Genomic DNA, 72,089 nt, shown 5'->3' with positions numbered 1-72,089 from the left:
TTACATTTCAAGCATGGGTTATGCTGCGAAGAGAGATGGTTGCTGTATTTATGTTTTTTCACATCTTTTTCTGGATGTTTTATGAATAGTTGGTCTGTTGTTATTATGACATGTTTCTTTAGATTTGTTTTGTGACTATTTATTTCACAAATTGTGAAACAATAGTCAATACACTGAGTTTATGTATGTTATTCTTGTCAGTAAACTGTTGGAGAAATTTATTGATAAACTTGAGTTGATGATTTGATTTGGAGCAGTAGAGGTTAAGAAAGAGATTGAAAGACATGAAGGGGATTTATTAAATAACAAATACAAACATTCCCTATGGTAAAAAAAATGGACAGGATTTTATTAATTGAAAGATTAAACAAGATATTTAAATTTCAAATTTGAAGACAAATTTCCTTTTTTACCAACACTTTTCGAAATGACATGTACTGACGGAATTGGACAGGAGTACGCCTATATACATGGACAGATGTTGACGAACAATCACAGCATTTAAAATGATGCATCAAAAATATAAGGGGGCTTTTCATACTTTCATGTCTTTTGATTTCTGTTTCATTTTGATTTTCATTTGTATATAGGTTACATTTCAAGCATGAGTTATGCTGCGAAGAGAGATGGTTGCCGTATTTATGTTTTTCACATTTTTGTCTGAATGTTTTATGAATAGTTGGTCTGTTGTTATTATGACATGTTTCTTTAGATTTGTTTGTGACTATTTTTTCACAAATTGTGAAACAATAGTCAATACACTGAGTTTATGTATGTTATTCTTGTCAGTAAACTGTTTGAGAAATTTATTGATAAACTTGAGTTGATGATTTGATTTGGAGCAGTAGAGGTTAAGAAAGAGATTGAAAGACATGAAGGGGATTTATTAAATAACAAATACAAACATTCCCTATGGTAAAAAAAATGGACAGGATTTTATTAATTGAAAGATTAAACAAGATATTTAAATTTCAAATTTGAAGACAAATTTCCTTTTTTACCAACACTTTTCGAAATGACATGTACTGACGGAATTGGACAGGAGTACGCCTATAGACATGGACAGATGTTGACGAACAATCACAGCATTTAAAATGATGCATCAAAAATATAAGGGGGCTTTTCATACTTTCATGTCTTATGATTTCTGTTTCATTTTGATTTTCATTTGTATATAGGTTACATTTCAAGCATGAGTTATGCTGCGAAGAGAGATGGTTGCCGTATTTATGTTTTTCACATCTTTGTCTGAATGTTTTATGAATAGTTGGTCTGTTGTTATTATGACATGTTTCTTTAGATTTGTTTGTGACTATTTTTTCACAAATTGTGAAACAATAGTCAATACACTGAGTTTATGTATGTTATTCTTGTCAGTAAACTGTTTGAGAAATTTATTGATAAACTTGAGTTGATGATTTGATTTGGAGCAGTAGAGGTTAAGAAAGAGATTGAAAGACATGAAGGGGATTTATTAAATAACAAATACAAACATTCCTATGGTAAAAAAAATGGACAGGATTTTATTAATTGAAAGATTAAACAAGATATTTAAATTTCAAATTTGAAGACAAATTTCCTTTTTTACCAACACTTTTCGAAATGACATGTACTGACGGAATTGGACAGGAGTACGCCTATAGACATGGACAGATGTAGACGAACAATCACAGCATTTAAAATGATGCATCAAAAATATAAGGGGGCTTTTCATACTTTCATGTCTTTTGATTTCTGTTTCATTTTGATTTTCATTTGTATATAGGTTACATTTCAAGCATGAGTTATGCTGCGAAGAGAGATGGTTGCCGTATTTATGTTTTTCACATCTTTGTCTGAATGTTTTATGAATAGTTGGTCTGTTGTTATTATGACATGTTTCTTTAGATTTGTTTTGTGACTATTTATTTCACAAATTGTGAAACAATAGTCAATACACTGAGTTTATGTATGTTATTCTCGTCAGTAAACTGTTTGAGAAATTTATTGATAAACTTGAGTTGATGATTTGATTTGGAGCAGTAGAGGTTAAGAAAGAGATTGAAAGACATGAAGGGGATTTATTAAATAACAAATACAAACATTTCCTATGGTAAAAAAAATGGACAGGATTTTATTAATTGAAAGATTAAACAAGATATTTAAATTTCAAATTTGAAGACAAATTTCCTTTTTTACCAACACTTTTCGAAATGACATGTACTGACGGAATTGGACAGGAGTACGCCTATAGACATGGACAGATGTTGACGAACAATCACAGCATTTAAAATGATGCATCAAAAATATAAGGGGGCTTTTCATACTTTCATGTCTTTTGATTTCTGTTTCATTTTGATTTTCATTTGTATATAGGTTACATTTCAAGCATGAGTTATGCTGCGAAGAGAGATGGTTGCCGTATTTATGTTTTTCACATCTTTGTCTGGATGTTTTATGAATAGTTGGTCTGTTGTTATTATGACATGTTTCTTTAGATTTGTTTTGTGACTATTTATTTCACAAATTGTGAAGCAATAGTTAATACACTGAGTTTATGTATGTTATTCTTGTCAGTAAACTGTTTGAGAAATTTATTGATAAACTTGAGTTGATGATTTGATTTCAAGCAGTAGAGGTTAAGAAAGAGATTGAAAGACATGAAGGGGATTTATTAAATAACAAATACAAACATTCCCTATGGTAAAAAAATGGACAGGATTTTATTAATTGAAAGATTAAACAAGTTATTTAAATTTCAAATTTGAAGACAAATTTCCTTTTTTACCAACCCTTTTCGAAATGACATGTACTGACGGAATTGGACAGGAGTACGCCTATAGACATGGACAGATGTTGACGAACAATCACAGCATTTAAAATGATGCATCAAAAATATAAGGGGGCTTTTCATACTTTTATGTCTTTTGATTTCTGTTTCATTTTGATTTTCATTTGTATATAGGTTACATTTCAAGCATGAGTTATGCTGCGAAGAGAGATGGTTGCCGTATTTATGTTTTTCACATCTTTGTCTGAATGTTTTATGAATAGTTGGTCTGTTGTTATTATGACATGTTTCTTTAGATTTGTGTTGTGACTATTTATTTCACAAATTGTGAAACAATAGTCAATACACTGAGTTTATGTATGTTATTCTTGTCAGTAAACTGTTTGAGAAATTTATTGATAAACTTGAGTTGATGATTTGATTTGGAGCAGTAGAGGTTAAGAAAGAGATTGAAAGACATGAAGGGGATTTATTAAATAACAAATACAAACATTCCTATGGTAAAAAAAATGGACAGGATTTTATTAATTGAAAGATTAAACAAGATATTTAAATTTCAAATTTGAAGACAAATTTCCTTTTTTACCAACACTTTTCGAAATGACATGTACTGACGGAATTGGACAGGAGTACGCCTATAGACATGGACAGATGTAGACGAACAATCACAGCATTTAAAATGATGCATCAAAAATATAAGGGGGCTTTTCATACTTTCATGTCTTTTGATTTCTGTTTCATTTTGATTTTCATTTGTATATAGGTTACATTTCAAGCATGAGTTATGCTGCGAAGAGAGATGGTTGCCGTATTTATGTTTTTCACATCTTTGTCTGGATGTTTTATGAATAGTTGGTCTGTTGTTATTATGACATGTTTCTTTAGATTTGTTTTGTGACTATTTATTTCACAAATTGTGAAGCAATAGTTAATACACTGAGTTTATGTATGTTATTCTTGTCAGTAAACTGTTTGAGAAATTTATTGATAAACTTGAGTTGATGATTTGATTTCAAGCAGTAGAGGTTAAGAAAGAGATTGAAAGACATGAAGGGGATTTATTAAATAACAAATACAAACATTCCCTATGGTAAAAAAATGGACAGGATTTTATTAATTGAAAGATTAAACAAGTTATTTAAATTTCAAATTTGAAGACAAATTTCCTTTTTTACCAACCCTTTTCGAAATGACATGTACTGACGGAATTGGACAGGAGTACGCCTATAGACATGGACAGATGTTGACGAACAATCACAGCATTTAAAATGATGCATCAAAAATATAAGGGGGCTTTTCATACTTTTATGTCTTTTGATTTCTGTTTCATTTTGATTTTCATTTGTATATAGGTTACATTTCAAGCATGAGTTATGCTGCGAAGAGAGATGGTTGCCGTATTTATGTTTTTCACATCTTTGTCTGAATGTTTTATGAATAGTTGGTCTGTTGTTATTATGACATGTTTCTTTAGATTTGTGTTGTGACTATTTATTTCACAAATTGTGAAACAATAGTCAATACACTGAGTTTATGTATGTTATTCTTGTCAGTAAACTGTTTGAGAAATTTATTGATAAACTTGAGTTGATGATTTGATTTGGAGCAGTAGAGGTTAAGAAAGAGATTGAAAGACATGAAGGGGATTTATTAAATAACAAATACAAATATTTCCTATGGTAAAAAAAATGGACAGGATTTTATTAATTGAAAGATTAAACAAGTTATTTAAATTTCAAATTTGAAGACAAATTTCCTTTTTTACCAACACTTTTCGAAATGACATGTACTGACGGAATTGGACAGGAGTACGCCTATAGACATGGACAGATGTTGACGAACAATCACAGCATTTAAAATGATGCATCAAAAATATAAGGGGGCTTTTCATACTTTCATGTCTTTTGATTTTTGTTTCATTTTGATTTTCATTTGTATATAGGTTACATTTCAAGCATGAGTTATGCTGCGAAGAGAGATGGTTGCCGTATTTATGTTTTTCACATCTTTGTCTGAATGTTTTATGAATAGTTGGTCTGTTGTTATTATGACATGTTTCTTTAGATTTGTTTTGTGACTATTTATTTCACAAATTGTGAAACAATAGTCAATACACTGAGTTTATGTATGTTATTCTTGTCAGTAAACTGTTTGAGAAATTTATTGATAAACTTGAGTTGATGATTTGATTTGGAGCAGTAGAGGTTAAGAAAGAGATTGAAAGACATGAAGGGGATTTATTAAATAACAAATACAAACATTCCCTATGGTAAAAAAAATGGACAGGATTTTATTAATTGAAAGATTAAACAAGATATTTAAATTTCAAATTTGAAGACAAATTTCCTTTTTTACCAACACTTTTCGAAATGACATGTACTGACGGAATTGGACAGGAGTACGCCTATAGACATGGACAGATGTTGACGAACAATCACAGCATTTAAAATGATGCATCAAAAATATAAGGGGGCTTTTCATACTTTCATGTCTTTTGATTTCTGTTTCATTTTGATTTTCATTTGTATATAGGTTACATTTCAAGCATGAGTTATGCTGCGAAGAGAGATGGTTGCCGTATTTATGTTTTTCACATCTTTGTCTGAATGTTTTATGAATAGTTGGTCTGTTGTTATTATGAAATGTTTCTTTAGATTTGTTTGTGACTATTTTTTCACAAATTGTGAAACAATAGTCAATACACTGAGTTTATGTATGTTATTCTTGTCAGTAAACTGTTTGAGAAATTTATTGATAAACTTGAGTTGATGATTTGATTTGGAGCAGTAGAGGTTAAGAAAGAGATTGAAAGACATGAAGGGGATTTATTAAATAACAAATACAAACATTCCCTATGGTAAAAAAAATGGACAGGATTTTATTAATTGAAAGATTAAACAAGATATTTAAATTTCAAATTTGAAGACAAATTTCCTTTTTTACCAACACTTTTCGAAATGACATGTACTGACGGAATTGGACAGGAGTACGCCTATAGACATGGACAGATGTAGACGAACAATCACAGCATTTAAAATGATGCATCAAAAATATAAGGGGGCTTTTCATACTTTCATGTCTTTTGATTTCTGTTTCATTTTGATTTTCATTTGTATTAAGGTTACATTTCAAGCATGAGTTATGCTGCGAAGAGAGATGGTTGCCGTATTTATGTTTTTCACATCTTTGTCTGGATGTTTTATGAATAGTTGGTCTGTTGTTATTATGACATGTTTCTTTAGATTTGTTTTGTGACTATTTATTTCACAAATTGTGAAGCAATAGTCAATACACTGAGTTTATGTATGTTATTCTTGTCAGTAAACTGTTTGAGAAATTTATTGATAAACTTGAGTTGATGATTTGATTTGGAGCAGTAGAGGTTAAGAAAGAGATTGAAAGACATGAAGGGGATTTATTAAATAACAAATACAAACATTCCCTATGGTAAAAAAAATGGACAGGATTTTATTAATTGAAAGATTAAACAAGATATTTAAATTTCAAATTTGAAGACAAATTTCCTTTTTTACCAACACTTTTCGAAATGACATGTACTGACGGAATTGGACAGGAGTACGCCTATAGACATGGACAGATGTTGACGAACAATCACAGCATTTAAAATGATGCATCAAAAATATAAGGGGGCTTTTCATACTTTCATGTCTTTTGATTTCTGTTTCATTTTGATTTTCATTTGTATATAGGTTACATTTCAAGCATGAGTTATGCTGCGAAGAGAGATGGTTGCCGTATTTATGTTTTTCACATCTTTGTCTGAATGTTTTATGAATAGTTGGTCTGTTGTTATTATGACATGTTTCTTTAGATTTGTTTTGTGACTATTTATTTCACAAATTGTGAAACAATAGTCAATACACTGAGTTTATGTATGTTATTCTCGTCAGTAAACTGTTTGAGAAATTTATTGATAAACTTGAGTTGATGATTTGATTTGGAGCAGTAGAGGTTAAGAAAGAGATTGAAAGACATGAAGGGGATTTATTAAATAACAAATACAAACATTCCCTATGGTAAAAAAAATGGACAGGATTTTATTAATTGAAAGATTAAACAAGATATTTAAATTTCAAATTTGAAGACAAATTTCCTTTTTTACCAACACTTTTCGAAATGACATGTACTGACGGAATTGGACAGGAGTACGCCTATAGACATGGACAGATGTTGACGAACAATCACAGCATTTAAAATGATGCATCAAAAATATAAGGGGGCTTTTCATACTTTCATGTCTTTTGATTTCTGTTTCATTTTGATTTTCATTTGTATATAGGTTACATTTCAAGCATGAGTTATGCTGCGAAGAGAGATGGTTGCCGTATTTATGTTTTTCACATCTTTGTCTGAATGTTTTATGAATAGTTGGTCTGTTGTTATTATGACATGTTTCTTTAGATTTGTTTGTGACTATTTTTTCACAAATTGTGAAACAATAGTCAATACACTGAGTTTATGTATGTTATTCTTGTCAGTAAACTGTTTGAGAAATTTATTGATAAACTTGAGTTGATGATTTGATTTGGAGCAGTAGAGGTTAAGAAAGAGATTAAAAGACATGAAGGGGATTTATTAAATAACAAATACAAACATTCCCTATGGTAAAAAAAATGGACAGGATTTTATTAATTGAAAGATTAAACAAGATATTTAAATTTCAAATTTGAAGACAAATTTCCTTTTTTACCAACTCTTTTCGAAATGACATGTACTGACGGAATTGGACAGGAGTACGCCTATAGACATGGACAGATGTTGACGAACAATCACAGCATTTAAAATGATGCATCAAAAATATAAGGGGGCTTTTCATACTTTCATGTCTTTTGATTTCTGTTTCATTTTGATTTTCATTTGTATATAGGTTACATTTCAAGCATGAGTTATGCTGCGAAGAGAGATGGTTGCCGTATTTATGTTTTTCACATCTTTGTCTGAATGTTTTATGAATAGTTGGTCTGTTGTTATTATGACATGTTTCTTTAGATTTGTTTTGTGACTATTTATTTCACAAATTGTGAAACAATAGTCAATACACTGAGTTTATGTATGTTATTCTCGTCAGTAAACTGTTTGAGAAATTTATTGATAAACTTGAGTTGATGATTTGATTTGGAGCAGTAGAGGTTAAGAAAAAGATTGAAAGACATGAAGGGGATTTATTAAATAACAAATACAAACATTCCCTATGGTAAAAAAAATGGACAGGATTTTATTAATTGAAAGATTAAACAAGATATTTAAATTTCAAATTTGAAGACAAATTTCCTTTTTTACCAACACTTTTCGAAATGACATGTACTGACGGAATTGGACAGGAGTACGCCTATAGACATGGACAGATGTTGACGAACAATCACAGCATTTAAAATGATGCATCAAAAATATAAGGGGGCTTTTCATACTTTCATGTCTTTTGATTTCTGTTTCATTTTGATTTTCATTTGTATATAGGTTACATTTCAAGCATGAGTTATGCTGCGAAGAGAGATGGTTGCCGTATTTATGTTTTTCACATCTTTGTCTGAATGTTTTATGAATAGTTGGTCTGTTGTTATTATGACATGTTTCTTTAGATTTGTTTGTGACTATTTTTTCACAAATTGTGAAACAATAGTCAATACACTGAGTTTATGTATGTTATTCTTGTCAGTAAACTGTTTGAGAAATTTATTGATAAACTTGAGTTGATGATTTGATTTGGAGCAGTAGAGGTTAAGAAAGAGATTGAAAGACATGAAGGGGATTTATTAAATAACAAATACAAACATTCCCTATGGTAAAAAAAATGGACAGGATTTTATTAATTGAAAGATTAAACAAGATATTTAAATTTCAAATTTGAAGACAAATTTCCTTTTTTACCAACACTTTTCGAAATGACATGTACTGACGGAATTGGACAGGAGTACGCCTATAGACATGGACAGATGTAGACGAACAATCACAGCATTTAAAATGATGCATCAAAAATATAAGGGGGCTTTTCATACTTTCATGTCTTTTGATTTCTGTTTCATTTTGATTTTCATTTGTATTAAGGTTACATTTCAAGCATGAGTTATGCTGCGAAGAGAGATGGTTGCCATATTTATGTTTTTCACATCTTTGTCTGGATGTTTTATGAATAGTTGGTCTGTTGTTATTATGACATGTTTCTTTAGATTTGTTTTGTGACTATTTATTTCACAAATTGTGAAGCAATAGTCAATACACTGAGTTTATGTATGTTATTCTTGTCAGTAAACTGTTTGAGAAATTTATTGATAAACTTGAGTTGATGATTTGATTTGGAGCAGTAGAGGTTAAGAAAGAGATTGAAAGACATGAAGGGGATTTATTAAATAACAAATACAAACATTCCCTATGGTAAAAAAAATGGACAGGATTTTATTAATTGAAAGATTAAACAAGATATTTAAATTTCAAATTTGAAGACAAATTTCCTTTTTTACCAACACTTTTCGAAATGACATGTACTGACGGAATTGGACAGGAGTACGCCTATAGACATGGACAGATGTTGACGAACAATCACAGCATTTAAAATGATGCATCAAAAATATAAGGGGGCTTTTCATACTTTCATGTCTTTTGATTTCTGTTTCATTTTGATTTTCATTTGTATTAAGGTTACATTTCAAGCATGAGTTATGCTGCGAAGAGAGATGGTTGCCATATTTATGTTTTTCACATCTTTGTCTGGATGTTTTATGAATAGTTGGTCTGTTGTTATTATGACATGTTTCTTTAGATTTGTTTTGTGACTATTTATTTCACAAATTGTGAAGCAATAGTCAATACACTGAGTTTATGTATGTTATTCTTGTCAGTAAACTGTTTGAGAAATTTATTGATAAACTTGAGTTGATGATTTGATTTGGAGCAGTAGAGGTTAAGAAAGAGATTGAAAGACATGAAGGGGATTTATTAAATAACAAATACAAACATTCCCTATGGTAAAAAAAATGGACAGGATTTTATTAATTGAAAGATTAAACAAGATATTTAAATTTCAAATTTGAAGACAAATTTCCTTTTTTACCAACACTTTTCGAAATGACATGTACTGACGGAATTGGACAGGAGTACGCCTATAGACATGGACAGATGTTGACGAACAATCACAGCATTTAAAATGATGCATCAAAAATATAAGGGGGCTTTTCATACTTTCATGTCTTTTGATTTCTGTTTCATTTTGATTTTCATTTGTATATAGGTTACATTTCAAGCATGAGTTATGCTGCGAAGAGAGATGGTTGCCGTATTTATGTTTTTCACATCTTTGTCTGAATGTTTATGAATAGTTGGTCTGTTGTTATTATGACATGTTTCTTTAGATTTGTTTTGTGACTATTTATTTCACAAATTGTGAAACAATAGTCAATACACTGAGTTTATGTATGTTATTCTCGTCAGTAAACTGTTTGAGAAATTTATTGATAAACTTGAGTTGATGATTTGATTTGGAGCAGTAGAGGTTAAGAAAGAGATTGAAAGACATGAAGGGGATTTATTAAATAACAAATACAAACATTCCCTATGGTAAAAAAAATGGACAGGATTTTATTAATTGAAAGATTAAACAAGATATTTAAATTTCAAATTTGAAGACAAATTTCCTTTTTTACCAACACTTTTCGAAATGACATGTACTGACGGAATTGGACAGGAGTACGCCTATAGACATGGACAGATGTTGACGAACAATCACAGCATTTAAAATGATGCATCAAAAATATAAGGGGGCTTTTCATACTTTCATGTCTTTTTGATTTTTGTTTCATTTTGATTTTCATTTGTATATAGGTTACATTTCAAGCATGAGTTATGCTGCGAAGAGAGATGGTTGCCGTATTTATGTTTTTCACATTTTTGTCTGAATGTTTTATGAATAGTTGGTCTGTTGTTATTATGACATGTTTCTTTAGATTTGTTTTGTGACTATTTATTTCACAAATTGTGAAGCAATAGTCAATACACTGAGTTTATGTATGTTATTCTTGTCAGTAAACTGTTTGAGAAATTTATTGATAAACTGGAGTTGATGATTTGATTTCAAGCAGTAGAGGTTAAGAAAGAGATTGAAAGACATGAAGGGGATTTATTAAATAACAAATACAAACATTCCCTATGGTAAAAAAATGGACAGGATTTTATTAATTGAAAGATTAAACAAGATATTTAAATTTCAAATTTGAAGACAAATTTCCTTTTTTACCAACACTTTTCGAAATGACATGTACTGACTGAATTGGACAGGAGTACGCCTATAGACATGGACAGATGTTGACGAACAATCACAGCATTTAAAATGATGCATCAAAAATATAAGGGGGCTTTTCATACTTTCATGTCTTTTGATTTCTGTTTGATTTTGATTTTCATTTGTATATAGGTTACATTTCAAGCATGAGTTATGCTGCGAAGAGAGATGGTTGCCGTATTTATGTTTTTCACATCTTTGTCTGAATGTTTTATGAATAGTTGGTCTGTTGTTATTATGACATGTTTCTTTAGATTTGTTTGTGACTATTTTTTCACAAATTGTGAAACAATAGTCAATACACTGAGTTTATGTATGTTATTCTTGTCAGTAAACTGTTTGAGAAATTTATTGATAAACTTGAGTTGATGATTTGATTTGGAGCAGTAGAGGTTAAGAAAGAGATTGAAAGACATGAAGGGGATTTATTAAATAACAAATACAAACATTCCCTATGGTAAAAAAAATGGACAGGATTTTATTAATTGAAAGATTAAACAAGATATTTAAATTTCAAATTTGAAGACAAATTTCCTTTTTTACCAACACTTTTCGAAATGACATGTACTGACAGAATTGGACAGGAGTACGCCTATAGACATGGACAGATGTTGACGAACAATCACAGCATTTAAAATGATGCATCAAAAATATAAGGGGGCTTTTCATACTTTCATGTCTTTTGATTTCTGTTTCATTTTGATTTTCATTTGTATATAGGTTACATTTCAAGCATGAGTTATGCTGCGAAGAGAGATGGTTGCCGTATTTATGTTTTTCACATCTTTGTCTGAATGTTTATGAATAGTTGGTCTGTTGTTATTATGACATGTTTCTTTAGATTTGTTTTGTGACTATTTATTTCACAAATTGTGAAACAATAGTCAATACACTGAGTTTATGTATGTTATTCTTGTCAGTAAACTGTTTGAGAAATTTATTGATAAACTTGAGTTGATGATTTGATTTGGAGCAGTAGAGGTTAAGAAAGAGATTGAAAGACATGAAGGGGATTTATTAAATAACAAATACAAACATTCCCTATGGTAAAAAAAATGGACAGGATTTTATTAATTGAAAGATTAAACAAGATATTTAAATTTCAAATTTGAAGACAAATTTCCTTTTTTACCAACACTTTTCGAAATGACATGTACTGACGGAATTGGACAGGAGTACGCCTATAGACATGGACAGATGTTGACGAACAATCACAGCATTTAAAATGATGCATCAAAAATATAAGGGGGCTTTTCATACTTTCATGTCTTTTTGATTTTTGTTTCATTTTGATTTTCATTTGTATATAGGTTACATTTCAAGCATGAGTTATGCTGCGAAGAGAGATGGTTGCCGTATTTATGTTTTTCACATTTTTGTCTGAATGTTTTATGAATAGTTGGTCTGTTGTTATTATGACATGTTTCTTTAGATTTGTTTTGTGACTATTTATTTCACAAATTGTGAAGCAATAGTCAATACACTGAGTTTATGTATGTTATTCTTGTCAGTAAACTGTTTGAGAAATTTATTGATAAACTGGAGTTGATGATTTGATTTCAAGCAGTAGAGGTTAAGAAAGAGATTGAAAGACATGAAGGGGATTTATTAAATAACAAATACAAACATTCCCTATGGTAAAAAAATGGACAGGATTTTATTAATTGAAAGATTAAACAAGATATTTAAATTTCAAATTTGAAGACAAATTTCCTTTTTTACCAACACTTTTCGAAATGACATGTACTGACTGAATTGGACAGGAGTACGCCTATAGACATGGACAGATGTTGACGAACAATCACAGCATTTAAAATGATGCATCAAAAATATAAGGGGGCTTTTCATACTTTCATGTCTTTTGATTTCTGTTTGATTTTGATTTTCATTTGTATATAGGTTACATTTCAAGCATGAGTTATGCTGCGAAGAGAGATGGTTGCCGTATTTATGTTTTTCACATCTTTGTCTGAATGTTTTATGAATAGTTGGTCTGTTGTTATTATGACATGTTTCTTTAGATTTGTTTGTGACTATTTTTTCACAAATTGTGAAACAATAGTCAATACACTGAGTTTATGTATGTTATTCTTGTCAGTAAACTGTTTGAGAAATTTATTGATAAACTTGAGTTGATGATTTGATTTGGAGCAGTAGAGGTTAAGAAAGAGATTGAAAGACATGAAGGGGATTTATTAAATAACAAATACAAACATTCCCTATGGTAAAAAAAATGGACAGGATTTTATTAATTGAAAGATTAAACAAGATATTTAAATTTCAAATTTGAAGACAAATTTCCTTTTTTACCAACTCTTTTCGAAATGACATGTACTGACGGAATTGGACAGGAGTACGCCTATAGACATGGACAGATGTTGACGAACAATCACAGCATTTAAAATGATGCATCAAAAATATAAGGGGGCTTTTCATACTTTCATGTCTTTTGATTTCTGTTTCATTTTGATTTTCATTTGTATATAGGTTACATTTCAAGCATGAGTTATGCTGCGAAGAGAGATGGTTGCCGTATTTATGTTTTTCACATCTTTGTCTGAATGTTTTATGAATAGTTGGTCTGTTGTTATTATGACATGTTTCTTTAGATTTGTTTTGTGACTATTTATTTCACAAATTGTGAAACAATAGTCAATACACTGAGTTTATGTATGTTATTCTCGTCAGTAAACTGTTTGAGAAATTTATTGATAAACTTGAGTTGATGATTTGATTTGGAGCAGTAGAGGTTAAGAAAGAGATTGAAAGACATGAAGGGGATTTATTAAATAACAAATACAAACATTCCCTATGGTAAAAAAAATGGACAGGATTTTATTAATTGAAAGATTAAACAAGATATTTAAATTTCAAATTTGAAGACAAATTTCCTTTTTTACCAACACTTTTCGAAATGACATGTACTGACGGAATTGGACAGGAGTACGCCTATAGACATGGACAGATGTTGACGAACAATCACAGCATTTAAAATGATGCATCAAAAATATAAGGGGGCTTTTCATACTTTCATGTCTTTTGATTTCTGTTTCATTTTGATTTTCATTTGTATATAGGTTACATTTCAAGCATGAGTTATGCTGCGAAGAGAGATGGTTGCCGTATTTATGTTTTTCACATCTTTGTCTGAATGTTTTATGAATAGTTGGTCTGTTGTTATTATGACATGTTTCTTTAGATTTGTTTTGTGACTATTTATTTCACAAATTGTGAAGCAATAGTCAATACACTGAGTTTATGTATGTTATTCTTGTCAGTAAACTGTTTGAGAAATTTATTGATAAACTGGAGTTGATGATTTGATTTCAAGCAGTAGAGGTTAAGAAAGAGATTGAAAGACATGAAGGGGATTTATTAAATAACAAATACAAACATTCCCTATGGTAAAAAAATGGACAGGATTTTATTAATTGAAAGATTAAACAAGATATTTAAATTTCAAATTTGAAGACAAATTTCCTTTTTTACCAACACTTTTCGAAATGACATGTACTGACTGAATTGGACAGGAGTACGCCTATAGACATGGACAGATGTTGACGAACAATCACAGCATTTAAAATGATGCATCAAAAATATAAGGGGGCTTTTCATACTTTCATGTCTTTTGATTTCTGTTTCATTTTGATTTTCATTTGTATATAGGTTACATTTCAAGCATGAGTTATGCTGCGAAGAGAGATGGTTGCCGTATTTATGTTTTTCACATCTTTGTCTGAATGTTTTATGAATAGTTGGTCTGTTGTTATTATGACATGTTTCTTTAGATTTGTTTGTGACTATTTTTTCACAAATTGTGAAACAATAGTCAATACACTGAGTTTATGTATGTTATTCTTGTCAGTAAACTGTTTGAGAAATTTATTGATAAACTTGAGTTGATGATTTGATTTGGAGCAGTAGAGGTTAAGAAAGAGATTGAAAGACATGAAGGGGATTTATTAAATAACAAATACAAACATTCCCTATGGTAAAAAAAATGGACAGGATTTTATTAATTGAAAGATTAAACAAGATATTTAAATTTCAAATCTGAAGACAAATTTCCTTTTTTACCAACTCTTTTCGAAATGACATGTACTGACGGAATTGGACAGGAGTACGCCTATAGACATGGACAGATGTTGACGAACAATCACAGCATTTAAAATGATGCATCAAAAATATAAGGGGGCTTTTCATACTTTCATGTCTTTTGATTTCTGTTTCATTTTGATTTTCATTTGTATATAGGTTACATTTCAAGCATGAGTTATGCTGCGAAGAGAGATGGTTGCCGTATTTATGTTTTTCACATCTTTGTCTGAATGTTTTATGAATAGTTGGTCTGTTGTTATTATGACATGTTTCTTTAGATTTGTTTTGTGACTATTTATTTCACAAATTGTGAAACAATAGTCAATACACTGAGTTTATGTATGTTATTCTCGTCAGTAAACTGTTTGAGAAATTTATTGATAAACTTGAGTTGATGATTTGATTTGGAGCAGTAGAGGTTAAGAAAGAGATTGAAAGACATGAAGGGGATTTATTAAATAACAAATACAAACATTCCCTATGGTAAAAAAAATGGACAGGATTTTATTAATTGAAAGATTAAACAAGATATTTAAATTTCAAATTTGAAGACAAATTTCCTTTTTTACCAACACTTTTCGAAATGACATGTACTGACGGAATTGGACAGGAGTACGCCTATAGACATGGACAGATGTTGACGAACAATCACAGCATTTAAAATGATGCATCAAAAATATAAGGGGGCTTTTCATACTTTCATGTCTTTTGATTTCTGTTTCATTTTGATTTTCATTTGTATATAGGTTACATTTCAAGCATGAGTTATGCTGCGAAGAGAGATGGTTGCCGTATTTATGTTTTTCACATCTTTGTCTGAATGTTTTATGAATAGTTGGTCTGTTGTTATTATGACATGTTTCTTTAGATTTGTTTGTGACTATTTTTTCACAAATTGTGAAACAATAGTCAATACACTGAGTTTATGTATGTTATTCTTGTCAGTAAACTGTTTGAGAAATTTATTGATAAACTTGAGTTGATGATTTGATTTGGAGCAGTAGAGGTTAAGAAAGAGATTGAAAGACATGAAGGGGATTTATTAAATAACAAATACAAACATTCCCTATGGTAAAGAAAAATGGACAGGATTTTATTAATTGAAAGATTAAACAAGTTATTTAAATTTCAAATTTGAAGACAAATTTCCTTTTTTACCAACACTTTTCGAAATGACATGTACTGACGGAATTGGACAGGAGTACGCCTATAGACATGGACAGATGTTGACGAACAATCACAGCATTTAAAATGATGCATCAAAAATATAAGGGGGCTTTTCATACTTTCATGTCTTTTGATTTCTGTTTCATTTTGATTTTCATTTGTATATAGGTTACATTTCAAGCATGAGTTATGCTGCGAAGAGAGATGGTTGCCGTATTTATGTTTTTCACATCTTTGTCTGGATGTTTTATGAATAGTTGGTCTGTTGTTATTATGACATGTTTCTTTAGATTTGTGTTGTGACTATTTATTTCACAAATTGTGAAACAATAGTCAATACACTGAGTTTATGTATGTTATTCTCGTCAGTAAACTGTTTGAGAAATTTATTGATAAACTTGAGTTGATGATTTGATTTGGAGCAGTAGAGGTTAAGAAAGAGATTGAAAGACATGAAGGGGATTTATTAAATAACAAATACAAACATTCCCTATGGTAAAAAAAATGGACAGGATTTTATTAATTGAAAGATTAAACAAGATATTTAAATTTCAAATTTGAAGACAAATTTCCTTTTTTACCAACACTTTTCGAAATGACATGTACTGACGGAATTGGACAGGAGTACGCCTATAGACATGGACAGATGTTGACGAACAATCACAGCATTTAAAATGATGCATCAAAAATATAAGGGGGCTTTTCATACTTTCATGTCTTTTGATTTCTGTTTCATTTTGATTTTCATTTGTATATAGGTTACATTTCAAGCATGAGTTATGCTGCGAAGAGAGATGGTTGCCGTATTTATGTTTTTCACATCTTTGTCTGAATGTTTTATGAATAGTTGGTCTGTTGTTATTATGACATGTTTCTTTAGATTTGTTTGTGACTATTTTTTCACAAATTGTGAAACAATAGTCAATACACTGAGTTTATGTATGTTATTCTTGTCAGTAAACTGTTTGAGAAATTTATTGATAAACTTGAGTTGATGATTTGATTTGGAGCAGTAGAGGTTAAGAAAGAGATTGAAAGACATGAAGGGGATTTATTAAATAACAAATACAAACATTCCCTATGGTAAAGAAAAATGGACAGGATTTTATTAATTGAAAGATTAAACAAGTTATTTAAATTTCAAATTTGAAGACAAATTTCCTTTTTTACCAACACTTTTCGAAATGACATGTACTGACGGAATTGGACAGGAGTACGCCTATAGACATGGACAGATGTTGACGAACAATCACAGCATTTAAAATGATGCATCAAAAATATAAGGGGGCTTTTCATACTTTCATGTCTTTTGATTTCTGTTTCATTTTGATTTTCATTTGTATATAGGTTACATTTCAAGCATGAGTTATGCTGCGAAGAGAGATGGTTGCCGTATTTATGTTTTTCACATCTTTGTCTGGATGTTTTATGAATAGTTGGTCTGTTGTTATTATGACATGTTTCTTTAGATTTGTGTTGTGACTATTTATTTCACAAATTGTGAAACAATAGTCAATACACTGAGTTTATGTATGTTATTCTTGTCAGTAAACTGTTTGAGAAATTTATTGATAAACTTGAGTTGATGATTTGATTTGGAGCAGTAGAGGTTAAGAAAGAGATTGAAAGACATGAAGGGGATTTATTAAATAACAAATACAAATGTTTCCTATGGTAAAAAAAATGGACAGGATTTTATTAATTGAAAGATTAAACAAGTTATTTAAATTTCAAATTTGAAGACAAATTTCCTTTTTACCAACACTTTTCGAAATGACATGTACTGACGGAATTGGACAGGAGTACGCCTATAGACATGGACAGATGTTGACGAACAATCACAGCATTTAAAATGATGCATCAAAAATATAAGGGGGCTTTTCATACTTTCATGTCTTTTGATTTTTGTTTCATTTTGATTTTCATTTGTATATAGGTTACATTTCAAGCATGAGTTATGCTGCGAAGAGAGATGGTTGCCGTATTTATGTTTTTCACATCTTTGTCTGGATGTTTTATGAATAGTTGGTCTGTTGTTATTATGACATGTTTCTTTAGATTTGTTTTGTGACTATTTATTTCACAAATTGTGAAGCAATAGTCAATACACTGAGTTTATGTATGTTATTCTTGTCAGTAAACTGTTTGAGAAATTTATTGATAAACTTGAGTTGATGATTTGATTTCAAGCAGTAGAGGTTAAGAAAGAGATTGAAAGACATGAAGGGGATTTATTAAATAACAAATACAAACATTCCCTATGGTAAAAAAATGGACAGGATTTAATAATTGAAAGATTAAACAAGTTATTTAAATTTCAAATTTGAAGACAAATTTCCTTTTTCACCAACACTTTTCGAAATGACATGTAGTGACCAAATTGGACAGGAGTACGCCTATAGACATGGAACGATGTTGACGAACAATCACAGCATTTAAAATGATGCATCAAAAATATAAGGGGGCTTTTCATACTTTCATGTCTTTTGATATTTCTGTTTCATTTTGATTTTCATTTAAATATAGGTTACATTTCAAGCATGAGTTATGCTGCGAAGAGAGATGGTTGCCGTATTTATGTTTTTCACATCTTTGTCTGGATGTTTTATGAATAGTTGGTCTGTTGTTATTATGACATGTTTCTTTAGATTTGTTTTGTGACTATTTATTTCACAAATTGTGAAGCAATAGTCAATACACTGAGTTTATGTATGTTATTCTTGTCAGTAAACTGTTTGAGAAATTTATTGATAAACTTGAGTTGATGTTTTGATTTCAAGCAGTAGAGGTTAAGAAAGAGATTGAAAGACATGAAGGGGATTTATTAAATAACCAATGCAAAAATTCCCTATGGTAGAAATATGGACAGGATTTTATTAATTGAAAGATTAAACAAGTTATTTAAATTTTAAATTTGAAGACAAATTTCCTTTTTTACCAACACTTTTCGAAATGACATGTACTGACGGAATTGGAGAGGTAAGCCTATAGACATGGACAGATGTTGACGAACAATCACAGCATTTAAAATGATGCATCAAAAATATAAGGGGGCTTTTCATACTTTCATGTCTTTTGATTTCTGTTTCATTTTGATTTTCATTTGTATATAGGTTACATTTCAAGCATGAGTTATGCTGCGAAGAGAGATGGTTGCCGTATTTATGTTTTTCACATCTTTGTCTGAATGTTTTATGAATAGTTGGTCTGTTGTTATTATGACATGTTTCTTTAGATTTGTTTGTGACTATTTTTTCACAAATTGTGAAACAATAGTCAATACACTGAGTTTATGTATGTTATTCTTGTCAGTAAACTGTTTGAGAAATTTATTGATAAACTTGAGTTGATGATTTGATTTGGAGCAGTAGAGGTTAAGAAAGAGATTGAAAGACATGAAGGGGATTTATTAAATAACAAATACAAACATTCCCTATGGTAAAAAAAATGGACAGGATTTTATTAATTGAAAGATTAAACAAGATATTTAAATTTCAAATTTGAAGACAAATTTCCTTTTTTACCAACACTTTTCGAAATGACATGTACTGACGGAATTGGACAGGAGTACGCCTATAGACATGGACAGATGTTGACGAACAATCACAGCATTTAAAATGATGCATCAAAAATATAAGGGGGCTTTTCATACTTTCATGTCTTTTGATTTCTGTTTCATTTTGATTTTCATTTGTATATAGGTTACATTTCAAGCATGAGTTATGCTGCGAAGAGAGATGGTTGCCGTATTTATGTTTTTCACATCTTTGTCTGAATGTTTTATGAATAGTTGGTCTGTTGTTATTATGACATGTTTCTTTAGATTTGTTTTGTGAGTATTTATTTCGCAAATTGTGAATCAATAGTCAATACACTGAGTTTATGTATGTTATTCTTGTCAGTAAACTGTTTGAGAAATTTATTGATAAACTTGAGTTGATGATTTGATTTCGAGCAGTAGAGGTTAAGAAAGAGATTGAAAGACATGAAGGGGATTTATTAAATAACAAATACAAACATTCCCTATGGTAAAAAAAATGGACAGGATTTTATTAATTGAAAGATTAAACAAGTTATTTAAATTTCAAATTTGAAGACAAATTTCCTTTTTTACCAACACTTTTCGAAATGACATGTACTGACGGAATTGGACAGGAGTACGCCTATAGACATGGACAGATGTTGACGAACAATCACAGCATTTAAAATGATGCATCAAAAATATAAGGGGGCTTTTCATACTTTCATGTCTTTTGATTTCTGTTTCATTTTGATTTTCATTTGTATATAGGTTACATTTCAAGCATGAGTTATGCTGCGAAGAGAGATGGTTGCCGTATTTATGTTTTTCACATCTTTGTCTGGATGTTTTATGAATAGTTGGTCTGTTGTTATTATGACATGTTTCTTTAGATTTGTTTGTGACTATTTTTTCACAAATTGTGAAACAATAGTCAATACACTGAGTTTATGTATGTTATTCTTGTCAGTAAACTGTTTGAGAAATTTATTGATAAACTTGAGTTGATGATTTGATTTGGAGCAGTAGAGGTTAAGAAAGAGATTGAAAGACATGAAGGGGATTTATTAAATAACAAATACAAACATTCCCTATGGTAAAAAAAATGGACAGGATTTTATTAATTGAAAGATTAAACAAGATATTTAAATTTCAAATTTGAAGACAAATTTCCTTTTTTACCAACACTTTTCGAAATGACATGTACTGACGGAATTGGACAGGAGTACGCCTATAGACATGGACAGATGTTGACGAACAATCACAGCATTTAAAATGATGCATCAAAAATATAAGGGGGCTTTTCATACTTTCATGTCTTATGATTTCTGTTTCATTTTGATTTTCATTTGTATATAGGTTACATTTCAAGCATGAGTTATGCTGCGAAGAGAGATGGTTGCCGTATTTATGTTTTTCACATCTTTGTCTGAATGTTTTATGAATAGTTGGTCTGTTGTTATTATGACATGTTTCTTTAGATTTGTTTGTGACTATTTTTTCACAAATTGTGAAACAATAGTCAATACACTGAGTTTATGTATGTTATTCTTGTCAGTAAACTGTTTGAGAAATTTATTGATAAACTTGAGTTGATGATTTGATTTGGAGCAGTAGAGGTTAAGAAAGAGATTGAAAGACATGAAGGGGATTTATTAAATAACAAATACAAACATTCCCTATGGTAAAAAAAATGGACAGGATTTTATTAATTGAAAGATTAAACAAGATATTTAAATTTCAAATTTGAAGACAAATTTCCTTTTTTACCAACACTTTTCGAAATGACATGTACTGACGGAATTGGACAGGAGTACGCCTATAGACATGGACAGATGTAGACAAACAATCACAGCATTTAAAATGATGCATCAAAAATATAAGGGGGCTTTTCATACTTTCATGTCTTTTGATTTCTGTTTCATTTTGATTTTCATTTGTATATAGGTTACATTTCAAGCATGAGTTATGCTGCGAAGAGAGATGGTTGCCGTATTTATGTTTTTCACATCTTTGTCTGGATGTTTTATGAATAGTTGGTCTGTTGTTATTATGACATGTTTCTTTAGATTTGTTTTGTGACTATTTATTTCACAAAAATGTGAAACAATAGTCAATACACTGAGATTATGTATGTTATTCTTGTCAGTAAACTGTTTGAGAAATTTATTGATAAACTTGAGTTGATGATTTGATTTCGAGCAGTAGAGGTTAAGAAAGAGATTGAAAGACATGAAGGGGATTTATTAAATAACAAATACAAACATTCCCTATGGTAAAAAAAATGGACAGGATTTTATTAATTGAAAGATTAAACAAGTTATTTAAATTTCAAATTTGAAGACAAATTTCCTTTTTTACCAACACTTTTCGAAATGACATGTACTGACGGAATTGGACAGGAGTACGCCTATAGACATGGACAGATGTTGACGAACAATCACAGCATTTAAAATGATGCATCAAAAATATAAGGGGGCTTTTCATACTTTAATGTCTTTTGATTTCTGTTTCATTTTGATTTTCATTTGTATATAGGTTACATTTCAAGCATGAGTTATGCTGCGAAGAGAGATGGTTGCCATATTTATGTTTTTCACATCTTTGTCTGGATGTTTTATGAATAGTTGGTCTGTTGTTATTATGACATGTTTCTTTAGATTTGTTTTGTGACTATTTATTTCACAAAAATGTGAAACAATAGTCAATACACTGAGATTATGTATGTTATTCTTGTCAGTAAACTGTTTGAGAAATTTATTGATAAACTTGAGTTGATGATTTGATTTCGAGCAGTAGAGGTTAAGAAAGAGATTGAAAGACATGAAGGGGATTTATTAAATAACAAATACAAACATTCCCTATGGTAAAAAAAATGGACAGGATTTTATTAATTGAAAGATTAAACAAGTTATTTAAATTTCAAATTTGAAGACAAATTTCCTTTTTTACCAACACTTTTCGAAATGACATGTACTGACGGAATTGGACAGGAGTACGCCTATAGACATGGACAGATGTTGACGAACAATCACAGCATTTAAAATGATGCATCAAAAATATAAGGGGGCTTTTCATACTTTCATGTCTTTTGATTTCTGTTCATTTTGATTTTCATTTGTATATAGGTTACATTTCAAGCATGAGTTATGCTGCGAAGAGAGATGGTTGCCGTATTTATGTTTTTCACATCTTTGTCTGGATGTTTTATGAATAGTTGGTCTGTTGTTATTATGACATGTTTCTTCAGATTTGTTTTGTGACTATTTATTTCACAAATTGTGAAACAATAGTCAATACACTGAGTTTATGTATGTTATTCTTGTCAGTAAACTGTTTGAGAAATTTATTGATAAACTTGAGTTGATGATTTGATTTCGAGCAGTAGAGGTTTAGAAAGAGATTGAAAGACATGAAGGGGATTTATTAAATAACAAATACAAACATTCCCTATGGTAAAAAAAATGGACAGGATTTTATTAATTGAAAGATTAAACAAGTTATTTAAATTTCAAATTTGAAGACAAATTTCCTTTTTTACCAACACTTTTCGAAATGACATGTACTGACGGAATTGGACAGGAGTACGCCTATAGACATGGACAGATGTTGACGAACAATCACAGCATTTAAAATGATGCATCAAAAATATAAGGGGGCTTTTCATACTTTCATGTCTTTTGATTTCTGTTTCATTTTGATTTTCATTTGTATATAGGTTACATTTCAAGCATGAGTTATGCTGCGAAGAGAGATGGTTGCCGTATTTATGTTTTTCACATCTTTGTCTGGATGTTTTATGAATAGTTGGTCTGTTGTTATTATGACATGTTTCTTTAGATTTGTTTTGTGACTATTTATTTCACAAAAATGTGAAACAATAGTCAATACACTGAGATTATGTATGTTATTCTTGTCAGTAAACTGTTTGAGAAATTTATTGATAAACTTGAGTTGATGATTTGATTTCGAGCAGTAGAGGTTAAGAAAGAGATTGAAAGACATGAAAGGGATTTATTAAATAACAAATACAAACATTCCCTATGGTAAAAAAAATGGACAGGATTTTATTAATTGAAAGATTAAACAAGTTATTTAAATTTCAAATTTGAAGACAAATTTCCTTTTTTACCAACACTTTTCGAAATGACATGTACTGACGGAATTGGACAGGAGTACGCCTATAGACATGGACAGATGTTGACGAACAATCACAGCATTTAAAATGATGCATCAAAAATATAAGGGGGCTTTTCATACTTTCATGTCTTTTGATTTCTGTTTCATTTTGATTTTCATTTGTATATAGGTTACATTTCAAGCATGAGTTATGCTGCGAAGAGAGATGGTTGCCGTATTTATGTTTTTCACATCTTTGTCTGGATGTTTTATGAATAGTTGGTCTGTTGTTATTATGACATGTTTCTTTAGATTTGTTTTGTGACTATTTATTTCACAAATTGTGAAACAATAGTCAATACACTGAGTTTATGTATGTTATTCTTGTCAGTAAACTGTTTGAGAAATTTATTGATAAACTTGAGTTGATGATTTGATTTCGAGCAGTAGAGGTTAAGAAAGAGATTGAAAGACATGAAGGGGATTTATTAAATAACAAATACAAACATTCCCTATGGTAAAAAAAATGGACAGGATTTTATTAATTGAAAGATTAAACAAGTTATTTAAATTTCAAATTTGAAGACAAATTTCCTTTTTTACCAACACTTTTCGAAATGACATGTGCTGACGGAATTGGACAGGAGTACGCCTATAGACATGGACAGATGTTGACGAACAATCACAGCATTTAAAATGATGCATCAACAATATAAGGGGGCTTTTCATACTTTCATGTCTTTTGATTACTGTTTCATTTTGATTTTCATTTGTATATAGGTTACATTTCAAGCATGAGTTATGCTGCGAAGAGAGATGGTTGCCGTATTTATGTTTTTCACATCTTTGTCTGGATGTTTTATGAATAGTTGGTCTGTTGTTATTATGACATGTTTCTTAAGATTTGTTTTGTGACTATTTATTTCACAAATTGTGAAACAATAGTCAATACACTGAGTTTATGTATGTTATTCTTGTCAGTAAACTGTTTGAGATATTTATTGATAAACTTGAATTGATGATTTGATTTCGAGCAGTAGAGGTTAAGAAAGAGATTGAAAGACATGAAGGGGATTTATTAAATAACAAATACAAACATTCCCTATGGTAAAAAAAATGGACAGGATTTTATTAATTGAAAGATTAAACAAGTTATTTAAATTTCAAATTTGAAGACAAATTTCCTTTTTTACCAACACTTTTCGAAATGACATGTACTGACGGAATTGGACAGGAGTACGCCTATAGACATGGACAGATGTTGACGAACAATCACAGCATTTAAAATGATGCATCAAAAATATAAGGGGGCTTTTCATACTTTCATGTCTTTTGATTTCTGTTTCATTTTGATTTTCATTTGTATATAGGTTACATTTCAAGCATGAGTTATGCTGCGAAGAGAGATGGTTGCCGTATTTATGTTTTTCACATCTTTGTCTTGATGTTTTATGAATAGTTGGTCTGTTGTTATTATGACATGTTTCTTTAGATTTGTTTTGTGACTATTTATTTCACAAAAATGTGAAACAATAGTCAATACACTGAGATTATGTATGTTATTCTTGTCAGTAAACTGTTTGAGAAATTTATTGATAAACTTGAGTTGATGATTTGATTTCGAGCAGTAGAGGTTAAGAAAGAGATTGAAAGACATGAAGGGGATTTATTAAATAACAAATACAAACATTCCCTATGGTAAAAAAAATGGACAGGATTTTATTAATTGAAAGATTAAACAAGTTATTTAAATTTCAAATTTGAAGACAAATTTCCTTTTTTACCAACACTTTTCGAAATGACATGTACTGACGGAATTGGACAGGAGTACGCCTATAGACATGGACAGATGTTGACGAACAATCACAGCATTTAAAATGATGCATCAAAAATATAAGGGGGCTTTTCATACTTTAATGTCTTTTGATTTCTGTTTCATTTTGATTTTCATTTGTATATAGGTTACATTTCAAGCATGAGTTATGCTGCGAAGAGAGATGGTTGCCGTATTTATGTTTTTCACATCTTTGTCTGGATGTTTTATGAATAGTTGGTCTGTTGTTATTATGACATGTTTCTTTAGATTTGTTTTGTGACTATTTATTTCACAAAAATGTGAAACAATAGTCAATACACTGAGTTTATGTATGTTATTCTTGTCAGTAAACTGTTTGAGAAATTTATTGATAACTTGAGTTGATGATTTGATTTCGAGCAGTAGAGGTTAAGAAAGAGATTGAAAGACATGAAGGGGATTTATTAAATAACAAATACAAACATTCCCTATGGTAAAAAAAATGGACAGGATTTTATTAATTGAAAGATTAAACAAGTTATTTAAATTTCAAATTTGAAGACAAATTTCCTTTTTTACCAACACTTTTCGAAATGACATGTACTGACGGAATTGGACAGGAGTACGCCTATAGACATGGACAGATGTTGACGAACAATCACAGCATTTAAAATGATGCATCAAAAATATAAGGGGGCTTTTCATACTTTCATGTCTTTTGATTTCTGTTCATTTTGATTTTCATTTGTATATAGGTTACATTTCAAGCATGAGTTATGCTGCGAAGAGAGATGGTTGCCGTATTTATGTTTTTCACATCTTTGTCTGGATGTTTTATGAATAGTTGGTCTGTTGTTATTATGACATGTTTCTTCAGATTTGTTTTGTGACTATTTATTTCACAAATTGTGAAACAATAGTCAATACACTGAGTTTATGTATGTTATTCTTGTCAGTAAACTGTTTGAGAAATTTATTGATAAACTTGAGTTGATGATTTGATTTCGAGCAGTAGAGGTTTAGAAAGAGATTGAAAGACATGAAGGGGATTTATTAAATAACAAATACAAACATTCCCTATGGTAAAAAAAATGGACAGGATTTTATTAATTGAAAGATTAAACAAGTTATTTAAATTTCAAATTTGAAGACAAATTTCCTTTTTTACCAACACTTTTCGAAATGACATGTACTGACGGAATTGGACAGGAGTACGCCTATAGACATGGACAGATGTTGACGAACAATCACAGCATTTAAAATGATGCATCAAAAATATAAGGGGGCTTTTCATACTTTCATGTCTTTTGATTTCTGTTTCATTTTGATTTTCATTTGTATATAGGTTACATTTCAAGCATGAGTTATGCTGCGAAGAGAGATGGTTGCCGTATTTATGTTTTTCACATCTTTGTCTGGATGTTTTATGAATAGTTGGTCTGTTGTTATTATGACATGTTTCTTTAGATTTGTTTTGTGACTATTTATTTCACAAAAATGTGAAACAATAGTCAATACACTGAGATTATGTATGTTATTCTTGTCAGTAAACTGTTTGAGAAATTTATTGATAAACTTGAGTTGATGATTTGATTTCGAGCAGTAGAGGTTAAGAAAGAGATTGAAAGACATGAAAGGGATTTATTAAATAACAAATACAAACATTCCCTATGGTAAAAAAAATGGACAGGATTTTATTAATTGAAAGATTAAACAAGTTATTTAAATTTCAAATTTGAAGACAAATTTCCTTTTTTACCAACACTTTTCGAAATGACATGTACTGACGGAATTGGACAGGAGTACGCCTATAGACATGGACAGATGTTGACGAACAATCACAGCATTTAAAATGATGCATCAAAAATATAAGGGGGCTTTTCATACTTTCATGTCTTTTGATTTCTGTTTCATTTTGATTTTCATTTGTATATAGGTTACATTTCAAGCATGAGTTATGCTGCGAAGAGAGATGGTTGCCGTATTTATGTTTTTCACATCTTTGTCTGGATGTTTTATGAATAGTTGGTCTGTTGTTATTATGACATGTTTCTTTAGATTTGTTTTGTGACTATTTATTTCACAAATTGTGAAACAATAGTCAATACACTGAGTTTATGTATGTTATTCTTGTCAGTAAACTGTTTGAGAAATTTATTGATAAACTTGAGTTGATGATTTGATTTCGAGCAGTAGAGGTTAAGAAAGAGATTGAAAGACATGAAGGGGATTTATTAAATAACAAATACAAACATTCCCTATGGTAAAAAAAAATGGACAGGATTTTATTAATTGAAAGATTAAACAAGTTATTTAAATTTCAAATTTGAAGACAAATTTCCTTTTTTACCAACCCTTTTCAAATGACATGTACTGACGGAATTGGACAGGAGTACGCCTATAGACATGGACAAATGTTGACGAACAATCACAGCATTTAAAATGATGCATCAAAAATATAAGGGGGCTTTTCATACTTTCATGTCTTTTGATTTCTGTTTCATTTTGATTTTCATTTGTATATAGGTTACATTTCAAGCATGAGTTATGCTGCGAAGAGAGATGGTTGCCGTATTTATGTTTTTCACATATCTTTGTCTGGATGTTTTATGAATAGTTGGTCTGTTGTTATTATGACATGTTTCTTTAGATTTGTTTTGTGACTATTTATTTCACAAATTGTGAAACAATAGTCAATACACTGAGTTTATGTATGTTATTCTTGTCAGTAAACTGTTTGAGAAATTTATTGATAAACTTGAGTTGATGATTTGATTTCGAGCAGTAGAGGTTTAGAAAGAGATTGAAAGACATGAAGGGGATTTATTAAATAACAAATACAAACATTCCCTATGGTAAAAAAAATGGACAGGATTTTATTAATTGAAAGATTAAACAAGTTATTAAAATTTCAAATTTGAAGACAAATTTCCTTTTTTACCAACACTTTTCGAAATGACATGTACTGACGGAATTGGACAGGAGTACGCCTATAGACATGGACAGATGTTGACAAACAATCACAGCATTTAAAATGATGCATCAAAAATATAAGGGGGCTTTTCATACTTTCATGTCTTTTGATTTCTGTTTCATTTTGATTTTCATTTGTATATAGGTTACATTTCAAGCATGAGTTATGCTGCGAAGAGAGATGGTTGCCGTATTTATGTTTTTCACATCTTTGTCTGGATGTTTTATGAATAGTTGGTCTGTTGTTATTATGACATGTTTCTTCAGATTTGTTTTGTGACTATTTATTTCACAAATTGTGAAACAATAGTCAATACACTGAGTTTATGTATGTTATTCTTGTCAGTAAACTGTTTGAGAAATTTATTGATAAACTTGAGTTGATGATTTGATTTCGAGCAGTAGAGGTTTAGAAAGAGATTGAAAGACATGAAGGGGATTTATTAAATAACAAATACAAACATTCCCTATGGTAAAAAAAATGGACAGGATTTTATTAATTGAAAGATTAAACAAGTTATTTAAATTTCAAATTTGAAGACAAATTTCCTTTTTTACCAACACTTTTCGAAATGACATGTACTGACGGAATTGGACAGGAGTACGCCTATAGACATGGACAGATGTTGACGAACAATCACAGCATTTAAAATGATGCATCAAAAATATAAGGGGGCTTTTCATACTTTCATGTCTTTTGATTTCTGTTTCATTTTGATTTTCATTTGTATATAGGTTACATTTCAAGCATGAGTTATGCTGCGAAGAGAGATGGTTGCCGTATTTATGTTTTTCACATCTTTGTCTGGATGTTTTATGAATAGTTGGTCTGTTGTTATTATGACATGTTTCTTTAGATTTGTTTTGTGACTATTTATTTCACAAAAATGTGAAACAATAGTCAATACACTGAGATTATGTATGTTATTCTTGTCAGTAAACTGTTTGAGAAATTTATTGATAAACTTGAGTTGATGATTTGATTTCGAGCAGTAGAGGTTAAGAAAGAGATTGAAAGACATGAAAGGGATTTATTAAATAACAAATACAAACATTCCCTATGGTAAAAAAAATGGACAGGATTTTATTAATTGAAAGATTAAACAAGTTATTTAAATTTCAAATTTGAAGACAAATTTCCTTTTTTACCAACACTTTTCGAAATGACATGTACTGACGGAATTGGACAGGAGTACGCCTATAGACATGGACAGATGTTGACGAACAATCACAGCATTTAAAATGATGCATCAAAAATATAAGGGGGCTTTTCATACTTTCATGTCTTTTGATTTCTGTTTCATTTTGATTTTCATTTGTATATAGGTTACATTTCAAGCATGAGTTATGCTGCGAAGAGAGATGGTTGCCGTATTTATGTTTTTCACATCTTTGTCTGGATGTTTTATGAATAGTTGGTCTGTTGTTATTATGACATGTTTCTTTAGATTTGTTTTGTGACTATTTATTTCACAAATTGTGAAACAATAGTCAATACACTGAGTTTATGTATGTTATTCTTGTCAGTAAACTGTTTGAGAAATTTATTGATAAACTTGAGTTGATGATTTGATTTCGAGCAGTAGAGGTTAAGAAAGAGATTGAAAGACATGAAGGGGATTTATTAAATAACAAATACAAACATTCCCTATGGTAAAAAAAAATGGACAGGATTTTATTAATTGAAAGATTAAACAAGTTATTTAAATTTCAAATTTGAAGACAAATTTCCTTTTTTACCAACCCTTTTCGAAATGACATGTACTGACGGAATTGGACAGGAGTACGCCTATAGACATGGACAAATGTTGACGAACAATCACAGCATTTAAAATGATGCATCAAAAATATAAGGGGGCTTTTCATACTTTCATGTCTTTTGATTTCTGTTTCATTTTGATTTTCATTTGTATATAGGTTACATTTCAAGCATGAGTTATGCTGCGAAGAGAGATGGTTGCCGTATTTATGTTTTTCACATATCTTTGTCTGGATGTTTTATGAATAGTTGGTCTGTTGTTATTATGACATGTTTCTTTAGATTTGTTTTGTGACTATTTATTTCACAAATTGTGAAACAATAGTCAATACACTGAGTTTATGTATGTTATTCTTGTCAGTAAACTGTTTGAGAAATTTATTGATAAACTTGAGTTGATGATTTGATTTCGAGCAGTAGAGGTTTAGAAAGAGATTGAAAGACATGAAGGGGATTTATTAAATAACAAATACAAACATTCCCTATGGTAAAAAAAATGGACAGGATTTTATTAATTGAAAGATTAAACAAGTTATTTAAATTTCAAATTTGAAGACAAATTTCCTTTTTTACCAACACTTTTCGAAATGACATGTACTGACGGAATTGGACAGGAGTACGCCTATAGACATGGACAGATGTTGACAAACAATCACAGCATTTAAAATGATGCATCAAAAATATAAGGGGGCTTTTCATACTTTCATGTCTTTTGATTTCTGTTTCATTTTGATTTTCATTTGTATATAGGTTACATTTCAAGCATGAGTTATGCTGCGAAGAGAGATGGTTGCCGTATTTATGTTTTTCACATCTTTGTCTGGATGTTTTATGAATAGTTGGTCTGTTGTTATTATGACATGTTTCTTTAGATTTGTTTTGTGACTATTTATTTCACAAATTGTGAAACAATAGTCAATACACTGAGTTTATGTATGTTATTCTTGTCAGTAAACTGTTTGAGAAATTTATTGATAAACTTGAGTTGATGATTTGATTTCGAGCAGTAGAGGTTAAGAAAGAGATTGAAAGACATGAAGGGGATTTATTAAATAACAAATACAAACATTCCCTATGGTAAAAAAAATGGACAGGATTTTATTAATTGAAAGATTAAACAAGTTATTTAAATTTCAAATTTGAAGACAAATTTCCTTTTTTACCAACACTTTTCGAAATGACATGTACTGACGGAATTGGACAGGAGTACGCCTATAGACATGGACAGATGTTGACGAACAATCACAGCATTTAAAATGATGCATCAAAAATATAAGGGGGCTTTTCATACTTTCATGTCTTTTGATTTCTGTTTCATTTTGATTTTCATTTGTATATAGGTTACATTTCAAGCATGAGTTATGCTGCGAAGAGAGATGGTTGCCGTATTTATGTTTTTCACATCTTTGTCTGGATGTTTTATGAATAGTTGGTCTGTTGTTATTATGACATGTTTCTTTAGATTTGTTTTGTGACTATTTATTTCACAAAAATGTGAAACAATAGTCAATACACTGAGTTTATGTATGTTATTCTTGTCAGTAAACTGTTTGAGAAATTTATTGATAAACTTGAGTTGCTGATTTGATTTCAAGCAGTAGAGGTTAAGAAAGAGATTGAAAGACATGAAGGGGATTTATTAAATAACAAATACAAACATTCCCTATGGTAAAAAAAATGGACAGGATTTTATTAATTGAAAGATTAAACAAGTTATTTAAATTTCAAATTTGAAGACAAATTTCCTTTTTTACCAACACTTTTCGAAATGACATGTACTGACGGAATTGGACAGGAGTACGCCTATAGACATGGACAGATGTTGACGAACAATCACAGCATTTAAAATGATGCATCAAAAATATAAGGGGGCTTTTCATACTTTCATGTCTTTTGATTTCTGTTTCATTTTGATTTTCATTTGTATATAGGTTACATTTCAAGCATGAGTTATGCTGCGAAGAGAGATGGTTGCCGTATTTATGTTTTTCACATCTTTGTCTGGATGTTTTATGAATAGTTGGTCTGTTGTTATTATGACATGTTTCTTCAGATTTGTTTTGTGACTATTTATTTCACAAATTGTGAAACAATAGTCAATACACTGAGTTTATGTATGTTATTCTTGTCAGTAAACTGTTTGAGAAATTTATTGATAAACTTGAGTTGATGATTTGATTTCGAGCAGTAGAGGTTAAGAAAGAGATTGAAAGACATGAAGGGGATTTTTATTAAATAACAAATACAAACATTCCCTATGGTAAAAAAAATGGACAGGATTTTATTAATTGAAAGATTAAACAAGTTATTTAAATTTCAAATTTGAAGACAAATTTCCTTTTTTACCAACACTTTTCGAAATGACATGTACTGACGGAATTGGACAGGAGTACGCCTATAGACATGGACAGATGTTGACGAACAATCACAGCATTTAAAATGATGCATAAAAAATATAAGGGGGCTTTTCATACTTTCATGTCTTTTGATTTCTGTTTCATTTTGATTTTCATTTGTATATAGGTTACATTTCAAGCATGAGTTATGCTGCGAAGAGAGATGGTTGCCGTATTTATGTTTTTCACATCTTTGTCTGGATGTTTTATGAATAGTTGGTATGTTGTTATTATGACATGTTTCTTTAAATTTGTTTTGTGACTATTTATTTCACAAATTGTGAAACAATAGTCAATACACTGAGTTTATGTATGTTATTCTTGTCAGTAAACTGTTTGAGAAATTTATTGATAAACTTGAGTTGATGATTTGATTTCGAGCAGTAGAGGTTTAGAAAGAGATTGAAAGACATGAAGGGGATTTATTAAATAACAAATACAAACATTCCCTATGGTAAAAAAAATGGACAGGATTTTATTAATTGAAAGATTAAACAAGTTATTTAAATTTCAAATTTGAAGACAAATTTCCTTTTTTACCAACACTTTTCGAAATGACATGTACTGACGGAATTGGACAGGAGTACGCCTATAGACATGGACAGATGTTGACGAACAATCACAGCATTTAAAATGATGCATCAAAAATATAAGGGGGCTTTTCATACTTTCATGTCTTTTGATTTCTGTTTCATTTTGATTTTCATATAAGTTACATTTCAAGCATGAGTTATGCTGCGAAGAGAGATGGTTGCCGTATTTATGTTTTTCACATCTTTGTCTGGATGTTTTATGAATAGTTGGTCTGTTGTTATTAAGACATGTTTCTTTAGATTTGTTTTGTGACTATTTATTTCACAAATTGTGAAACAATAGTCAATACACTGAGTTTATGTATGTTATTCTTGTCAGTAAACTGTTTGAGAAATTTATTGATAAACTTGAGTTGATGATTTGATTTCGAGCAGTAGAGGTTAAGAAAGAGATGGAAAGACATGAAGGGGATTTATTAAATAATAATTACAAACATTCCCTATGGTAAAAAAAATGGACAGGATTTTATTAATTGAAAGATTAAACAAGTTATTTAAATTTCAAATTTGAAGACAAATTTCCTTTTTTACCAACACTTTTGGAAATGACATGTACTGACGGAATTGGACAGGAGTACGCCTATAGACATGGACAGATGTTGACGAACAATCACAGCATTTAAAATGATGCATCAAAAATATAAGGGGGCTTTTCATACTTTCATGTCTTTTGATTTCTGTTTCATTTAGGTTACATTTCAAGCATGAGTTATGCTGCGAAGAGAGATGGTTGCCATATTTATGTTTTTCACATCTTTGTCTGGATGTTTTATGAATAGTTGGTCTGTTGTTATTATGACATGTTTCTTTAGATTTGTTTTGTGACTATTTATTTCACAAAAATGTGAAACAATAGTCAATACACTGAGTTTATGTATGTTATTCTTGTCAGTAAACTGTTTGAGAAATTTATTGATAACTTGAGTTGATGATTTGATTTCGAGCAGTAGAGGTTAAGAAAGAGATTGAAAGACATGAAGGGGATTTATTAAATAACAAATACAAACATTCCCTATGGTAAAAAAAATGGACAGGATTTTATTAATTGAAAGATTAAACAAGTTATTTAAATTTCAAATTTGAAGACAAATTTCCTTTTTTACCAACACTTTTTGAAATGACATGTACTGACGGAATTGGACAGGAGTACGCCTATAGACATGGACAGATGTTGACGAACAATCACAGCATTTACAATGATGCATCAAAAATATAAGGGGGCTTTTCATACTTTCATGTCTTTTGATTTCTGTTTCATTTTGATTTTCATTTGTATATAGGGTACATTTCAAGCATGAGTTATGCTGCCAAGAGAGATGGTTGCCGTATTTATGTTTTTCACATCTTTGTCTGGATGTTTTATGAATAGTTGGTCTGTTGTTATTATGACATGTTTCTTTAGATTTGTTTTGTGACTATTTATTTCACAAATTGTGAAACAATAGTCAATACACTGAGTTTATGTATGTTATTCTTGTCAGTAAACTGTTTGAGAAATTTATTGATAAACTTGAGTTGATGATTTGATTTCGAGCAGTAGAGGTTAAGAAAGAGATTGAAAGACATGAAGGGGATTTATTAAATAACAAATACAAACATTCCCTATGGTAAAAAAAATGGACAGGATTTTATTAATTGAAAGATTAAACAAGTTATTTAAATTTCAAATTTGAAGACAAATTTCCTTTTTTACCAACACTTTTCGAAATGACATGTACTGACGGAATTGGACAGGAGTACGCCTATAGACATGGACAGATGTTGACGAACAATCACAGCATTTAAAATGATGCATCAAAAATATAAGGGGGCTTTTCATACTTTCATGTCTTTTGATTTCTGTTTCATTTTGATTTTCATTTGTATATAGGTTACATTTCAAGCATGAGTTATGCTGCCAAGAGAGATGGTTGCCGTATTTATGTTTTTCACATCTTTGTCTGGATGTTTTATGAATAGTTGGTCTGTTGTTATTATGACATAGATATAGGAAGATGTGGTGTGAGTGCCAATGAGACAACTCTCCATCCAAATAACAATTTAAAAATTAAACCATTATAGGTTAAAGTACGGCCTTCAACACGGAGCCTTGGCTCACACCGAACAACAAGCTATAAAGGGCCCCAAAATTACTAGTGTAAAACCATTCAAACGGGAAAACCAACGGTCTAATCTATATAAAAATTTTTTTTAGATTTGTTTTGTGACTATTTATTTCACAAATTGTGAAACAATAGTCAATACACTGAGTTTATGTATGTTATTCTTGGCAGTAAACTGTTTGAGAAATTTATTGATAAACTTGAGTTGATGATTTGATTTCGAGCAGTAGAGGTAAAGAAAGAGACGGAAAGACATGAAGGGGATTTATTAAATAACAAATACAAACATTCCCTATGGTAAAAAAAAATGGACAGGATTTTATTAATTGAAAGATTAAACAAGTTATTTAAATTTCAAATTTGAAGACAAATTTCCTTTTTTACCAACACTTTTCGAAATGACATGTACTGACGGAATTGGACAGGAGTACGCCTATAGACATGGACAGATGTTGACGAACAATCACAGCATTTAAAATGATGCATCAAAAATATAAGGGGGCTTTTCATACTTTCATGTCTTTTGATTTCTGTTTCATTTTGATTTTCATTTGTATATAGGTTACATTTCAAGCATGAGTTATGCTGCGAAGAGAGATGGTTGCCGTATTTATGTTTTTCACATCTTTGTCTGGATGTTTTATGAATAGTTGGTCTGTTGTTATTATGACATGTTTCTTTAGATTTGTTTTGTGACTATTTATTTCACAAATTGTGAAACAATAGTCAATACACTGAGTTTATGTATGTTATTCTTGTCAGTAAACTGTTTGAGAAATTTATTGATAAACTTGAGTTGATGATTTGATTTCGAGCAGTAGAGGTTAAGAAAGAGATTGAAAGACATGAAGGGGATTTTTATTAAATAACAAATACAAACATTCCCTATGGTAAAAAAAATGGACAGGATTTTATTAATTGAAAGATTAAACAAGTTATTTAAATTTCAAATTTGAAGACAAATTTCCTTTTTTACCAACACTTTTCGAAATGACATGTACTGACGGAATTGGACAGGAGTACGCCTATAGACATGGACAGATGTTGACGAACAATCACAGCATTTAAAATGATGCATCAAAAATATAAGGGGGCTTTTCATACTTTCATGTCTTTTGATTTCTGTTTCATTTTGATTTTCATTTGTATATAGGTTACATTTCAAGCATGAGTTATGCTGCGAAGAGAGATGGTTGCTGTATTTATGTTTTTCACATCTTTGTCTGGATGTTTTATGAATAGTTGGTCTGTTGTTATTATGACATGTTTCTTTAGATTTGTTTTGTGACTATTTATTTCACAAATTGTGAAACAATAGTCAATACACTGAGTTTATGTATGTTATTCTTGTCAGTAAACTGTTTGAGAAATTTATTGATAAACTTGAGTTGATGATTTGATTTCGAGCAGTAGAGGTTAAGAAAGAGATTGAAAGACATGAAGGGGATTTATTAAATAACAAATACAAACATTCCCTATGGTAAAAAAAAGGGACAGGATTTTATTAATTGAAAGATTAAACAAGTTATTTAAATTTCAAATTTGAAGACAAATTTCCTTTTTTACCAACACTTTTCGAAATGACATGTACTGACGGAATTGGACAGGAGTACGCCTATAGACATGGACAGATGTTGACGAACAATCACAGCATTTAAAATGATGCATCAAAAATATAAGGGGGCTTTTCATACTTTCATGTCTTTTGATTTCTGTTTCATTTTGATTTTCATTTGTATATAGGTTACATTTCAAGCATGAGTTATGCTGCGAAGAGAGATGGTTGCCGTATTTATGTTTTTCACATCTTTGTCTGGATGTTTTATGAATAGTTGGTCTGTTGTTATTATGACATGTTTCTTTAGATTTGTTTTGTGACTATTTATTTCACAAATTGTGAAACAATAGTCAATACACTGAGTTTATGTATGTTATTCTTGTCAGTAAACTGTTTGAGAAATTTATTGATAAACTTGAGTTGATGATTTGATTTCGAGCAGTAGAGGTTAAGAAAGAGATTGAAAGACATGAAGGGGATTTTTATTAAATAACAAATACAAACATTCCCTATGGTAAAAAAAATGGACAGGATTTTATTAATTGAAAGATTAAACAAGTTATTTAAATTTCAAATTTGAAGACAAATTTCCTTTTTTACCAACACTTTTGGAAATGACATGTACTGACGGAATTGGACAGGAGTACGCCTATAGACATGGACAGATGTTGACGAACAATCACAGCATTTAAAATGATGCATCAAAAATATAAGGGGGCTTTTCATACTTTCATGTCTTTTGATTTCTGTTTCATTTAGGTTACATTTCAAGCATGAGTTATGCTGCGAAGAGAGATGGTTGCCATATTTATGTTTTTCACATCTTTGTCTGGATGTTTTATGAATAGTTGGTCTGTTGTTATTATGACATGTTTCTTTAGATTTGTTTTGTGACTATTTATTTCACAAATTGTGAAACAATAGTCAATACACTGAGTTTATGTATGTTATTCTTGTCAGTAAACTGTTTGAGAAATTTATTGATAAACTTGAGTTGATGATTTGATTTCGAGCAGTAGAGGTTAAGAAAGAGATTGAAAGACATGAAGAGGATTTATTAAATAACAAATACAAACATTCCCTATGGTAAAAAAAACTGGACAGGATTTTATTAATTGAAAGGTTAAACAAGTTATTTAAATTTCAAATTTGAAGACAAATTTCCTTTTTTACCAACACTTTTCGAAATGACATGTACTGACGGAATTGGACAGGAGTACTCCTATAGACATGGACAGATGTTGACGAACAATCACAGCATTTAAAATGATGCATCAAAAATATAAGGGGGCTTTTCATACTTTCTGTCTTTTGATTTCTGTTTCATTTTGATTTTCATTTGTATATAGGTTACATTTCAAGCATGAGTTATGCTGCGAAGAGAGATGGTTGCCGTATTTATGTTTTTCACATCTTTGTCTGGATGTTTTATGAATAGTTGGTCTGTTGTTATTATGACATGTTTCTTTAGATTTGTTTTGTGACTATTTATTTCACAAAAATGTGAAACAATAGTCAATACACTGAGTTTATGTATGTTATTCTTGTCAGTAAACTGTTTGAGAAATTTATTGATAACTTGAGTTGATGATTTGATTTCGAGCAGTAGAGGTTAAGAAAGAGATTGAAAGACATGAAGGGGATTTATTAAATAACAAATACAAACATTCCCTATGGTAAAAAAAATGGACAGGATTTTATTAATTGAAAGATTAAACAAGTTATTTAAATTTCAAATTTGAAGACAAATTTCCTTTTTTACCAACACTTTTCGAAATGACATGTACTGACGGAATTGGACAGGAGTACGCCTATAGACATGGACAGATGTTGACGAACAGTCACAGCATTTAAAATGATGCATCAAAAATATAAGGGGGCTTTTCATACTTTCATGTCTTTTGATTTCTGTTTCATTTTGATTTTCATTTGTATATAGGTTACATTTCAAGCATGAGTAATGCTGCGAAGAGAGATGGTTGCCGTATTTATGTTTTTCACATCTTTGTCTGGATGTTTTATGAATAGTTGGTCTGTTGTTATTATGACATGTTTCTTTAGATTTGTTTTGTGACTATTTATTTCACAAATTGTGAAACAATAGTCAATACACTGAGTTTATGTATGTTATTCTTGTCAGTAAACTGTTTGAGAAATTTATTGATAAACTTGAGTTGATGATTTGATTTCGAGCAGTAGAGGTTAAGAAAGAGATTGAAAGACATGAAGGGGATTTTTATTAAATAACAAATACAAACATTCCCTATGGTAAAAAAAATGGACAGGATTTTATTAATTGAAAGATTAAACAAGTTATTTAAATTTCAAATTTGAAGACAAATTTCCTTTTTTACCAACACTTTTGGAAATGACATGTACTGACGGAATTGGACAGGAGTACGCCTATAGACATGGACAGATGTTGACGAACAATCACAGCATTTAAAATGATGCATCAAAAATATAAGGGGGCTTTTCATACTTTCATGTCTTTTGATTTCTGTTTCATTTTGATTTTCATTTGTATATAGGTTACATTTCAAGCATGAGTTATGCTGCGAAGAGAGATGGTTGCCGTATTTATGTTTTTCACATCTTTGTCTGGATGTTTTATGAATAATTGGTCTGTTGTTATTATGACATGTTTCTTTAGATTTGTTTTGTGACTATTTATTTCACAAATTGTGAAACAATAGTCAATACACTGAGTTTATGTATGTTATTCTTGTCAGTAAACTGTTTGAGAAATTTATTGATAAACTTGAGTTGATGATTTGATTTCGAGCAGTAGAGGTTAAGAAAGAGATTGAAAGACATGAAGGGGATTTTTATTAAATAACAAATACAAACATTCCCTATGGTAAAAAAAATGGACAGGATTTTATTAATTGAAAGATTAAACAAGTTATTTAAATTTCAAATTTGAAGACAAATTTCCTTTTTTACCAACACTTTTGGAAATGACATGTACTGACGGAATTGGACAGGAGTACGCCTATAGACATGGACAGATGTTGACGAACAATCACAGCATTTAAAATGATGCATCAAAAATATAAGGGGGCTTTTCATACTTTCATGTCTTTTGATTTCTGTTTCATTTAGGTTACATTTCAAGCATGAGTTATGCTGCGAAGAGAGATGGTTGTCATATTTATGTTTTTCACATCTTTGTCTGGATGTTTTATGAATAGTTGGTCTGTTGTTATTATGACATGTTTCATTAGATTTGTTTTGTGACTACTTATTTCACAAATTGTGAAACAATAGTCAATACACTGAGTTTATGTATGTTATTCTTGTCAGTAAACTGTTTGAGAAATTTATTGATAAACTTGAGTTGATGATTTGATTTCGAGCAGTAGAGGTTAAGAAAGAGATTGAAAGACATGAAGAGGATTTATTAAATAACAAATACAAACATTCCCTATGGTAAAAAAAACTGGACAGGATTTTATTAATTGAAAGGTTAAACAAGTTATTTAAATTTCAAATTTGAAGACAAATTTCCTTTTTTACCAACACTTTTCGAAATGACATGTACTGACGGAATTGGACAGGAGTACGCCTATAGACATGGACAGATGTTGACGAACAATCACAGCATTTAAAATGATGCATCAAAAATATAAGGGGGCTTTTCATACTTTCATGTCTTTTGATTTCTGTTTCATTTTGATTTTCATTTGTATATAGGTTACATTTCAAGCATGAGTTATGCTGCGAAGAGAGATGGTTGCCGTATTTATGTTTTTCACATCTTTGTCTGGATGTTTTATGAATAGTTGGTCTGTTGTTATTATGACATGTTTCTTTAGATTTGTTTTGTGACTATTTATTTCACAAATTGTGAAACAATAGTCAATACACTGAGTTTATATATGTTATTCTTGTCAGTAAACTGTTTGAGAAATTTATTGATAAACTTGAGTTGATGATTTGATTTCGAGCAGTAGAGGTTAAGAAAGAGATTGAAAGACATGAAGGGGATTTATTAAATAACAAATACAAACATTCCCTATGGTAAAAAAAATGGACAGGATTTTATTAATTGAAAGATTAAACAAGTTATTTAAATTTCAAATTTGAAGACAAATTTCCTTTTTTACCAACACTTTTCGAAATGACATGTACTGACGGAATTGGACAGGAGTACGCCTATAGACATGGACAGATGTTGACGAACAATCACAGCATTTAAAATGATGCATCAAAAATATAAGGGGGCTTTTCATACTTTCATGTCTTTTGATTTCTGTTTCATTTTGATTTTCATTTGTATATAGGTTACATTTCAAGCATGAGTTATGCTGCGAAGAGAGATGGTTGCCGTATTTATGTTTTTCACATCTTTGTCTGGATGTTTTATGAATAGTTGGTCTGTTGTTATTATGACATGTTTCTTTAGATTTGTTTTGTGACTATTTATTTCACAAATTGTGAAACAATAGTCAATACACTGAGTTTATGTATGTTATTCTTGTCAGTAAACTGTTTGAGAAATTTATTGATAAACTTGAGTTGATGATTTGATTTCGAGCAGTAGAGGTTAAGAAAGAGATTGAAAGACATGAAGGGGATTTATTAAATAACAAATACAAACATTCCCTATGGTAAAAAAAAGGGACAGGATTTTATTAATTGAAAGGTTAAACAAGTTATTTAAATTTCAAATTTGAAGACAAATTTCCTTTTTTACCAACACTTTTCGAAATGACATGTACTGACAGAATTGGACAGGAGTACGCCTATAGACATGGACAGATGTTGACGAACATTCACAGCATTTAAAATGATGCATCAAAAATATAAGGGGGCTTTTCATACTTTCATGTCTTTTGATTTCTGTTTCATTTTGATTTTCATTTGTATATAGGTTACATTTCAAGCATGAGTTATGCTGCGAAGAGAGATGGTTGCCGTATTTATGTTTTTCACATCTTTGTCTGGATGTTTTATGAATAGTTGGTCTGTTGTTATTATGACATGTTTCTTTAGATTTGTTTTGTGACTATTTATTTCACAAATTGTGAAACAATAGTCAATACACTGAGTTTATGTATGTTATTCTTGTCAGTAAACTGTTTGAGAAATTTATTGATAAACTTGAGTTGATGATTTGATTTCGAGCAGTAGAGGTTAAGAAAGAGATTGAAAGACATGAAGGGGATTTATTAAATAACAAATACAAACATTCCCTATGGTAAAAAAATGGACAGGATTTTATTAATTGAAAGATTAAACAAGTTATTTAAATTTCAAATTTGAAGACAAATTTCCTTTTTCACCAACACTTTTCGAAATGACATGTACTGACGGAATTGGACAGGAGTACGCCTATAGACATGGACCGATGTTGACGAACAATCACAGCATTTAAAATGATGCATCAAAAATATAAGGGGGCTTTTCATACTTTCATGTCTTTTGATTTCTGTTTCATTTTGATTTTCATTTGTATATAGGTTACATTTCAAGCATGAGTTATGCTGCGAAGAGAGATGGTTGCCGTATTTATGTTTTTCACATCTTTGTCTGGATGTTTTATGAATAGTTGGTCTGTTGTTATTATGACATGTTTCTTTAGATTTGTTTTGTGACGATTTATTTCACAAATTGTGAAACAATAGTCAATACACTGAGTTTATGTATGTTATTCTTGTCAGTAAACTGTTTGAGAAATTTATTGATAAACTTGAGTTGATGATTTGATTTCGAGCAGTAGAGGTTAAGAAAGAGATTGAAAGACATGAAGGGGATTTATTAAATAACAAATACAAACATTCCCTATGGTAAAAAAAAGGGACAGGATTTTATTAATTGAAAGATTAAACAAGTTATTTAAATTTCAAATTTGAAGACAAATTTCCTTTTTTACCAACACTTTTCGAAATGACATGTACTGACGGAATTGGACAGGAGTACGCCTATAGACATGGACAGATGTTGACGAACAATCACAGCATTTAAAATGATGCATCAAAAATTTAAGGGGGCTTTTCATACTTTCATGTCTTTTGATTTCTGTTTCATTTTGATTCTCATATAGGTTACATTTCAAGCATGAGTTATGCTGCGAAGAGAGATGGTTGCCGTATTTATGTTTTTCACATCTTTGTCTGGATGTTTTATGAATAGTTGGTCTGTTGTTATTATGACATGTTTCTTTAGATTTGTTTTGTGACTATTTATTTCACAAATTGTGAAACAATAGTCAATACACTGAGTTTATGTATGTTATTCTTGTCAGTAAACTGTTTGAGAAATTTATTGATAAACTTGAGTTGATGATTTGATTTCGAGCAGTAGAGGTTAAGAAAGAGATGGAAAGACATGAAGGGGATTTATTAAATAATAATTACAAACATTCCCTATGGTAAAAAAAATGGACAGGATGTTGACGAACAATCACAGCATTTAAAATGATGCATCAAAAATATATGAGGGGGCTTTTCATACTTTCATGTCTTTTGATTTCTGTTTCATTTTGAATTTCATTTGTATATAGGTTACATTTCAAGCATGAGTTATGCTGCGAAGAGAGATGGTTGCCGTATTTATGTTTTTCACATCTTTGTCTGGATGTTTTATGAATAGTTGGTCTGTTGTTTAACAATTATTTGGATAATTGATGTTTATATAAAGGATTAACTTAGTTTTAGTCAAAGATAGGTTTTCCCCATTTGTACCTCTTTATCATGTTAGCCTCATTTTCAAATTATTTTGGGATATACGTCATCTATATTGCTGCTCTTGGATCAATAGCAGTGCCCCTTTTGTCATCAGATATTTTCATTACATTTTGATTGGATTTTCATATTTTAAATTTGATTGGATTATATATACTGAATAATGGATATTAGTACATCATTCTGTGTGATTTAAGACTTTAAAACGAATTCATGGTAACTGTCTTTTCTTATAATTAACAACGTTCCTTGTGGAATCAAAATGGCTACAAGGAGGAAATCGGCAAGTCGTGTTCAAACAGAAACATTAGATGACCAAAATCCTTCTAATTGGACTTCATCTCAACTTAAGGCTGCCCTCAGTAAATTAGGGATCAAGATTACCGGAAATTTATCTAACAGTAGTTTAAGAAGACTGTATTTGGACAATCAAACAAAAAATAGTTCCGCTACGATTGACAATTCCGATAATTTAGCTGAACGGAATACAGTTTCTGACGGAAACTATTCTTTAAACGTAAGTGATGCTACTATACGTGATCCTATTGACATACATACTTCCGATCGCGATGTTCACCCAACTCCTATATCAACCGTTCAACAGGAGATTGCTACGCCGTCAACATCTTATGCCCACGCAATTCCTCAGCTTCCGCCCACTGCTGCATCTGCGCACGCAACCGTAAACAATAACAATCAAAATGTAAACATGCAAAACCTCTTGATGAATACAATTCAACTATGCCAGCAATCTATGCAACAAATGAATAAACAAGGAGAGCAGATACAGCCAAGTTTCAATCTATCAACGGCTTTAGGACATGGTTCAACTTCCCTAGGCATTGCGTCGTCTTTTAATTCCACTATTCCCGTTTATTCTTCTAATTCATCAACTCCAGGAAAATTCGGATTCCCAGCTTCATCGTTTTCAGCTGTTGACATGGTTTCCCCCGAACTACGGAACGATATCATTACAGGTAAAGATGTCAATCTAAATATATTATTAATTCCTAACTATGAACACTCTACTATGAAAAAGAATAAGGAATCTGATGTAAGACTCCAGAGAAATTTATCAATGGACGAATTTGTAACTGCCTTTGGGCGTTACAAACGTATTATGGGTACAGCTTTCCCTAACAGAAACGAGGAGTTAGACTTATACTTGTCACACATCATTGAAACAGCAAACATCTGGCCAGACTGTTTTTATGAATATCATAAAATGTTCTCAGCTAAATGTGCCGTCATGCTAATTCAGCACAACATAAAAATAGATTGGTCAAAAGGGGACTCAGATTTACGCAATATGGTATGTGCAGGTTCTAAGATCAACACATGTAGAAAGTGTCACTCAACAACCCACTCCACCGTTATGTGTAGTGTACAGCAACAAAATTTTCAGCCTCAAAGAAATTCTAATTCATCTAGAAATACACCTGATTCTCTTGGCCGTGATGTCATTTTTGTAGATGGTTTACCCGTCTGCAACAATTTCAATGGATTTAAAGGTTGCACTAAACCTTATTGTAAATATGTTCATGCTTGTAAAACGTGTAAAAGTAAAACACATGGCAAAGCTACTTGTCAAAACTACAAAGAAGGTTATCAACACGATATAAACTCAGTTAAAGCAAGCAGTAAATCTCAACCTAAAAAATGACTACCTTCCGACTTTACAGCCTCTTCACCTATAAATTGTGACCAGTTAGAATTTGAGCTAAGAAGCCACCCCGACAGAAACTTTGTTAGCTTACTGTGTAACAGTGTTAGATATGGTTTTGATATGTTAGTTTCTGACATTAATATTTCTACTTATGAATGTAAAAATGCTTTGTCAGCAAGGAAAGATCCAGATTCAGTTACTGCTCTAATTCAAGATGAATTGGTTAAAGGCTTCATTCAGGGACCTTTTTTACACCCCCCTTTTTCTGTTTATAGGGTTAGTCCAATCTGAATAGCAGTACATAAATATTCTTTTAAGAAAAGACTTATATTGGATCTTTCCTCGCCTCACAACAGCTGTGATCATGATAGTGTGAATGATTTGATAGACAAAGATTTATGTTCACTTAGTTACATTAAAGTTGACGATGCAATCAATGCAATTCAAGATTATGGTGTTAATAGCATTTGTTGTAAGGTAGATGTCTGCGATGCATTTAAACAATTGGGTATTTTACCTTCCCAATGGCATTTATTTTGTTTTAAATGGCATAATTTTTATTATCATTATGTAAGACTTCCTTTCGGTTGTCGATCTAGTCCTAAGTTATTCGATATGTTGTCAAGAAGTATATGTTGGATAGCCAAACATAATTATAACATTAATGTAATTTTTCATCTTTTAGATGATTTTTTGACAGTTGATAGGCCTACTGATTGTGGAGAAAGAACAATGGCTTTACTTTCTTTAATTTTCAACAAATTAAGTATTCCTTTATCAAAGAAAAAGACTGTTGGTCCTTCTTGTGTATTAGAATATTTAGGCATTGTATTAGACACTGTAAATATGCAAGCTAGATTGCCTCAAGACAAAGTAAAAAGAATTACAGATTTTATAACTTTAATTTTAAGTAAAAAGTCCTGTACTAGGAAAGAACTTGAACAGTTGCTTGGACATTTAAATTTTGCAACTAGAGTTATTCTTCCAGGACGCTCTTTTGTTAGTTATTTGTACAAGTTAATGTCATCTGTCAAAGAGAGTTTTTATCATGTTCATTTAAACAAAGAGTGCAAAGCTGATTTATATATGTGGTTATCTTTTTTGAAAAATTGGAATGGTATCAATTTCTTTTATGAAAAGACTTTAACTAGAGCAGCAGATATGATGCTTTATACAGACGCGTCCTCATTAATAGGATTTGGTGGATATTACCAGCATAAATGGTTTTGTGACCGTTGGCCCGACAATTTACCATGCAAATCTGACTTTGCCGCTTCTATGGCCTTCTTGGAACTTTATCCTATAGTTGTTGCAGCTGTTCTATGGGGTAAGGAGTGGTGTGGAAAAAGGATTCTCTTTTATTGTGACAATTTAGCAACAGTCCACATTATTGCTAAAGGGCGATCGAAAGAAACAAACATTATGAAATTAATGCGTAAACTTACAATGTGTGCTGCAAATTATAACTTTGCTGTTTATAGTGAACATTTACCGGGAAAATCTAATGTAATTGCTGATGCATTGTCTCGTTTACAGATGAACAAGTTCAGACTTTTAGCGCCTCTAGCAGAAGCAACAGCCACTCCTTGCCCACAGCTTTCAGACATTCTCTGGACAGCTCAGTAGAGACATTATGGAAGTATTCTGTAGCAGACAGTACAAGATCGCATTACACTACAGGTTTTGACTTATATAAGAAGTTCTCCTTACTACAGGGATCATTCTGGACTTCAAATGAAATGCCGCCGGTTTCAGAAACTTTGTTAATGAGATTTGTTGCCTTTTGCGATGAACATAAAAGCTTAAAATATAGTACTATTAAACTGTATTTATGTGGTATAAGATATTATTACTTGCAATATGCAGGATTTAGTCCTTTAGAACAATATGGCAAGCCATTATTATGTTTACAATCTATTTTAAATGGTTTAAAAAAGAAGCAGAAAGGTTGTGTTAAAAGGCCTAGATTGCCAATTACTATGTCTTTGTTGTATAAAATGGTTATGCTATTGAGAAACAATTTTTTCAGTCTTTTTAACAATGTTATGTTAGAAGCAGCTTGTGTTGTAGCTTTTTTTGCTTTTTTGCGTTGTGGAGAGTTCACTATACTTAGCAACTTTGATTCGGAAACACATTTGTGTGTTGGTGATTTAGCAATTTTTGAAGATCACATTTTATTACATTTGAAAAAATCAAAAACAGATCCTTTCAGACAAGGTGTCACTATACCCTTATACAAAAGTGGACACACTATTTGTCCTTGCTTTGCTATTAAAAATTATTTGTCTCTTCGAAAGAAAATGTCAAGTATAACATCTGATGCCTTGTTTGTCTCTGATGATGGCAATCCTTTAAGTAGACAATTTTTTATTAAACATGTCAAAATTATTTTAGAAAATTTAGGCCTTGAAAGCAAAAATTATAATGGGCATTCTTTCAGAATTGGAGCAGCAACAACAGCACAGGAAGTAAGATTAGAAGACCACTTAATTAAAACTTTAGGCAGGTGGTCATCAGATTGTTATACTAGGTATATTCATACCAGCCCTAAAGTAATTCAACAAGCTCAAAATCAGTTAGTTTCATCAATTTCCTTGTCTTAAACTTTTGTACTGGCAATAAAAGGAGAATTAAACTTGGGGCTACAGCTGCTTCGCATCTGTATTTGGACTTTTCGATAAAATTGTATACTTTTATCATCAAATTTTATCTTATCCCCCAAGTTTTCTGTATATATTAATTTTCATTTATATGTTAAAAGGGGGATAACTCTTAAAGTTTATTATGTGAATGCAGCTGTTAGTCCCCAGTTTTTCCAATGTAATTTCTATTTTCATATTATATATTAGTTTTAATAAATAGTTTTATTAGCACTGGATCTTTATTTAGTCTGAGGATAATTATATTCCACATTGAAAAACAACACATAGAGTTACTTATCACAATATTGGATATCAAAAGAGATGCAAGGTATACATCAGTGAGATAGTTCTGTCTTGGAAACTTAAGACTTAAGGTCAAATACAGTCTTCAACAATAATGTTATTTCCATCTCTGTCTACTTTAAGGATGAATATAAATTAACAATTATTTGGATAATTGATGTTTATATAAAGGATTAACTTAGTTTTAGTCAAAGATAGGTTTTCCCCATTTGTACCTCTTTATCATGTTAGCCTCATTTTCAAATTATTTTGGGATATACGTCATCTATATTGCTGCTCTTGGATCAATAGCAGTGCCCCTTTTGTCATCAGATATTTTCATTACATTTTGATTGGATTTTCATATTTTAAATTTCCGCCACCATCCCCACCTCTCTCCTTTTGTTGCCAGTGCCTCTGGGGACTATTTAGTAGTCATTACTATTGTTGTATATACATGAACGTATACCTGTAATTTTATGACCTTAATTTTGTATCATTTTTTGTTTTTTGTTTTGTTTATACTGATGTATGATTTTCTTTTATTCTCTTCTCATGCTGACGTATGAGTTTATTTTATACTACTCAAGCTGACGTTTGGGTTTCTTTTATATTTACTCATGCTTACGTATGAGCTCTTATTTACTTTTCATGCTGACGTATGATTTTCTTTTTTTTTCACTACTCATGCTGACGTATGAGTTTCTTTTATACTACTCAAGCTTACGTTTGGGTTTCTTTTATATTTTCTCATGCTTACGTATGAGCTATTATTTACTTTTCATGCTGACGTATGATTTTCTTTTTACTTTCTCATGCTGACGTATGAGGTCTTAATTTGTACCCATGCTGACGTATGGGTTGCATTTATACTACTCATGCTGACGTATGAGTTTCTTTTACATCTTCTCATACTTACGTATGAGTTTTTTAAATCTCTCTACTCATGCTGACGTATGAGTTTCTTTAATTCTTATCATGCATGATGTTAGATCTTTTCTATACTCATGCTGACGTATGAGCTTTAACTCTGTACTCATGCTGACGTATGAGCTTTTACTCTCTACTCATGCTGACGTATGGGTTGTTATTTTATTTTTCATTTTTCATGTACTTATGAGCTCAAATTTGTATTGTTAATGAAGAGCTCTTATATTTGATACTCATACTGTTTTTTGAGTTTGGTTATTTTATTTACCTACTGAGGTATTAAGGTGTTAATTTTAATCATGCTGGACTTTTCGATAAAATTGTATACTTTTATCATCAAATTTTATCTTATCCCCCAAGTTTTCTGTATATATTAATTTTCATTTATATGTTAAAAGGGGGATAACTCTTAAAGTTTATTATGTGAATGCAGCTGTTAGTCCCCAGTTTTTCCAATGTAATTTCTATTTTCATATTATATATTAGTTTTAATAAATAGTTTTATTAGCACTGGATCTTTATTTAGTCTGAGGATAATTATATTCCACATTGAAAAACAACACATAGAGTTACTTATCACAATATTGGATATCAAAAGAGATGCAAGGTATACATCAGTGAGATAGTTCTGTCTTGGAAACTTAAGACTTAAGGTCAAATACAGTCTTCAACAATAATGTTATTTCCATCTCTGTCTACTTTAAGGATGAATATAAATATTATGACATGTTTCGTTAGATTTGTTTTGTGACTATTTATTTCACAAATTGTGAAACAATAGTCAATACACTGAGTTTATGTATGTTATTCTTGTCAGTAAACTGTTTGAGAAATTTATTGATAAACTTGAGTTGATGATTTGATTTCGAGCAGTAGAGGTTAATAAAGAGATTGAAAGACATGAAGGGGATTTATTAAATAACAAATACAAACATTGGCACTCACACCACATCTTCCTATACCTATGGTAAAAAAAAATGGGCAGGATTTTATTAATTGAAAGGTTAAACAAGTTATTTAAATTTCAAATTTGAAGACAAATTTCCTTTTTTACCAACACTTTTCGAAATGACATGTACTGACGGAATTGGACAGGAGTACGCCTATAGACATGGACAGATGTTGACGAACAATCACAGCATTTAAAATGATGCATCAAAAATATAAGGGGGCTTTTCATACTTTCATGTCTTTTGATTTCTGTTTCATTTTGATTTTCATTTGTATATAGGTTACATTTCAAGCATGAGTTATGCTGCGAAGAGAGATGGTTGCCGTATTTATGTTTTTCACATCTTTGTCTGGATGTTTTATGAATAGTTGGTCTGTTGTTATTATGACATGTTTCTTTAGATTTGTTTTGTGACTATTTATTTCACAAATTGTGAAACAATAGTCAATACACTGAGTTTATGTATGTTATTCTTGTCAGTAAACTGTTTGAGAAATTTATTGATAAACTTGAGTTGATGATTTGATTTCGAGCAGTAGAGGTTAAGAAAGAGATTGAAAGACATGAAGGGGATTTATTAAATAACAAATACAAACATTCCCTATGGTAAAAAAAATGGACAGGATTTTATTAATTGAAAGGTTAAACAAGTTATTTAAATTTCAAATTTGAAGACAAATTTCCTTTTTTACCAACACTTTTCGAAATGACATGTACTGACGGAATTGGACAGGAGTACGCCTATAGACATGGACAGATGTTGACGAACAATCACAGCATTTAAAATGATGCATCAAAAATATAAGGGGGCTTTTCATACTTTCATGTCTTTTGATTTCTGTTTCATTTTGATTTTCATTTGTATATAGGTTACATTTCAAGCATGAGTTATGCTGCGAAGAGAGATGGTTGCCGTATTTATGTTTTTCACATCTTTGTCTGGATGTTTTATGAATAGTTGGTCTGTTGTTATTATGACATGTTTCGTTAGATTTGTTTTGTGACTATTTATTTCACAAATTGTGAAACAATAGTCAATACACTGAGTTTATGTATGTTATTCTTGTCAGTAAACTGTTTGAGAAATTTATTGATAAACTTGAGTTGATGATTTGATTTCGAGCAGTAGAGGTTAATAAAGAGATTGAAAGACATGAAGGGGATTTATTAAATAACAAATACAAACATTGGCACTCACACCACATCTTCCTATACCTATGGTAAAAAAAATGGGCAGGATTTTATTAATTGAAAGGTTAAACAAGTTATTTAAATTTCAAATTTGAAGACAAATTTCCTTTTTTACCAACACTTTTCGAAATGACATGTACTGACGGAATTGGACAGGAGTACGCCTATAGACATGGACAGATGTTGACGAACAATCACAGCATTTAAAATGATGCATCAAAAATATAAGGGGGCTTTTCATACTTTCATGTCTTTTGATTTCTGTTTCATTTTGATTTTCATTTGTATATAGGTTACATTTCAAGCATGAGTTATGCTGCGAAGAGAGATGGTTGCCGTATTTATGTTTTTCACATCTTTGTCTGGATGTTTTATGAATAGTTGGTCTGTTGTTATTATGACATGTTTCTTTAGATTTGTTTTGTGACTATTTATTTCACAAATTGTGAAACAATAGTCAATACACTGAGTTTATGTATGTTATTCTTGTCAGTAAACTGTTTGAGAAATTTATTGATAAACTTGAGTTGATGATTTGATTTCGAGCAGTAGAGGTTAAGAAAGAGATTGAAAGACATGAAGGGGATTTATTAAATAACAAATACAAACATTCCCTATGGTAAAAAAAATGGACAGGATTTTATTAATTGAAAGGTTAAACAAGTTATTTAAATTTCAAATTTGAAGACAAATTTCCTTTTTTACCAACACTTTTCGAAATGACATGTACTGACGGAATTGGACAGGAGTACGCCTATAGACATGGACAGATGTTGACGAACAATCACAGCATTTAAAATGATGCATCAAAAATATAAGGGGGCTTTTCATACTTTCATGTCTTTTGATTTCTGTTTCATTTTGATTTTCATTTGTATATAGGTTACATTTCAAGCATGAGTTATGCTGCGAAGAGAGATGGTTGCCGTATTTATGTTTTTCACATCTTTGTCTGGATGTTTTATGAATAGTTGGTCTGTTGTTATTATGACATGTTTCTTTAGATTTGTTTTGTGACTATTTATTTCACAAATTGTGAAACAATAGTCAATACACTGAGTTTATGTATGTTATTCTTGTCAGTAAACTGTTTGAGAAATTTATTGATAAACTTGAGTTGATGATTTGATTTCGAGCAGTAGAGGTTAAGAAAGAGATTGAAAGACATGAAGGGGATTTATTAAATAACAAATACAAACATTCCCTATGGTAAAAAAAAGGGACAGGATTTTATTAATTGAAAGATTAAACAAGTTATTTAAATTTCAAATTTGAAGACAAATTTCCTTTTTTACCAACACTTTTCGAAATGACATGTACTGACGGAATTGGACAGGAGTACGCCTATAGACATGGACAGATGTTGACGAACAATCACAGCATTTAAAATGATGCATCAAAAATTTAAGGGGGCTTTTCATACTTTCATGTCTTTTGATTTCTGTTTCATTTTGATTCTCATATAGGTTACATTTCAAGCATGAGTTATGCTGCGAAGAGAGATGGTTGCCGTATTTATGTTTTTCACATCTTTGTCTGGATGTTTTATGAATAGTTGGTCTGTTGTTATTATGACATGTTTCTTTAGATTTGTTTTGTGACTATTTATTTCACAAATTGTGAAACAATAGTCAATACACTGAGTTTATGTATGTTATTCTTGTCAGTAAACTGTTTGAGAAATTTATTGATAAACTTGAGTTGATGATTTGATTTCGAGCAGTAGAGGTTAAGAAAGAGATGGAAAGACATGAAGGGGATTTATTAAATAATAATTACAAACATTCCCTATGGTAAAAAAAATGGACAGGATGTTGACGAACAATCACAGCATTTAAAATGATGCATCAAAAATATATGAGGGGGCTTTTCATACTTTCATGTCTTTTGATTTCTGTTTCATTTTGAATTTCATTTGTATATAGGTTACATTTCAAGCATGAGTTATGCTGCGAAGAGAGATGGTTGCCGTATTTATGTTTTTCACATCTTTGTCTGGATGTTTTATGAATAGTTGGTCTGTTGTTTAACAATTATTTGGATAATTGATGTTTATATAAAGGATTAACTTAGTTTTAGTCAAAGATAGGTTTTCCCCATTTGTACCTCTTTATCATGTTAGCCTCATTTTCAAATTATTTTGGGATATACGTCATCTATATTGCTGCTCTTGGATCAATAGCAGTGCCCCTTTTGTCATCAGATATTTTCATTACATTTTGATTGGATTTTCATATTTTAAATTTGATTGGATTATATATACTGAATAATGGATATTAGTACATCATTCTGTGTGATTTAAGACTTTAAAACGAATTCATGGTAACTGTCTTTTCTTATAATTAACAACGTTCCTTGTGGAATCAAAATGGCTACAAGGAGGAAATCGGCAAGTCGTGTTCAAACAGAAACATTAGATGACCAAAATCCTTCTAATTGGACTTCATCTCAACTTAAGGCTGCCCTCAGTAAATTAGGGATCAAGATTACCGGAAATTTATCTAACAGTAGTTTAAGAAGACTGTATTTGGACAATCAAACAAAAAATAGTTCCGCTACGATTGACAATTCCGATAATTTAGCTGAACGGAATACAGTTTCTGACGGAAACTATTCTTTAAACGTAAGTGATGCTACTATACGTGATCCTATTGACATACATACTTCCGATCGCGATGTTCACCCAACTCCTATATCAACCGTTCAACAGGAGATTGCTACGCCGTCAACATCTTATGCCCACGCAATTCCTCAGCTTCCGCCCACTGCTGCATCTGCGCACGCAACCGTAAACAATAACAATCAAAATGTAAACATGCAAAACCTCTTGATGAATACAATTCAACTATGCCAGCAATCTATGCAACAAATGAATAAACAAGGAGAGCAGATACAGCCAAGTTTCAATCTATCAACGGCTTTAGGACATGGTTCAACTTCCCTAGGCATTGCGTCGTCTTTTAATTCCACTATTCCCGTTTATTCTTCTAATTCATCAACTCCAGGAAAATTCGGATTCCCAGCTTCATCGTTTTCAGCTGTTGACATGGTTTCCCCCGAACTACGGAACGATATCATTACAGGTAAAGATGTCAATCTAAATATATTATTAATTCCTAACTATGAACACTCTACTATGAAAAAGAATAAGGAATCTGATGTAAGACTCCAGAGAAATTTATCAATGGACGAATTTGTAACTGCCTTTGGGCGTTACAAACGTATTATGGGTACAGCTTTCCCTAACAGAAACGAGGAGTTAGACTTATACTTGTCACACATCATTGAAACAGCAAACATCTGGCCAGACTGTTTTTATGAATATCATAAAATGTTCTCAGCTAAATGTGCCGTCATGCTAATTCAGCACAACATAAAAATAGATTGGTCAAAAGGGGACTCAGATTTACGCAATATGGTATGTGCAGGTTCTAAGATCAACACATGTAGAAAGTGTCACTCAACAACCCACTCCACCGTTATGTGTAGTGTACAGCAACAAAATTTTCAGCCTCAAAGAAATTCTAATTCATCTAGAAATACACCTGATTCTCTTGGCCGTGATGTCATTTTTGTAGATGGTTTACCCGTCTGCAACAATTTCAATGGATTTAAAGGTTGCACTAAACCTTATTGTAAATATGTTCATGCTTGTAAAACGTGTAAAAGTAAAACACATGGCAAAGCTACTTGTCAAAACTACAAAGAAGGTTATCAACACGATATAAACTCAGTTAAAGCAAGCAGTAAATCTCAACCTAAAAAATGACTACCTTCCGACTTTACAGCCTCTTCACCTATAAATTGTGACCAGTTAGAATTTGAGCTAAGAAGCCACCCCGACAGAAACTTTGTTAGCTTACTGTGTAACAGTGTTAGATATGGTTTTGATATGTTAGTTTCTGACATTAATATTTCTACTTATGAATGTAAAAATGCTTTGTCAGCAAGGAAAGATCCAGATTCAGTTACTGCTCTAATTCAAGATGAATTGGTTAAAGGCTTCATTCAGGGACCTTTTTTACACCCCCCTTTTTCTGTTTATAGGGTTAGTCCAATCTGAATAGCAGTACATAAATATTCTTTTAAGAAAAGACTTATATTGGATCTTTCCTCGCCTCACAACAGCTGTGATCATGATAGTGTGAATGATTTGATAGACAAAGATTTATGTTCACTTAGTTACATTAAAGTTGACGATGCAATCAATGCAATTCAAGATTATGGTGTTAATAGCATTTGTTGTAAGGTAGATGTCTGCGATGCATTTAAACAATTGGGTATTTTACCTTCCCAATGGCATTTATTTTGTTTTAAATGGCATAATTTTTATTATCATTATGTAAGACTTCCTTTCGGTTGTCGATCTAGTCCTAAGTTATTCGATATGTTGTCAAGAAGTATATGTTGGATAGCCAAACATAATTATAACATTAATGTAATTTTTCATCTTTTAGATGATTTTTTGACAGTTGATAGGCCTACTGATTGTGGAGAAAGAACAATGGCTTTACTTTCTTTAATTTTCAACAAATTAAGTATTCCTTTATCAAAGAAAAAGACTGTTGGTCCTTCTTGTGTATTAGAATATTTAGGCATTGTATTAGACACTGTAAATATGCAAGCTAGATTGCCTCAAGACAAAGTAAAAAGAATTACAGATTTTATAACTTTAATTTTAAGTAAAAAGTCCTGTACTAGGAAAGAACTTGAACAGTTGCTTGGACATTTAAATTTTGCAACTAGAGTTATTCTTCCAGGACGCTCTTTTGTTAGTTATTTGTACAAGTTAATGTCATCTGTCAAAGAGAGTTTTTATCATGTTCATTTAAACAAAGAGTGCAAAGCTGATTTATATATGTGGTTATCTTTTTTGAAAAATTGGAATGGTATCAATTTCTTTTATGAAAAGACTTTAACTAGAGCAGCAGATATGATGCTTTATACAGACGCGTCCTCATTAATAGGATTTGGTGGATATTACCAGCATAAATGGTTTTGTGACCGTTGGCCCGACAATTTACCATGCAAATCTGACTTTGCCGCTTCTATGGCCTTCTTGGAACTTTATCCTATAGTTGTTGCAGCTGTTCTATGGGGTAAGGAGTGGTGTGGAAAAAGGATTCTCTTTTATTGTGACAATTTAGCAACAGTCCACATTATTGCTAAAGGGCGATCGAAAGAAACAAACATTATGAAATTAATGCGTAAACTTACAATGTGTGCTGCAAATTATAACTTTGCTGTTTATAGTGAACATTTACCGGGAAAATCTAATGTAATTGCTGATGCATTGTCTCGTTTACAGATGAACAAGTTCAGACTTTTAGCGCCTCTAGCAGAAGCAACAGCCACTCCTTGCCCACAGCTTTCAGACATTCTCTGGACAGCTCAGTAGAGACATTATGGAAGTATTCTGTAGCAGACAGTACAAGATCGCATTACACTACAGGTTTTGACTTATATAAGAAGTTCTCCTTACTACAGGGATCATTCTGGACTTCAAATGAAATGCCGCCGGTTTCAGAAACTTTGTTAATGAGATTTGTTGCCTTTTGCGATGAACATAAAAGCTTAAAATATAGTACTATTAAACTGTATTTATGTGGTATAAGATATTATTACTTGCAATATGCAGGATTTAGTCCTTTAGAACAATATGGCAAGCCATTATTATGTTTACAATCTATTTTAAATGGTTTAAAAAAGAAGCAGAAAGGTTGTGTTAAAAGGCCTAGATTGCCAATTACTATGTCTTTGTTGTATAAAATGGTTATGCTATTGAGAAACAATTTTTTCAGTCTTTTTAACAATGTTATGTTAGAAGCAGCTTGTGTTGTAGCTTTTTTTGCTTTTTTGCGTTGTGGAGAGTTCACTATACTTAGCAACTTTGATTCGGAAACACATTTGTGTGTTGGTGATTTAGCAATTTTTGAAGATCACATTTTATTACATTTGAAAAAATCAAAAACAGATCCTTTCAGACAAGGTGTCACTATACCCTTATACAAAAGTGGACACACTATTTGTCCTTGCTTTGCTATTAAAAATTATTTGTCTCTTCGAAAGAAAATGTCAAGTATAACATCTGATGCCTTGTTTGTCTCTGATGATGGCAATCCTTTAAGTAGACAATTTTTTATTAAACATGTCAAAATTATTTTAGAAAATTTAGGCCTTGAAAGCAAAAATTATAATGGGCATTCTTTCAGAATTGGAGCAGCAACAACAGCACAGGAAGTAAGATTAGAAGACCACTTAATTAAAACTTTAGGCAGGTGGTCATCAGATTGTTATACTAGGTATATTCATACCAGCCCTAAAGTAATTCAACAAGCTCAAAATCAGTTAGTTTCATCAATTTCCTTGTCTTAAACTTTTGTACTGGCAATAAAAGGAGAATTAAACTTGGGGCTACAGCTGCTTCGCATCTGTATTTGGACTTTTCGATAAAATTGTATACTTTTATCATCAAATTTTATCTTATCCCCCAAGTTTTCTGTATATATTAATTTTCATTTATATGTTAAAAGGGGGATAACTCTTAAAGTTTATTATGTGAATGCAGCTGTTAGTCCCCAGTTTTTCCAATGTAATTTCTATTTTCATATTATATATTAGTTTTAATAAATAGTTTTATTAGCACTGGATCTTTATTTAGTCTGAGGATAATTATATTCCACATTGAAAAACAACACATAGAGTTACTTATCACAATATTGGATATCAAAAGAGATGCAAGGTATACATCAGTGAGATAGTTCTGTCTTGGAAACTTAAGACTTAAGGTCAAATACAGTCTTCAACAATAATGTTATTTCCATCTCTGTCTACTTTAAGGATGAATATAAATTAACAATTATTTGGATAATTGATGTTTATATAAAGGATTAACTTAGTTTTAGTCAAAGATAGGTTTTCCCCATTTGTACCTCTTTATCATGTTAGCCTCATTTTCAAATTATTTTGGGATATACGTCATCTATATTGCTGCTCTTGGATCAATAGCAGTGCCCCTTTTGTCATCAGATATTTTCATTACATTTTGATTGGATTTTCATATTTTAAATTTCCGCCACCATCCCCACCTCTCTCCTTTTGTTGCCAGTGCCTCTGGGGACTATTTAGTAGTCATTACTATTGTTGTATATACATGAACGTATACCTGTAATTTTATGACCTTAATTTTGTATCATTTTTTGTTTTTTGTTTTGTTTATACTGATGTATGATTTTCTTTTATTCTCTTCTCATGCTGACGTATGAGTTTATTTTATACTACTCAAGCTGACGTTTGGGTTTCTTTTATATTTACTCATGCTTACGTATGAGCTCTTATTTACTTTTCATGCTGACGTATGATTTTCTTTTTTTTTCACTACTCATGCTGACGTATGAGTTTCTTTTATACTACTCAAGCTTACGTTTGGGTTTCTTTTATATTTTCTCATGCTTACGTATGAGCTATTATTTACTTTTCATGCTGACGTATGATTTTCTTTTTACTTTCTCATGCTGACGTATGAGGTCTTAATTTGTACCCATGCTGACGTATGGGTTGCATTTATACTACTCATGCTGACGTATGAGTTTCTTTTACATCTTCTCATACTTACGTATGAGTTTTTTAAATCTCTCTACTCATGCTGACGTATGAGTTTCTTTAATTCTTATCATGCATGATGTTAGATCTTTTCTATACTCATGCTGACGTATGAGCTTTAACTCTGTACTCATGCTGACGTATGAGCTTTTACTCTCTACTCATGCTGACGTATGGGTTGTTATTTTATTTTTCATTTTTCATGTACTTATGAGCTCAAATTTGTATTGTTAATGAAGAGCTCTTATATTTGATACTCATACTGTTTTTTGAGTTTGGTTATTTTATTTACCTACTGAGGTATTAAGGTGTTAATTTTAATCATGCTGGACTTTTCGATAAAATTGTATACTTTTATCATCAAATTTTATCTTATCCCCCAAGTTTTCTGTATATATTAATTTTCATTTATATGTTAAAAGGGGGATAACTCTTAAAGTTTATTATGTGAATGCAGCTGTTAGTCCCCAGTTTTTCCAATGTAATTTCTATTTTCATATTATATATTAGTTTTAATAAATAGTTTTATTAGCACTGGATCTTTATTTAGTCTGAGGATAATTATATTCCACATTGAAAAACAACACATAGAGTTACTTATCACAATATTGGATATCAAAAGAGATGCAAGGTATACATCAGTGAGATAGTTCTGTCTTGGAAACTTAAGACTTAAGGTCAAATACAGTCTTCAACAATAATGTTATTTCCATCTCTGTCTACTTTAAGGATGAATATAAATATTATGACATGTTTCGTTAGATTTGTTTTGTGACTATTTATTTCACAAATTGTGAAACAATAGTCAATACACTGAGTTTATGTATGTTATTCTTGTCAGTAAACTGTTTGAGAAATTTATTGATAAACTTGAGTTGATGATTTGATTTCGAGCAGTAGAGGTTAATAAAGAGATTGAAAGACATGAAGGGGATTTATTAAATAACAAATACAAACATTGGCACTCACACCACATCTTCCTATACCTATGGTAAAAAAAAATGGGCAGGATTTTATTAATTGAAAGGTTAAACAAGTTATTTAAATTTCAAATTTGAAGACAAATTTCCTTTTTTACCAACACTTTTCGAAATGACATGTACTGACGGAATTGGACAGGAGTACGCCTATAGACATGGACAGATGTTGACGAACAATCACAGCATTTAAAATGATGCATCAAAAATATAAGGGGGCTTTTCATACTTTCATGTCTTTTGATTTCTGTTTCATTTTGATTTTCATTTGTATATAGGTTACATTTCAAGCATGAGTTATGCTGCGAAGAGAGATGGTTGCCGTATTTATGTTTTTCACATCTTTGTCTGGATGTTTTATGAATAGTTGGTCTGTTGTTATTATGACATGTTTCTTTAGATTTGTTTTGTGACTATTTATTTCACAAATTGTGAAACAATAGTCAATACACTGAGTTTATGTATGTTATTCTTGTCAGTAAACTGTTTGAGAAATTTATTGATAAACTTGAGTTGATGATTTGATTTCGAGCAGTAGAGGTTAAGAAAGAGATTGAAAGACATGAAGGGGATTTATTAAATAACAAATACAAACATTGGCACTCACACCACATCTTCCTATACCTATGGTAAAAAAAATGGGCAGGATTTTATTAATTGAAAGGTTAAACAAGTTATTTAAATTTCAAATTTGAAGACAAATTTCCTTTTTTACCAACACTTTTCGAAATGACATGTACTGACGGAATTGGACAGGAGTACGCCTATAGACATGGACAGATGTTGACGAACAATCACAGCATTTAAAATGATGCATCAAAAATATAAGGGGGCTTTTCATACTTTCATGTCTTTTGATTTCTGTTTCATTTTGATTTTCATTTGTATATAGGTTACATTTCAAGCATGAGTTATGCTGCGAAGAGAGATGGTTGCCGTATTTATGTTTTTCACATCTTTGTCTGGATGTTTTATGAATAGTTGGTCTGTTGTTATTATGACATGTTTCTTTAGATTTGTTTTGTGACTATTTATTTCACAAATTGTGAAACAATAGTCAATACACTGAGTTTATGTATGTTATTCTTGTCAGTAAACTGTTTGAGAAATTTATTGATAAACTTGAGTTGATGATTTGATTTCGAGCAGTAGAGGTTAAGAAAGAGATTGAAAGACATGAAGGGGATTTATTAAATAACAAATACAAACATTCCCTATGGTAAAAAAAATGGACAGGATTTTATTAATTGAAAGGTTAAACAAGTTATTTAAATTTCAAATTTGAAGACAAATTTCCTTTTTTACCAACACTTTTCGAAATGACATGTACTGACGGAATTGGACAGGTGTACGCCTATAGACATGGACAGATGTTGACGAACAATCACAGCATTTAAAATGATGCATCAAAAATATAAGGGGGCTTTTCATACTTTCATGTCTTTTGATTTCTGTTTCATTTTGATTTTCATTTGTATATAGGTTACATTTCAAGCATGAGTTATGCTGCGAAGAGAGATGGTTGCCGTATTTATGTTTTTCACATCTTTGTCTGGATGTTTTATGAATAGTTGGTCTGTTGTTATTATGACATGTTTCTTTAGATTTGTTTTGTGACTATTTATTTCACAAATTGTGAAACAATAGTCAATACACTGAGTTTATGTATGTTATTCTTGTCAGTAAACTGTTTGAGAAATTTATTGATAAACTTGAGTTGATGATTTGATTTCGAGCAGTAGAGGTTAAGAAAGAGATTGAAAGACATGAAGGGGATTTATTAAATAACAAATACAAACATTCCCTATGGTAAAAAAATGGACAGGATTTTATTAATTGAAAGATTAAACAAGTTATTTAAATTTCAAATTTGAAGACAAATTTCCTTTTTCACCAACACTTTTCGAAATGACATGTACTGACGGAATTGGACAGGAGTACGCCTATAGACATGGACCGATGTTGACGAACAATCACAGCATTTAAAATGATGCATCAAAAATATAAGGGGGCTTTTCATACTTTCATGTCTTTTGATTTCTGTTTCATTTTGATTTTCATTTGTATATAGGTTACATTTCAAGCATGAGTTATGCTGCGAAGAGAGATGGTTGCCGTATTTATGTTTTTCACATCTTTGTCTGGATGTTTTATGAATAGTTGGTCTGTTGTTATTATGACATGTTTCTATAGATTTGTTTTGTGACGATTTATTTCACAAATTGTGAAACAATAGTCAATACACTGAGTTTATGTATGTTATTCTTGTCAGTAAACTGTTTGAGAAATTTATTGATAAACTTGAGTTGATGATTTGATTTCGAGCAGTAGAGGTTAAGAAAGAGATTGAAAGACATGAAGGGGATTTATTAAATAACAAATACAAACATTCCCTATGGTAAAAAAAAGGGACAGGATTTTATTAATTGAAAGATTAAACAAGTTATTTAAATTTCAAATTTGAAGACAAATTTCCTTTTTTACCAACACTTTTCGAAATGACATGTACTGACGGAATTGGACAGGAGTACGCCTATAGACATGGACAGATGTTGACGAACAATCACAGCATTTAAAATGATGCATCAAAAATTTAAGGGGGCTTTTCATACTTTCATGTCTTTTGATTTCTGTTTCATTTTGATTCTCATATAGGTTACATTTCAAGCATGAGTTATGCTGCGAAGAGAGATGGTTGCCGTATTTATGTTTTTCACATCTTTGTCTGGATGTTTTATGAATAGTTGGTCTGTTGTTATTATGACATGTTTCTTTAGATTTGTTTTGTGACTATTTATTTCACAAATTGTGAAACAATAGTCAATACACTGAGTTTATGTATGTTATTCTTGTCAGTAAACTGTTTGAGAAATTTATTGATAAACTTGAGTTGATGATTTGATTTCGAGCAGTAGAGGTTAAGAAAGAGATGGAAAGACATGAAGGGGATTTATTAAATAATAATTACAAACATTCCCTATGGTAAAAAAAATGGACAGGATTTTATTAATTGAAAGATTAAACAAGTTATTTAAATTTCAAATTTGAAGACAAATTTCCTTTTTTACCAACACTTTTCGAAATGACATGTACTGACGGAATTGGACAGGAGTACGCCTATAGACATGGACAGATGTTGACGAACAATCACAGCATTTAAAATGATGCATCAAAAATATATGAGGGGGCTTTTCATACTTTCATGTCTTTTGATTTCTGTTTCATTTTGATTTTCATTTGTATATAGGTTACATTTCAAGCATGAGTTATGCTGCGAAGAGAGATGGTTGCCGTATTTATGTTTTTCACATCTTTGTCTGGATGTTTTATGAATAGTTGGTCTGTTGTTATTATGACATGTTTCTTTAGATTTGTTTTGTGACTATTTATTTCACAAATTGTGAAGCAATAGTCAATACACTGAGTTTATGTATGTTATTCTTGTCAGTAAACTGTTTGAGAAATTTATTGATAAACTTGAGTTGATGATTTGATTTCGAGCAGTAGAGGTTAAGAAAGAGATTGAAAGACATGAAGGGGATTTATTAAATAACAAATACAAACGTTCCCTATGGTAAAAAAAATGGACAGGATTTTATTAATTGAAAGGTTAAACAAGTTATTTAAATTTCAAATTTGAAGACAAATTACCTTTTTTACCAACACTTTTTGAAATGACATGTACTGACAGAATTGGACAGGAGTACGCCTATAGACATGGACAGATGTTGACGAACAATCACAGCATTTAAAATGATGCATCAAAAATATAAGGGGGCTTTTCATACTTTCATGTCTTTTGATTTCTGTTTCATTTTGATTTTCATTTGTATATAGGTTACATTTCAAGCATGAGTTATGCTGCGAAGAGAGATGGTTGCCGTATTTATGTTTTTCACATCTTTGTCTGGATGTTTTATGAATAGTTGGTCTGTTGTTATTATGACATGTTTCTTTAGATTTGTTTTGTGACTATTTATTTCACAAATTGTGAAACAATAGTCAATATACTGAGTTTATGTATGTTATTCTTGTCAGTAAACTGTTTGAGAAATTTATTGATAAACTTGAGTTGATGATTTGATTTCGAGCAGTAGAGGTTAAGAAAGAGATTGAAAGACATGAAGGGGATTTATTAAATAACAAATACAAACATTCCCTATGGTAAAAAAATGGACAGGATTTTATTAATTGAAAGGTTAAACAAGTTATTTAAATTTCAAATTTGAAGACAAATTTCCTTTTTTGGAAAGATTAGAACTTGTTCTAAATCTTTACTTAGGCACTGGCCTCCCTAACAACACGACAGGTTACCTACTGTTACTAAATGTATTCACACTGAAATATAGTTCCCTTTGGTTCTCGTGTATGTGCACATATAAACTGAAAAATGGGTATATTATTAGAGCAGTTCATTCAAGAATGTATGTCTTTAAGGTGTGTTCATGTGCAGACTTTTTATTAATTAGTTTGATTAGGGAATTAAGTATTGATACAATAATTGTATGATTGACAACTGTCATTATCACTAAACAATCAGAGACAAGGTGGACCTTTAATTACAATGCCCCACCTCCTAAACTGTCAATCAAATTGACCACATTACTTATCAACCTAAGTCTTACATAATTAGACAGACCCAATACAATATACAATGTACATTATACATATCAATACACAAAAAATTGACCTGATAATTGAATATACAGATGTTTGATATATAAGGATGATTTATTTATTACTTTTGATCTACATTAATTTTATTTAGTTAAAGTGATTCTGTAAATTACATCTGAAAGATAAATGATCTCTTAAAAAAAATTGAAATATGAATATATAAAAGGTATTCAAGTAAGGCCTTTTATTTACTTGATAAATTTCCCATTATCATCTGTAATTAATCAACACTGAAGGTAAGTTCACTTTTTTTTTTATCAGGAATTGGCTTTAAATTTTTTAAACTACTTATAATTACGACAAACCATTGTTTATTAGTTTATTCCCCATCAAACATTATGTCTATTTTAGTCATTTGAAGTTTTATCAGAAGTGAGTATATATAAATTTTTGCAATCAAGAAAGAATCCACATTTCAATAAATTATTTGGATAAGATATATATAAACTGCAGTTAAAATAAAATTGAGCAAATTAAGAGACCCTTATCATTTAATTCGAGCTCATTTTATCCTCATACTGGAAAAGCATGTTCCAATGTTCATTTCCCCCACCATACCTTAATATGAAATAATTCAAACTACTCTTCTAATCTTTCCATCAGTGATATCCATCACTTTGATTACCAACACTTTTCGAAATAACATGTACTGACGGAATTGGACAGGAGTACGCCTATAGACATGGACAGATGTTGACGAACAATCACAGCATTTAAAATGATGCATCAAAAATATAAGGGGGCTTTTCATACTTTCATGTCTTTTGATTTCTGTTTCATTTTGATTTTCATTTGTATATAGGTTACATTTCAAGCATGAGTTATGCTGCGAAGAGAGATGGTTGCCGTATTTATGTTTTTCACATCTTTGTCTGGATGTTTTATGAATAGTTGGTCTGTTGTTATTATGACATGTTTCTTTAGATTTGTTTTGTGACTATTTATTTCACAAATTGTGAAACAATAGTCAATACACTGAGTTTATGTATGTTATTCTTGTCAGTAAACTGTTTGAGAAATTTATTGATAAACTTGAGTTGATGATTTGATTTCGAGCAGTAGAGGTTAAGAAAGAGATTGAAAGACATGAAGGGGATTTATTAAATAACAAAAACAAACAGTCCCTATGGTAAAAAAAATGGACAGGATTTTATTAATTGAAAGATTAAACAAGTTATTAAATTTCAAATTTGAAGACAAATTTCCTTTTTTACCAACACTTTTCGAAATGACATGTACTGACGGAATTGGACAGGAGTACGCCTATAGACATGGACAGATGTTGACGAACAATCACAGCATTTAAAATGATGCATCAAAAATATAAGGGAGCTTTTCATACTTTCATGTCTTTTGATTTCTGTTTCATTTTGATTTTCATTTGTATATAGGTTACATTTCAAGCATGAGTTATGCTGCGAAGAGAGATGGTTGCCGTATTTATGTTTTTCACATCTTTGTCTGGATGTTTTATGAATAGTTGGTCTGTTGTTATTATGACATGTTTCTTTAGATTTGTTTTGTGACTATTTATTTCACAAATTGTGAAACAATAGTCAATACACTGAGTTTATGTATGTTATTCTTGTCAGTAAAATGTTTGAGAAATTTATTGATAAACTTGAGTTGATGATTTGATTTCGAGCAGTAGAGGTTCAGAAAGAGATTGAAAGACATGAAGGGGATTTATTAAATAACAAATACAAACATTCCCTATGGTAAAAAAAATTGGACAGGATTTTATTAATTGAAAGATTAAACAAGTTATTTAAATTTCAAATTTGAAGACAAATTTCGTTTCTGTTTTCTCTTATTTTTGAGATAAGACGTGGCACGGTACTTGTCTATCCCATATTCATGTATTTGGTTTTGATGTTATATTTGTTATTCTCGTGGTGTATTGTCTGTTGCTTGGTCCGTTTCTGTGTGCTGTTGCGTTTCGGTGTTGTGTCGTTGTTCTCCTCTTATATTTAATGCGTTTCCCTCGGTTTTGGTTTGTTGCCCCGATTTTGTTTTTTGTCCATGGATTTATGAGTTTTGAACAGCGGTATACTACTGTTGCCTTTATTTACCAACACTTTTCGAAATGACATGTACTGACGGAATTGGACAGGAGTACGCCTATAGACATGGACAGATGTTGACGAACAATCACAGCATTTAAAATGATGCATCAAAAATATAAGGGGGCTTTTCATACTTTCATGTCTTTTGATTTCTGTTTCATTTTGATTTTCATTTGTATATAGGTTACATTTCAAGCATGAGTTATGCTGCGAAGAGAGATGGTTGCCGTATTTATGTTTTTCACATCTTTGTCTGGATGTTTTATGAATAGTTGGTCTGTTGTTATTATGACATGTTTCTTTAGATTTGTTTTGTGACTATTTATTTCACAAATTGTGATAACAATAGTCAATACACTGAGTTTATGTATGTTATTCTTGTCAGTAAACTGTTTGAGAAATTTATTGATAAACTTGAGTTGATGATTTGAGTTCGAGCAGTAGAGGTTAAGAAAGAGATTGAAAGACATGAAGGGGATTTATTAAATAACAAATACAAACATTCCCTATGGTAAAAAAAATGGACAGGATTTTATTAATTGAAAGATTAAACAAGTTATTTAAATTTCAAATTTGAAGACAAATTTCCTTTTTTACCAACACTTTTCGAAATGACATGTACTGACAGAATTGGACAGGAGTACGCCTATAGACATGGACAGATGTTGACGAACAATCACAGCATTTAAAATGATGCATCAAAAATATAAGGGGGCTTTTCATACTTTCATGTCTTTTGATTTCTGTTTGATTTTGATTTTCATTTGTATATAGGTTACATTTCAAGCATGAGTTATGCTGCGAAGAGAGATGGTTGCCGTATTTATGTTTTTCACATCTTTGTCTGGATGTTTTATGAATAGTTGGTCTGTTGTTATTATGACATGTTTCTTCAGATTTGTTTTGTGACTATTTATTTCACAAATTTTGAAACAATAGTCAATACACTGAGTTTATGTATGTTATTCTTGTCAGTAAACTGTTTGAGAAATTTATTGATAAACTTGAGTTGATGATTTGAGTTCGAGCAGTAGAGGTTAAGAAAGAGATTGAAAGACATGAAGGGGATTTATAAAATAACAAATGCAAAAATTCCCTATGGTAAAAAAAATGGACAGGATTTTATTAATTGAAAGATAAAACAAGTTATTTAAATTTCAAATTTGAAGACAAATTTCCTTTTTTACCAACACTTTTCGAAATGACATGTACTGACAGAATTGGACAGGAGTACGCCTATAGACATGGACAGATGTTGACGAACAATCACAGCATTTAAAATGATGCATCAAAAATATAAGGGGGCTTTTCATACTTTCATGTCTTTTGATTTCTGTTTGATTTTGATTTTCATTTGTATATAGGTTACATTTCAAGCATGAGTTATGCTGCGAAGAGAGATGGTTGCCGTATTTATGTTTTTCACATCTTTGTCTGGATGTTTTATGAATAGTTGGTCTGTTGTTATTATGACATGTTTCTTTAGATTTGTTTTGTGACTATTTATTTCACAAATTGTGAAACAATAGTCAATACACTGAGTTTATGTATGTTATTCTTGTCAGTAAACTGTTTGAGAAATTTATTGATAAACTTGAGTTGATGATTTGATTTCGAGCAGTAGAGGTTAAGAAAGAGATTGAAAGACATGAAGGGGATTTATTCAATAACAAATACAAACATTCCCTATGGTAAAAAAAAGGGACAGGATTTTATTAATTGAAAGATTAAACAAGTTATTTAAATTTCAAATTTGAAGACAAATTTCCTTTTTTACCAACACTTTTCGAAATGACATGTACTGACGGAATTGGACAGAAGTACGCCTATAGACATGGACAGATGTTGACGAACAATCACAGCATTTAAAATGATGCATCAAAAATATAAGGGGGCTTTTCATACTTTCATGTCTTTTGATTTCTGTTTCATTTTGATTTTCATTTGTATATAGGTTACATTTCAAGCATGAGTTATGCTGCGAAGAGAGATGGTTGCCGTATTTATGTTTTTCACATCTTTGTCTGGATGTTTTATGAATAGTTGGTCTGTTGTTATTATGACATGTTTCTTTAGATTTGTTTTGTGACTATTTATTTCACAAATTGTGAAACAATAGTCAATACACTGAGTTTATGTATGTTATTCTTGTCAGTAAACTGTTTGAGAAATTTATTGATAAATTTGAGTTGATGATTTGATTTCGAGCAGTAGAGGTTAAGAAAGAGATTGAAAGACATGAACATGATGAAGGGGATTTAATAAATAAAAAATACAAACATTCCCTATGGTAAAAAAAATGGACAGGATTTTATTAATTGAAAGATTAAACAAGTTATTTAAATTTCAAATTTGAAGACAAATTTCCTTTTTTACCAACACTTTTCGAAATGACATGACGGAATAGGACAGAAGTACGCCTATAGACATGGACAGATGTTGACGAACAATCACAGCATTTAAAATGATGCATCACAAATATAAGGGGGCTTTTCATACTTTCATGTCTTTTGATTTCTGTTTCATTTTGATTTTCATTTGTATATAGGTTACATTTCAAGCATGAGTTATGCTGCGAAGAGAGATGGTTGCCGTATTTATGTTTTTCACATCTTTGTCTGGATGTTTTATGAATAGTTGGTCTGTTGTTATTATGACATGTTTCTTTAGATTTGTTTTGTGACTATTTATTTTACAAATTGTGAAACAATAGTCAATACACTGAGTTTATGTATGTTATTCTTGTCAGTAAACTGTTTGAGATTTTATTGATAAACTTGAGTTGATGATTTGATTTCGAGAAGTAGAGGTTAAGAAAGAGATTGATAGACATGAAGGGGATTTATTCAATAACAAATACAAACATTCCCTATGGTAAAAGAAATGGACAGGATTTTATTAATTGAAAGATTAAACAAGTTATTTAAATTTCAAATTTGAAGACGAATTTCCTTTTTTACCAACACTTTTCGAAATGACATGTACTGACGGAATTGGACAGAAGTACGCCTATAGACATGGACAGATGTTGACAAACAATCACAGCATTTAAAATGATGCATCACAAATATAAGGGGGCTTTTCATACTTTCATGTCTTTTGATTTCTGTTTCATTTTGATTTTCATTTGTATATAGGTTACATTTCAAGCATGAGTTATGCTGCGAAGAGAGATGGTTGCCGTATTTATGTTTTTCACATCTTTGTCTGGATGTTTTATGAATAGTTGGTCTGTTGTTATTATGACATGTTTCTTTAGATTTGTTTTGTGACTATTTATTTCACAAATTGTGAAACAATAGTCAATACACTGAGTTTATGTATGTTATTCTTGTCAGTAAACTGTTTGAGAAATTTATTGATAAACTTGAGTTGATGATTTGATTTCGAGCAGTAGAGGTTAAGAAAGAGATTGAAAGACATGAAGGGGATTTATTCAATAACAAATACAAACATTCCCTATGGTAAAAAAAATGGAAAGGATTTTATTAATTGAAAGATTAAACAAGTTATTTAAATTTCAAATTTGAAGACAAATTTCCTTTTTTACCAACACTTTTCGAAATGACATGTACTGACGGAATTGGACAGAAGTACGCCTATAGACATGGACAGATGTTGACGAACAATCACAGCATTTAAAATGATGCATCACAAATATAAGGGGGCTTTTCATACTTTCATGTCTTTTGATTTCTGTTTCATTTTGATTTTCATTTGTATATAGGTTACATTTCAAGCATGAGTTATGCTGCGAAGAGAGATGGTTGCCGTATTTATGTTTTTCACATCTTTGTCTGGATGTTTTATGAATAGTTGGTCTGTTGTTATTATGACATGTTTCTTTAGATTTGTTTTGTGACTATTTATTTTACAAATTGTGAAACAATAGTCAATACACTGAGTTTATGTATGTTATTCTTGTCAGTAAACTGTTTGAGATTTTATTGATAAACTTGAGTTGATGATTTGATTTCGAGAAGTAGAGGTTAAGAAAGAGATTGAAAGACATGAAGGGGATTTATTCAATAACAAATACAAACATTCCCTATGGTAAAAGAAATGGACAGGATTTTATTAATTGAAAGATTAAACAAGTTATTTAAATTTCAAATTTGAAGACAAATTTCCTTTTTTACCAACACTTTTCGAAATGACATGTACTGACGGAATTGGACAGAAGTACGCCTATAGACATGGACAGATGTTGACAAACAATCACAGCATTTAAAATGATGCATCAAAAATATAAGGGGGCTTTTCATACTTTCATGTCTTTTGATTTCTGTTTCATTTTGATTTTCATTTGTATATAGGTTACATTTCAAGCATGAGTTATGCTGCGAAGAGAGATGGTTGCCGTATTTATGTTTTTCACATCTTTGTCTGGATGTTGTATGAATAGTTGGTCTGTTGTTATTATGACATGTTTCTTTAGATTTGTTTTGTGACTATTTATTTCACAAATTGTGAAACAATAGTCAATACACTGAGTTTATGTATGTTATTCTTGTCAGTAAACTGTTTGAAAAATTTATTGATAAACTTGAGTTGATGATTTGATTTCTAGCAGTAGAGGTTAAGAAAGAGATTGAAAGACATGAAGGGGATTTATTAAATAACAAATACAAACATTCCCTATGGTAAAAAAAAAATGGACAGGATTTTATTAATTGAAAGATTAAACAAGTTATTTAAATTTAAAATTTGAAGACAAATTTCCTTTTTTACCAACACTTTTCGAAATGACATGTACTGACGGAATTGGACAGGAGTACGCCTATAGACATGGACAGATGTTGACGAACAATCACAGTATTTAAAATGATGCATCAAAAATATAAGGGGGCTTTTCATACTTTCATGTCTTTTGATTTCTGTTTCATTTTGATTTTCATTTGTATATAGGTTACATTTCAAGCATGAGTTATGCTGCGAAGAGAGATGGTTGCCGTATTTATGTTTTTCACATCTTTGTCTGGATGTTTTATGAATAGTTGGTCTGTTGTTATTATGACATGTTTCTTTAGATTTGTTTTGTGACTATTTATTTCACAAATTGTGAAACAATAGTCAATACACTGAGTTTATGTATGTTATTCTTGTCAGTAAACTGTTTGAGAAATTTATTGATAAACTTGAGTTGATGATTTGATTTCGAGAAGTAGAGGTTAAGAAAGAGATTGAAAGACATGAAGGGGATTTATTCAATAACAAATACAAACATTCCCTATGGTAAAAACAATGGACAGGATTTTATTAATTGAGAGAT

General features: G+C 30.7%; 2 protein-coding genes across 2 annotated transcripts; both read left to right on the top strand.

Moving 5' to 3' along the window:
• The first annotated feature begins 44,075 nt into the window (after positions 1 to 44,075).
• On the top strand, positions 44,076 to 48,900 carry LOC134696259 (uncharacterized). Its single transcript, XM_063557956.1, has 2 exons — positions 44,076 to 44,809; positions 47,035 to 48,900. The coding sequence occupies exons 1-2, from the start codon at positions 44,095 to 44,097 to the stop codon at positions 48,099 to 48,101; spliced, it is 1,782 nt and encodes a 593-aa protein (XP_063414026.1). The 5' UTR covers positions 44,076 to 44,094; the 3' UTR covers positions 48,102 to 48,900.
• A 4,944-nt stretch (positions 48,901 to 53,844) lies between these two features.
• Positions 53,845 to 58,669, top strand: LOC134696246 (uncharacterized). Its single transcript, XM_063557930.1, has 2 exons — positions 53,845 to 54,578; positions 56,804 to 58,669. The coding sequence occupies exons 1-2, from the start codon at positions 53,864 to 53,866 to the stop codon at positions 57,868 to 57,870; spliced, it is 1,782 nt and encodes a 593-aa protein (XP_063414000.1). The 5' UTR covers positions 53,845 to 53,863; the 3' UTR covers positions 57,871 to 58,669.
• Positions 58,670 to 72,089: the final 13,420 nt, after the last annotated feature.

This window comes from Mytilus trossulus, chromosome 14 (assembly GCF_036588685.1).
Source record: "Mytilus trossulus isolate FHL-02 chromosome 14, PNRI_Mtr1.1.1.hap1, whole genome shotgun sequence".
In the NCBI taxonomy this organism is placed as follows: domain Eukaryota; kingdom Metazoa; phylum Mollusca; class Bivalvia; order Mytilida; family Mytilidae; genus Mytilus; species Mytilus trossulus.
The sequence above is the reverse complement of the archived record's forward strand: the minus strand, read 5'-3'. Positions and strand labels throughout refer to the sequence as shown.

Coding starts and splice junctions, on each gene's coding strand:
- LOC134696259 (XM_063557956.1), top strand. CDS start 44,095: ATGGCTACAAGGAGGAAATCGGCAAGTCGTGTTCAAACAGAAACATTA. Junction 44,810..47,034: donor ACGGAACGATATCATTACAG/GTAAAGATGTCA, acceptor TCTCGTTTACAG/ATGAACAAGTTCAGACTTTT.
- LOC134696246 (XM_063557930.1), top strand. CDS start 53,864: ATGGCTACAAGGAGGAAATCGGCAAGTCGTGTTCAAACAGAAACATTA. Junction 54,579..56,803: donor ACGGAACGATATCATTACAG/GTAAAGATGTCA, acceptor TCTCGTTTACAG/ATGAACAAGTTCAGACTTTT.